General features: G+C 44.6%; 2 protein-coding genes and 1 long non-coding RNA gene across 3 annotated transcripts in view; 1 reads left to right on the top strand and 2 right to left on the bottom strand.

The window, feature by feature from the left end:
* LOC109530774 (uncharacterized) overlaps positions 1 to 554 on the top strand; it is a 15,585-nt gene extending 15,031 nt beyond the window's left edge. The window contains exon 3 of the long non-coding RNA XR_002171063.1: positions 542 to 554. This is a non-coding gene — a long non-coding RNA (uncharacterized LOC109530774). The remainder of the gene's footprint in view (positions 1 to 541) is intronic.
* Positions 1 to 3,314, bottom strand: part of LOC109530773 (high affinity cationic amino acid transporter 1-like) — a 7,189-nt gene extending 3,875 nt beyond the window's left edge. Inside the window, exons 1-6 of the mRNA XM_019894653.1 lie at positions 2,700 to 3,314; positions 1,596 to 1,987; positions 1,253 to 1,411; positions 602 to 773; positions 390 to 523; positions 18 to 190 (exon numbers count right to left, since the gene is read on the bottom strand). Coding sequence (XP_019750212.1) covers positions 18 to 190; positions 390 to 523; positions 602 to 773; positions 1,253 to 1,411; positions 1,596 to 1,965 — 1,008 coding nt within the window. The 5' untranslated portion in view covers positions 1,966 to 1,987; positions 2,700 to 3,314. The remainder of the gene's footprint in view (positions 1 to 17; positions 191 to 389; positions 524 to 601; positions 774 to 1,252; positions 1,412 to 1,595; positions 1,988 to 2,699) is intronic.
* Positions 3,315 to 5,769: 2,455 nt separating this feature from the next.
* gbe1b (glucan (1,4-alpha-), branching enzyme 1b) lies at positions 5,770 to 53,562 on the bottom strand. The gene is made up of 16 exons (XM_019894652.1): positions 53,273 to 53,562; positions 48,303 to 48,472; positions 46,715 to 46,830; positions 43,279 to 43,404; positions 41,925 to 42,060; positions 39,935 to 40,025; positions 38,687 to 38,896; positions 32,054 to 32,169; positions 31,765 to 31,892; positions 30,750 to 30,848; positions 22,431 to 22,541; positions 21,753 to 21,924; positions 15,502 to 15,686; positions 13,924 to 14,054; positions 9,638 to 9,755; positions 5,770 to 6,342 (listed from the first exon to the last, which is right to left on the bottom strand). Exons 1-16 carry the CDS (start codon positions 53,377 to 53,379, stop codon positions 6,280 to 6,282), a joined length of 2,079 nt encoding a protein of 692 aa, XP_019750211.1. The 5' UTR covers positions 53,380 to 53,562; the 3' UTR covers positions 5,770 to 6,279.
* Positions 53,563 to 58,856: the final 5,294 nt, after the last annotated feature.

Here is a 58,856-nt window from a genome sequence, read left to right as displayed (position 1 = left end):
ACGACGTTGGTGGCGACCGGCCAGCCCACGTGCGTGAAGGCCACCGGCAGCGGGTTCTGCCTGTCCAGCAGGTAGTACGGCATCAAGACGGTGAGAGCTGTCGACACGCCCATGTACATCACCAGGCAGATGAGCAGCGAGCTAACAATCCCGATGGGGATGGCCTTCTGCGGGTTCTTCACTTCCTCACCTGAACGGCAGAGGCAACAGTTTCCATTCATTTCAGCCATACTTTAAAACGCCACAAGGTGGCAGCATGGCCCTGCAAACACCTTCCCGGTGACTCGCCAGTATATGTGTGTCATGTGTCTCTTGCAACATCATTTTTCTTGTTCCCCGCCAAAAAAATCTGAAACGTAGCAACTTTTTTTCCTTTGGTTTGCACCCACCTGTCGTGGCGATACATTCAAAGCCAATGAAGGCGTAGAAGCAGGTGGCGGCCCCGGAGAAGACCCCTGTCCAGCCGAAGGGCATGAAGCCCCCCGCGCCCAGACTTTGCTTCAAAGATGAATGATCGGTTGTACTGAAAACGCAGAAAAAGACTCATCAGCCGAGAGGATTCAGTTACGTTTGGTGACGACAAAGTCGTCTCGCCGCTCACTTGGGCGAGGACGCGTTGGCGGCACTGAGGATGTTGTCTGGGTGCACCTTCCAGTTTTTGGGGTCCCCTTTGATCATCCCGCCGACCATGACGGACATGAGAACCAGGATGTTGATACTGGTGAAGATTTTGCCCACCAGCGCAGACTCCTTCACGCCAAAACCGAGCACGCCTGGAAGCGTTCAATATGTGGCAGTTTTCAACCATTTAGTAAAACTTGAAAAGTAAAACAAAAACATTCTTTTGATAATTAGAGAAAAAAAAAACATCTGGGTTTGGAGAAAAAGTCATAATTTGACCAATAAGTAGAGATTTAAAAAAAATATATAAAATCCAGGCTAAGCAACTTTTTTTTCAAAACTTGGCATACGTACAGCATTAGCATCACAGCATAATTGCCCAACTCACGTTTAACTTAATGTCACATCATCAATTAAAAAATGCTCACAAATAATGTGCTGTGAAATTGTTTAATTAATACAAAGAAAAACTTCTTTGTATTAATTGTGAATGTGTAACTTGAAAGTGCCATTCAAATCATTGCAAAGGTTGAATCAAGGCAACTGGACTTTTTGTTTTCCAAAAATGACTAAGGCAATTATATAATTGGGAAACGTGATACTCGTTTCTTGACAATCAGGACATTCTGACCTGTCAAAATCATGACGAGAGCGACTGAAAGGACATCAGGGTGATCTGAAAGGACACCAGGCAAGTTCATGGGTATGTTGTTTTTGCTCCACTTCTCGATTTTGCCTCCGATGAGCGTGTCAAAGGTGATGCTCCACGTTTTGGCCACGCTCGAAGTACCTGTGGACAAACGAGACAAAATCAATTCAGGGCAGGAACTTTAGCATCTGACCTCATTGCAGGCAAGTCAGTCAAGTGTTTTTTTTGTTTTTTGTTTTTTTTTCACCCAAGTTGAATTTGCCTGCCAAATGTGGTGAAACTAAATGCTCATGATCCAACCTCATGAATCTGTAAAATGTCTCACCAATGGCATACGAAAGGAGGAGGTTCCATCCGGTGATGAAGGCCAGCAACTCTCCGGCCGTCACGTAAGTGTAAAGGTACGCCGAGCCTGTTTTGGGCACGCGGGCACCAAACTCAGCGTAGCACAGGCCGGCCAGGATGGAGGCCACCGCCGCAATCAGGAAGGACAGAATGATGGCAGGTCCCGAATTCTCTTTGGCCACGTTGCCGGCCACCACGTAGACCCCGGCGCCCAGCGTGCTCCCGACACCCAGCGCCACCAGGTCGAACGTGTTGAGGCAGCGCGACAGGCGGGTCTCGTCGCTGGTGGAGTCCACCACCTTGATGCGCACCAGCTGCCTCCCGAAGCTTTTCAGGGCTTCTGGAATCATCGCGCCTGAGGCGGGATGTGGACTGTTGGCAAAACAACACACATTTGTACCAAAAAAAAAAACACATTACATGTCGTGAGTTGTTGATGAGCTTGCTAGCATTAGCTTGAAAACACAGTGCTTTCATAACTTTGCTTACCAGTATGCTGTGAACCAACAACAAAAATGCTAAATAAGCTAATGACAACAGGAAAACTGCCCTATCAAGAGATCGTAAACCCCTTGCACTAAGCGATTGAGCACCACGCATCCACCGGTGCACTGTAACGGAATCACTGTGACCCTGCATTGGATTTTAAGGGCTCCACATACAGTAAACAGCACTATTATTTTTTGGGGGGAACCACAAAAACATGGTGCAATTATCAAGGAAGACGTGTAAGGCCACAAAGAAGAAATGTGAAAAAGTAAAAGAATATTTTGAGAAATTTTTGACAATGATCGATCGCCATGTTCAAAGGCAATCGGATTCTTCCTTGGCAATCACATGTTGTTAGTGGTCTGTGTCACCGTTTACAGTGACACTTTTCCTAGCTTATAAGACCCCAAGATTTTGATCAATCAATATCTCAAATAAGTTGATTTTACCTCCGTCTTTCTTTTTTAATATATCATCCGCGCAGATTTTTTTTAAAAAAAGTAACCATTCACAAAGTAAGGCGTACACAGTACTGATGTTTGAAAAATAGAGCAAAAGTAAAGTCATCAGAAAAATAAATAGTAAGTATAGGTACCTGAAATATCTACTTAAGGACAGGAACAAAGTATTTGCGCTTTGCCACTTCCAACCACTGGCTTTTACTGCTGTGAGGCGTGGAATGCAGAGGGTTCACATCGTGATTCATGACCATAACGATGAGGATTCTTAAAGTGGGTTTGAAGTTTTCATTTTCAAGATCCTCCTACACCCTTTAGTGAATCGGGCATTCGTCAAGTTACTGCCTCTCTCAATAGCTGGACCCCGAGCACTAATAATTCTTTCCATATAACCATCAGGGAGTTGCCTTTTTCTTCTCTTTTTTTTTTAAAGGTTTTACCTTACTTTTTACATTGACCAACTCAATAAGTCTGATATTGGCGCAGAGAAAAAGCGTTGTTTTTGGCGCCACCCGGAGGAGGAGAGCCCACCTGCAGGGGCTACTTTACCAGAGGCTACTTCCAGTACAGCTTCAACAAGAGCGGAAACATTAACTTATTACGATTTAGTTCGCGTTTTGACATTGCACCATTTTTATGTCCTCTGTTTATTTATAACTTTAGAGCATCGAGAGGCCCTTGGACGTCTCGGTGACGAAATCGCTTCAACGTGCCAAGGGCTCGCATAGCCTTCATGCTGACGTTCAGGTAAACACGTGTATCTTTTTGAATCTGCACTTTCGTCTTTTACACAAACCATTCATGGGCTGTGTCACAAACGCAACGTGGGTCCACATGTGCATGTGCGTCATAATACATGTATTAATATCTGTATCTATTTAATATAGCAAGATGTTTTAGCGAGGGCGAATAGTAAAATGATCTACAGCGAAAATGTGAAGGTGAACACCACCGTGGCGGCCATATTGGCAAGGGCAACCTCGACTTTAAAGGCATTGCACGGATATTGAAAGTCAGCCGATTTTGAAGAGGTTTACCTTTTTTTGTGAATGGCCAAGTTTGTGCTATTAATACACAACATCAGACAAAAATAAATAAATACAATAAAAAATTAAACCAAATATATCTGCGCACGTCGGAGGCAGGGCGTGTCCTTCCGACCGAGGTTCATGTGTATGGCAGAGGTACCATCTATGGCCGTTACGTTGCGGTTGTTCCGATATAAGACGATATTCCCTCATCTTTTGTCTACGTTAAGAACCTGACAAATTGTACATAAAAAGTATAGATATGGTACACAAACAAAAAATATGGCTTGTCAGACTGTACTCACTGCCTTCAACCAAAAGATGGCGCTAACGACAAGGAAGTAGCTTTTTATTGATCAGATTTCCAAATCTCTTACAGCAAATAGTAATACAATAATAATACCCCCCACCCCCTTAGCTTTACAAGTACCAAATATTTAAAAAGGGCCATTTAATAATATTTAAAAAAGCCACTCACATTCTGCAAAACTCGAAAATCAACACCGCGCCTGAATCCAGAAAAAGTACTTGATGAAGAAAAAACTTCAACAACTATTCTTATGCGACCACTACGTGGAGCCCTCGTACCAAACTGCTCAATCACTGAAATTTTTCTCTCAATCCAAAGAATGATAAGTATTTGCTAAGTATTTGGTGCCTGTTGAGCTAACACAGACGTGGAAAGTATTTATTCTCATGTTTAAACAAAAGCATGCCACAAACAAACAAAGTGGCATTGCAGATAGTGGGACGTGTATCCATCCAAGCTGACATAGCTGTAAGACTGTATATAACGCAAGTATAGGGTTACATTACACACACAGTCACGCACTTGGAGTGAGGAGAATTGAACACCCCTTTTATCTTCAAGTGGAGATCTTGATAATATAGCACACGTGGGTAAGAGTGTCGCTTTGATCGAAGAAGTAGAGCATACCTCCATGCGCACGCACGCACGCACACGTGCACTGCGCACACACACACGCACGCACGCACGCACGCACACACACACACACACACACACACACACACACATTTTTTTTTCTCTCCATTTCCCCCTATATTCCTCGCGATCGAATCGGGCCAGTCCGCAGGCTAACGGGCCAAAGAATGATAAGTATTTGCTAAGTATTTGGTGCCTGTTGAGCTAACACAGACGTGGAAAGTATTTATTCTCATGTTTAAACAAAAGCATGCCACAAACAAACAAAGTGGCATTGCAGATAGTGGGACGTGTATCCATCCAAGCTGACATAGCTGTAAGACTGTATATAACGCAAGTATAGGGTTACATTACACACACAGTCACGCACTTGGAGTGAGGAGAATTGAACACCCCTTTTATCTTCAAGTGGAGATCTTGATAATATAGCACACGTGGGTAAGAGTGTCGCTTTGATCGAAGAAGTAGAGCATACCTCCATGCGCACGCACGCACGCACACGTGCACTGCGCACACACACACGCACGCACGCACGCACGCACACACACACACACACACACACACACACACACACACACACACATTTTTTTTTCTCTCCATTTCCCCCTATATTCCTCGCGATCGAATGGGACCAGTCCGCAGGCTACCGGTCGATTGCGATCGACGTATCAGGCACCTTTGCTTTATAGACTGAACTCAGTGAACTAGGTCAGTGGTTCTCAAACTTTTTCCACCATGTGTGTGTGTGAGGTTATAAAGTGTAAAAATTGAACAGAAGAACCAGGAAAGCAATGACAGTTGCGAGATGGCACATTTTTAATGTTCCACACTGCAAAAACATCACTTGCAATGACAAAAAGGTCAAAAGTGTTGCTCATGCAAATATCCTTTCATTTTTCATGATTCCATTTGTTCTGTGCAAATTACGTGTTCATCATGATAATGCTCCCACAAATGATTGAAGTGCCCGTAATACTGATACGATGCCACGTTCCCATGAGGGTACCCTTAAAGACACTGAAAAAATGGATTGTGACGTGATGTGCATATGAACAATGCCACGTTCCCATGAGGGTACCCTTAAAGACACTTCAAAAAATGGATTGTGACGTGATGTGCGTCTGAACGTTTTTGTTGCACGGATCCTCGAGAATACAAAATTGACTAATGAGCTGGACATAGTTGATGATCATTCATTCCCGAAAACTCAAGAGGAAGTAAGCCATTTTGGTTTGAAGCAGCCATTTTGGGTGAATTCCAGTGCTCCAACTGAAAGGAAATTCGCCCCAACCAGAAGCAACTATCCTATTTCATTCTTCCCTGAACCCAAAATAACTTTTCTTTGTGTTTCGGGTCAAAATCTGCATCCACATTTTGGAGACGTGCTAACCTGACAGCAGGCAATCTTATCAACCATTTATCAACTCACCATGTATTAAGGGTACCCTTATTGTTAAGTAGCGCCACGCAAAAAAAGAAACCATACGTCAGCATTCAAAAGTGCAAAATAAAATGCGATCATCCAGGATTTGACCATGATTATTATTACGAATCATTCTTGATCTTGTTGTGTTGTTGCTTCCCGGCAACCACACTTGGGTTTTACAAGACAACACTGAACACGGCTAAAAACCATTGGCGTGCTGGTGGCGGATAAACTCGAGCAGCGTTTGACGTCCAAATGGACTAATTAGACACACTCTGTGTGTGTGTGTGTGTGTGTGTGTGTGTGTGTGTGTGTGTCCTTTAATAACAGTAATCGATCTCTTCATTGGCTAGCACAATGGCGGTCCTGCAGGGGATGTACACCTGGGGGTAAAGAAAAAAAAATGACACAAGTGAGATGAGGGTTAAATGGTGGACCAGGCAAAAAGTATTGCCCGCCTCCACACCCCACGCCATTAAAAAAAACAAACAAAAAAAAAAAAACACTGCCTTAAAATGTTGCCCATCTCATTTTTTAAACATTCTTGCATGTTAACGAAGACGATAACCACGATAAGCCTCAAAACACTGCCTTAAAATGTTGCCCATCTCATTTTTTTAATATTCTTGCATGTTAACGAAGAAGATAACCACGATAAGCCTCACAAAGAAACGAAAAAAAATGAATAAATAAATCTGCGCTGTTGAGTGACAACAGCCCTAGGTAAGGCCACGCCTTCTTTTGTACCAAGTGATGCAAAACAAACCACAAAAAAACAAAAAAAAACAACGCAAAACCCACAACTGAGCTCTCATTGTGCAACATCGAAGTGAAAAATGTCATGTGGAGGGCTAAAAATGTAAGAACGTGGGCGCATGTGAATATCAGGTGCCCGATACAATATGTACGGCGGCCACGCAACCACAACGTACGCACGTATTTATTTTTAGAACAAAGCGTCAGTTGCTAATCAGCTCTTTGATCAATCTGTTTGATATTCCGCGCGTGCTCGGCGGGCCAAGAGCCACCGAGCGCCATTAGTCATCTCATGGAAGAAAGAAAGAAAGAAAAAAAAGTCAGGCAGACATAAAACGGCCCTTAGATTTCCCCAAAGAGTCGCCGGAGCGAGAGCCGTCAACGATTCAATCAGGTAGTGAACTTTCCAAGTGCTGCTGGGTCTCTTTGGCGCCCACCGGTGGCCTAAACGGTCACGCGGGAGCAACATTAGGATGCTAATTGTTTGGTTTGCATTCAGGCAAAATGAAAAGCAAACACAAAATGATTAGGGTTTTTTTTCTCAACACAGGATTCAACCTGACTTGAAATGAATTATCTAAAAAAACAACAAAAAAACAAGTTCAACAAAATTGGACAACAGTTAAATGTTTCATCATGTTTAACGGCATAAATATTTTCTTTTTGGGAAAGTGCAACATCAATAGTTTGTTTTTATTTTAAGGGAATTGCTGCTTTGTTTTTGTATTTTTTTTTAGGAAAGTTAAACATTGATAGTTCTGTTTAAGAAAGCGCAACATCTTTTTGGCAACGTGCAACACTGACGGTTTAACTTATTTTGAAGTAAAAGCGTGACATCCATCGTTTGTCTTCTTTTTCGGCAACAGTTTTCTTTTTAAGAAAGTGCAACATCATTGCCTACGGCGAGTAACATTTGCCGAGTGAATGTTTTCAGAGATGAAGTAGGAACGCTACAGTTGTTTGTTTCCTGTCATATCAAATCATTTTTTTCTTCAGAACCTATACACGTCATTGGCAGATTTATCCTGCATTACGCGTTCGTGTTTTTACATCTATAAATGTTCATACTGTATGATGCAGCGTAGTTGGCGGATATTTTATTGGAGATGCTTATAACGAACTCCCGTTATAACGTACAGATTGGCTGTGTTCCTCCAGGTACGTTTTAACAAGGGTTGACTGTAATTATTTGGGTCCCGAGTCGGGTGGGTGGAGCCTTCTTGGTTTGCAGAGTTCTGGCAAATGAAACGGGGCGGGCATGTTCAAGCCCCCCCCCCCCCCCCCCAAGACGACAGCGTCTGATTACGTTTCCATGTCAGAAAACAACAAAGTCGATGCAGAGGAGGTGGAAGCATTTTGTACTCCGCCTCCCTTTCTTCTCCTCTGACATACGCGATGACATAACGCGCTGGCAAATGTGGCCTTTCGCTGAAGCGAGGCGTCAAAAAGTAGAGAAAAAGTAATAAGTTGGTCCTTGATGAGAGGAAAAAAAAAACAAGAACAAGAACAACATCCTTATCTGCTTAAGTGCGCCGACGCTTGCATTAGTGACGTGCCGAGGTTCAAGTTGAGTTCACGTAAACAAAACCCGGCGCCTTGAGTCGTTCCCCTTTTAGCACTTCTTCACGGCCGCACATGAAAAGGTAACATGCTGAATAATTTACATTCTTTACGTAGGGAAATGCAGGGCTTTTTTTTCTTCTTCCCAAGATTAAAACGCTTTGATTTGGCACGAAGGACCGGCGCTTGGGCTGGGAGCTTGCAGGCCAACATCGGCACTGCCGCTTCGCTTGTTTCGGTCTCAATAATAGAAACGGCTCTCGGTGGGATGCAAATTAATTAGCACCTCTCGGACAGCATCGATGAAAAGAGTAGTTAGTGCGATGCAGCTTACGGGAGGAATGTTCTTTGTAGTTCATATTTATAGATGGAATCTCATTGGAATTAGCAAGTAGTACAAAGTAAAAAATACAGCCCGTTTTTTTTCCCCCCCTAGGAGACAGCCCTCTGCAGCTGAGTACGCCCTCAATCACAGTACGAAAATATAGGGCAAGTGATGCATAGGCAAGGAAGGCAGCTTTCTTAATATGGCACATTTTGTACAAATTCATACATTAAAAAAACAAAACAAAACATTTACCAACAAAATATTTAAAATGCTGAATTAAGAAATAAAAAGGAGCTTGCTAAAATGACCAATAGAATGTAGGGCAGAAAAGCAAGATTTTGGAAGAAATGGTTTTTGAAACGTGTTTGTGTGCGCGTGTTCGCCAAAGATGATGATGGGACTGATTTGAAAAACCTCATTTGGAGAGTGAGCTGCTGGTATTTAGCCAGGCTCTCCACACCGCACTGCTTCCGCACGTCACCTCGGGACGTCGGATCCCCCGACCACACCCGCTCACACGGAGTGTGGAGCAAGATCTGATCAAAGCCACTCCTGCCATCTAGTGGTGATTCATCATACTGAAATCATTCCCACAGCCTCGATACTGACTGAGGAGGTGCGCCAAGCCCTTGATTGATATTTTTGGAATAAAAATAATCCCAAAAGGTATTTATACACAAAATGAAAACGTATTTTTACGTTGCGGCATTAATGAGGTGTCTTCTTTTTCGGAACACACAACACCAGTTGTTTGTCTTCGTGTTGGGATGGTGCAAACTCAATGCTATCAATTTGTTTTCTTTTTGCAAAGTGCAACACCAATGATTTTCCTTTTTTCAGTGCAATGCCAATGGTTTGTCTTTTTTTTTTTTTCTAACGAGGATAACATCATTGGTTTGCCTCCTTACCGTGCCAGCCCACGCGACATTTCCTCGTATGCAGGCTTACTCTACTCGTTATTTTATTTATTAATTTTTTGCCGTTTGTCACCGTGTGAATGCATCCACAAAATAATGACAAGACGAAGCGTGTACCTGCATGGAATGGGCGCGTCCGTTGAAGGGCTGCGGCTCCGTGAAGAACTCGGTGCTGTGGTCCAGCCGTCCGTGGCCGCCGTACAGAGCCTCGTCAGAGTCCAGCTTGATTTTGTACCTGGCACGCGGCGGTTAAGGAAAGTCAAGCGACTGCAGGCGGCAAGCAGATTGACCCCAAGAGAGGAGGTCGGATCACAAGTGCTTTGGATTTGACGAGCCCGAATCTTCACGTCCCATCGGCATGAACTGGAAAAAAGTGCGATCAGAATCATTTCATGCCCGGCCGTGCCAAAGGACTTTTTTGACTTGATGTGAAAAAATACATAAAGACCTACCTGGGATCGAATGCCTGGATTCTTGGGGGGAAAAAAAAAACATGACAAAACGTCTTTGGCATTGAATGAGTTTTTGTTTTGTCAATTTATTTTTTGACCTTCTCTTTCTTTCAGCCCAACGTACCGGACTTGAGTTGTCAAGCGGGCCCGAGCACGGATTGCCTCACGTGAACGAGCGCTCTCGTTGAGCTTCAGATGCGATTTCTTGCCAAATCCAAACAAGCCGCCTTCTCTTTTTCACAGTCAAGCTGCAATCTGACAAGGTGCCTCCAAGGCCAAAGCGACGACTACCAAGCGGCTCAAGCGAAAACTCTGGCAAGCTTTGCAGCAAAGAGCAAACTCCTCCGTCTTTTCCCCGTACGTGAGCCGAGTGTCTGAACAATCTACCGACACATCTATTTGCTTTTCCAATCTCGCGACAAGGCCCAGGAAGACATAAAATCGTCCATCACACGAACACACACACACACACACACACACACACACACACACACAAAAAATGCAACCACAAACTGAGCAATCCAATTTGTGCAGCGCGAAGCGGCGACAAAACAAGTGCAATCAAGAAGACGAGTCAAAAGGAGGGCCCGTTCGGCGAGTCCATCTCCGCGTGAAGGACGTTGGGATAAAGATGACGGGGGGCAGGGTGGGAAAGGGGGGGGGGGGGGGGGGGGGGGGGGAGCAGAAAAGAGGGATAAAGATGTAATCCAGTGCGCACTTATCGGCCCGTCTAAAAGCAATTGGCTGGGCTGAATGTCATTGAAAAGTACTTTTTGTACGTTAGTTCCAATGGATGAGACTCTCCAGCAAGTCCTTGCGCGGCCGACTCTTGAGTGGCGCCACTTCAACGCAATGCCATGTTGGCTCAACTTGTACTCTGCACATGATCCAAGGACCCAATGTTCACGGTCAGATTCTGAACGTGTCACACAAATGTTCATCTGCTGGGCCTGAACAAGAAGCTCGCCGATTTTTGTATGATAGGATGACTAGGGATGGCAATTGCCAAGAGTTTAGAGATTCCGCTTCCGCTATCTATACAAATGAATCCGATTCCTTCGAGCTTCTCTTGGTGAAGTGTATGCAGGGGTGTGCAAAGGGGGAGAAACGGGGCACCCTGGGGCACTCAACTCAGGGGGTCATCGACGGCCCACCCGCCCCGATGATAATGTTGTCATAGGCAGCAAAATGTCTTTTTACGAGCAGCACACCAGACGTATGTCAACTGCAAAAGTTGAAACCAAATTTTCCATCCGCACATGGACATTTATTTGTGAAATCGTTTTTACTTTTGGTTTTCGTATAGAAAGACCCAGTAGTCTCTCTCTCTCTCTCTCTCTCTCTCTCTCTCTCACGCACACACAATTTTCATGTTCGGCACGAGCAAAACGTAGACGGCGCTTTGAAAAATAAAATAGCAAGTCATGAACAGACGGCAGCACGTCATTATTTTGCACGTCAACAACGTACAACACACACACACACACACACACACACAAATTCCCAATTATTTAATCGTATAGGTTTTAAAAAAGAAAGTTATGATGTGGACAGAGGCCGAGAGAGGGAATTTTTTAGTGTTCGTGCAGGAAAGAAGACAAGCTGATGAGGAATTGAATTCATGTCTCGCTCTGCAATCACGCTCCTGGCCGGATTGTTTTCTAGTCATCAATGGCAGCAATCACACTGCCCAAACTCAGCTCTCCTCCCAGCTTATTGGACAAAATCGATAAGAATTCCTCCATCTTGGCCTTTTATTCACATTCATTGACGGGAAGACCTTGCAGCCCGACTGCGCCCGTCTGCAGCCGCTAACAAAGACAGAATCGCTCTTAAGCCCAACCACCAATTTGGACAAATAGGAGGTAAATACGCTCGGAATTATCGTTACAGGGCCTCGTTTGACCGCTTTGGTTTTGTTCAGCTGTTTATTGAATGGGACAAACAGTCCAACGCTCAGATACAAATACGGTAAGAACACTCGCAAGGAACTGCAGTCGAGCACAACTTATGGCCCAACACATTGCTGCTACAAGAGAGAAAGTATTTGCACGTCATAAAAAAGCCAGTTTATTCCTTTGCATTCTCTTTTATATTTTTAGATAAAGAGCTTTAAAAAAATAATTAATAAACACCTCAACGATGAAATGTCCCCCCCCCCACCCCCGATTGGCTGAAATGCAAAACTTGTCACTCACACAACTGCTGCATTCTTAGCTGAAAACACAACAAACATCAAAGAACAACCCCCCCCCCCCGCCGACAAACAACAAATCCAAAAAAGCCTCCCCCTTCAGTGAACAACTAAGGCTAAACTTGGCTCCGCCCCAACGTACAAAGATCTTACAACAGTCGAGATGCAAGACTTGAACATACATCCTTTGACACTGATTACTACTTTCCTTTGAGCCAGGGCTTTGGTGCCATCTTGGGCATTGCAGAAAGAGCACAAAAGTGCAACCATTGATTGGTTCCACAGGGTAAAAAAAAACATAATAATAATAATAAGTGATTCTGAATAGCAAGATGCGATTGGCGGGGGTTTTAATGTAGAGCACTCAAGCTCGTAGACAGGGCCAACCCCTCAAAACAGGCTAATATCAGCTCCATATAATTAGCCCCGTGGAAGGAAACTTGGTGAAAGCATTTGACAGACATGTTCTGAAGACACCTGGGAACGGATTTCCAATTGCAGAAAAAAAAAAAAAAGTGTCATGTCTGCTTTTGGCCTGCGGTTCAAAACAATGCAGCGAGTCAAGCATGAGCGGCTCGGGTCAGTCTTGAGCGGCCATTATTTTCAGCTCCGTGACCGTGCCGAACCTCGCGCAGCAAAGTTTGAGCGCGTGACAGGCGCCTTGTAATGAAAAAGCACTTTGGCGCTCGTTCGCCTCGTTCCGTGTTTACCTCGGCTGCCTTTGAGTGGCATTTTCATCTGTCTTCGCCCCTAATTGGATCCTCGGTACATGTTCCCCATTCGAGCATCTGCATCTCCTCGCGACGCCTTCACACAAACACACACGTGAATGCATGCATGCATATATCTATACTTATATATCTATCTATATCTACATCTATCTATATATCTATATCTAGATACAGATATATATATATATATAGATAGATAGATATATAGATACACACACACACACACACACACACACACACACACACACACACACACACACACACACACACACACACACACACGCGCGCGCGCAGGCGAGTTGGACTTTGTGCGTTTACGTCCGTGCCGTCTAATGACAGCATCCGGCATCGGAGGCCTCTCCTTAAAAACATGAAAAGCGTGCGGCGAGGCGATTAAGCGGCGCGCCCCGGCTTCACCCCGTCAAGAGAGGTTGTAATTACGCCGCGTTTAACACGCTCGCGATTAGCACTCGATATTAAGAGATTAGCAGCTGCCGCTGTTGTTCTTTTTTTCCCCGCCCCTTTCTTCCCCATCTGCAAATAAACACCGCGGCCATGTTTGCTTGCCGCCTGCTGCGTCGCTTTTATTTTTATCCGCGGCACGCTTTTTGTCTCCGATAATAAGCGACCAAACATACTCCAAACTAAATATGGATCTAAACATGCAATCCGCTTTAATAACTGACAATTTCTACGATAAAAGCGAGGAATTGCACTAATGTGTCCCATTGAAAGGCTTTCAAGTGGATGTAAGCGACTGAAAATCAGGAGAGTTCTTGCTCTGGCATTGTTCATGGAACCCTAAAGGTTGGATAATACACATTGGGATTGTAAATTGTTTCAAGTTGTCAAATGAGCCACATCTGCAACAACTAAACCTCAATTACTAAAAAAACATAACATTCCATTTGTAATGGAACGATACGATAACACGAAATGTGATTGGTTTCTTTTTTTTTTTGTATCAGTTAATCGTTGTAACCTTTGGCGCTACCCAGAGCAGCAGAGCTCAAAAAAAAAGGATACTTTCCTGGCGCCTGCACGGCCACCTTGTAGTGCTGGAAGCTTTTGCTGGGGTGGAAGTTGAAGACGAAGAGCACGTTGGCCCTGTCAAACACGATGACCTTGTCCTCCTGGTGCTTGGCGCTCACGAAGGCCTGCAGGGGAGGCAGCGGGGACCCGAGCGCACGGCATGAATAGTCATTATCTTTTTCCTCCTAGGCGTGGATTTAGAGGATTACAATGGGGCGCGCTACGTATCAGTCGGAAACGCGTTTGCGGATTCCAGGTGGCGCTCATCTCGGCAGACGGGCGCGCTTGTCAGCCGGGTTCAGCGGCGCGCGCTAAAGTGCAACTGGACTGATGCGAATGTTTCGTTAGCGGGCATTATCAATGTCAAACGGACGCGTATTCCCCGGAGCACAGAATGACATCCAAAACGAGTCTGGGTTTTTTTTTTTTTCAAGGAGAAGCAAAAGAACAAAGCAGCATGACTAAATGGCCATCACGTATGGAAACCAACATGCATGTAAATGTCAATTTATCGAGTCCAGAAAGTCGTTTCTAATGTATTTATCAAACCACAAGTATGCTGACAGGCTCATTTTTACAAATATCTTTTCATTTTATACTCATGACACACATGGGGTGAGTGTGTGTAATACAGTACTCGATCCCAGCTGGCGAGGTGGCGTGCGAAAGCAGTGTAGTAGTGAGAATGTGGATAAAGTTGACAGTTCATGCAAAGTTCATGCATAGTTCATGCATCAGTGCAGTGATTTTCTTAAAATTGTTATTTTGCAATCCAAGTGCCTTTTTATGTGTTGTTTATGTTGTTATTGAGCAGGAAAGCGTTGTTTAGATATTTGAGGTATCTGCCGAATTCTGCTTGAAGAGCATCCTTTCATAATACGCTCTTTTTCGCAGAATTTTTCTCGGAAATGAGTACTTTCAAGAAACTTATCAATGTTCAATGCTGTTTAACTAAAGAATGTTAAAGGTAGAAATGTCCTTTTTCTTCCCCAGATGAAAGAAGAGGGTTAAAGCGTTCTGTTGGGTTCCATGCTAATACAGCCAGAGAACTCCATTTTTCTGTCGGCTTTCAAAAATGAGTCAAATGGCCAAAAATGGCCTGCACCGGCTCTCCCAATTTGAGAAAAACGTCTGGCATGAAATGACTGAAGCGATGTGAAGGTTAGGAAGCACAGCCAGATGATGACTTCAGTGCAACTTTCCCCCACTTCAGTTACAAGCGCTTGGGAAATAAAAGTAGATGATTCGCGATCGATATGAAGGAGAGAAAAGAATGTCGGCCGAGCGACAGAGAATGGTTGCAATTATCCCGAGTTGGCTTCGGAGGAGGACGACAGAGTCGCAAGGTAAACAGGCTCTCTTGCGCGATGACACGCTCGCCGCGAATCAATTACGCACACTGGCGCCTAATCCCGATCGATTTACTCTGCGTTTACATCATCTCGCTCGTGCGGAGAAACACTCAGCTAAAGCGCCGCTATTAATTGAAGAGCCACGACGCCGGACGAGAGCTAGATCCGAGCGAGAGGGAAACCTCTCCACGGTGAACTTGACAGGCGCCCGTTTCCTTACCGGCGGGGCGGCCAGCCAGCCGTACTTGTCCTCGGTACGGTTCATGTCGCGGTCAAAGTTGTAGAGCTGACGGTAGCGCAGATGCGTCATGTCCAGCAGGTTGAACTGCCGCCGGGCGTAGTGGTAACTCTCGTTGTTGCCCTCTCGGGGGAAATCCAGCCACTCGGGGTGACCGAACTCGTTCCCTGCGGCACACCGACAAAAATAGAGAGTGAAGCGTCACCGCAGATTTGCACCGGCGCTGCTATTTGAGGCTCTTTTCATGTTGCAAACGGTCCACGACCTGTGCAGAATCCCGGCGGAGCCTCTGGCTTTTCATGTTCGGAGCAGCAGAACTTTTATATCTGCTTCCAATTTGGCGGTAACCTGCCAGCACTTCAAGTTCCTGTTTGATTTGGAGAGCCGGCAAAAACAAGAGCTCGGCTATGTGACTATCGAGATTACCGAGGTTGTGTGCTAAAGCAATGTTTCTTGAGTAATCGTTCTTCTGGTACAAATGTGTTCAAAACTAGATCTAAAACTTTTACGATACGTCCTTCTTGTCCACGATAATACAAATTAGAGGCTGTTTCCCTCTACACGGTAAAAATCTAGATAGAATACAGCTGTTCTTAAATAATATTTAATCATTGTCTGGGAAGAAAAACATTTGACGCATTTAGCTCTTGAGCGAGGTTCCACTGTCCTGTATATTTGTTCCTTGAAGGTCAACAACTGTTTTAAAAGGTGTTCAACCAATATTCCAGGCGGTCAATCAGCTTGGACGTAAACCCGGACAAATCCCGGAGGGCAAAGAGCCGCGATGCCACTCTCTCCCGTCGCAGCGAGAGATGAGTTGATGAATCCATCAGTGGATGTCACGTCAACATCATAAAACAACAGCCGGCTATAATTGAATTCCCGGCAGAGGTGGCGAGGCACGTGCGGCCGGATGAAGCCGCGCGACAGCACAATAAATGGCGGTTGTCGATCCGCACCTCCAAGAATAAAAAAAAACCAAAAAAAAAAAAAAAAACGGTCAAGTTAATAGGACGAAGCAGACATAAGAGAGATTGACAGCAGATGATAATGAATTTCATTATGTGGCTGTTAAAGGAGTAGCAAACAATCAGTCCTGGCTCGTCAACACTGCAATGCAGCATCTGTGGAATAAAGCCGTGAATGAGAGAGCCTTTATTTTGTGTCGTCTTTCTCCTGAATCGCTGCTCTGAACAAAAGAAAATGGCTGCGGAAGGTAAGGTGGTGTTGACTTGCGATGTAGCATCCAAAGCATAACAGAGGTGGGAGGGTGCTTGTGTCAAACGGGAATGTGGAAAGCCGGCTCCAGGGTAAGACTAATCTTGAACCAAAAAAACAGTAGCAGCTAAAAACTAAGGACCTTATTTTCGTGCACAAGTGGCGTTTTCTTTCTATTGGTATTTTGCTAAACTTGCGCAGGTACAATCAAAAGGGGGCGTTTGCGCCGTTGTGGATGGACCCCCAACGCCACCCGTAATTGTGCCGCAGGGTCATAAGGGGGCTAAAATATTTGATATGATAACTGACAAAGAGAAAAACAACTGAAACAATGACAAAATCAAGCTCATAATACTCGTATTCCTCGGGTTTACCATGACAAAAACCTAAATGTCATACGGCTAGTCCTTCGGTGCGTAATGAAGACTAGATTTGATGTTTCATTTGAAATCAATGCGGTTGTTGCATGAAATCGGGACAATCAGCCCGGAAAGTTGATGGGAGATTCTGCCGCGCGCATAGAAATCAAAAGTATTATGATGGTGTCGGTCGGGTAATTGCGCACCGCTGCCGCGGCTGTTCCCTGAGAACAAGGGGGATGAATGCGAGGCGGCCATGTTTACGCGAGGTTACGTCAGGCATCTCATTAGCGGTCAAAGCCAGACTCACATCAGATAAGCGGCTGACAGTGACACGGTCCCCTCAGTAATTAGCCGTACCGACAAGCCGCCGCGATCAATGTGTTTACCACAGGAGGGATTTCTGCCCAAAAGGGAAGATCAATGAGGGCGGTGGCGAGGCGAGAGCAGATTGTAGATGGGGACGGAAAACAACAACAACAAAGTTACACGGCCAGGGTGCGTGTTGAAAATATGTTTGTCAAAAAGGAGAGGAAGCTTTTTAATCACAGTGAAAAAGACAAAACAAAAATTCATAAAGAAGGCAATCTGGAAATTAACTTACTCTTTTGAAAGTCTATCAATTACGACACACAGGAAGGAGCCCGGATTCAAACCCTGCGACGATTGATGCTAACCGTTAGCATGTCAAAGGCGTTCCGCATTGTTTGCTAGCACTGAGCTAAGCGGACGTTCCTACGCAAAACTCTGTTGTTGTTTTCAATACACGTGTAGTTCTCTTTGTTTATCATGTCAATGTTGATAGTAAACGTCAACTTTGTGTGTCTCGGTTGTGCGAGGTGGCCCCACAAAATCAGTACAGTGTGGTGCAAATCGATCGAGCAGAAGGAAAACGCGCACCGACTGGTTTAGAGCGCGGCAAAATATCTTCTGTGTCAGGCAGGTCATGCGGGACGTCAATTCCTTTCATGCTTCAATCTCGTTTGCCCTCCATACAATACGGCTAAAGGATCATTTCATGGATCCAAGACATGGTCCGGACTGACCGCGGCGGCAAATAAGCAAACATACTTTCCAAATCGTCGCTGCCAAAAATACATCATGTAAAACCGAGCAATTCGATATGAAAAACAAATACAGCACCGTGGCCCATCATTTGGTTTTAGACAATTAAAAAAAAGAAAAAAAGAATCAGTCACTTCTTCATTTTTGACTGCCAACTGAAAATGGAAAGAACGGAATGATACACTGATTCATGATCACGGTGTGCATTAAAAAAAATGTATATAAATGAATAAAATACAAAATAACAGTTTAAAAGGAGTGAAAGTCTTTAACATAGCAGACACCAGGAGAAGTTTCCAGTTTGGTCATTTCGCCTCGTAAATCCGCAAGGTTATCGGCAGTCCCGGTGAGCTGTGAAAGTCAGCCGGCGCCAGGTATGCTGATGTCGCGATAAAAAGCCGCGAGGCGTTTCACGGCAGCCGCCGCGTTAATGCCATCGACGTTAGAGTATCCATCTCGCAGCCTCGCTGTCGGTCATGGGTAAATAAACGGCACTTTCCAAGCTGGGCAAATTGATTTGCTCTGGCTCAGCACCGCTAAGTGACTCTGCCTTCATTGATCCGATTGGCACGCAACGTCATCGCACCTTCCGCGCTAACTTTTTCTTCGGGCTCGAGTTACATTTGAGGATTCTTTGGAACATTTTCCAACTGGTCCATCTTGTGGCATTTCAGAACAGCAAATGGGTGAGGTTTGCAGTGAATCGCGGCAGATAGTTTTAAGAAAAAAAAAAACGGGAAAAGCTGAATTCTCTCTGCGTTCACCACTGGTCTACCTTGACATTGCTACCGGGTGACAATTTGACGTTTTTAACATGTATTCGACTGATTGATGCTTCAAGTCTCAAATTTCCTCTCTGCAGTATCTGTTCTTCCCGTTCATTTGGCGTTTTTTTTTTTCTGAAAGAAAAGTTTCAACTTTCGCTCATGATGAATGTTATCTTGCAACGACAAGCGCCACCCCTTTAATGAGGCCGACAGCAGCTCTCAAAGGAGAACAATATGCTTTTTCACAGCCTTTACTTCAGCCGGCTTTGCGTATAGCCGTGCGCTTCAAACGCTCGTTGACAGAATGAGGAGCGCGTCTGAAAAGCGAGACGAGGTCGCCGCTGCCGCCTCGCTCGCGTCGTTACATCACGGGGCGCTTGTATTGCGCCGGTGCAAAAAGCAGAAAAGGTCAATGTTGTTCCCCGAGTTGCATAATTACTCATGATAAGCGACGAATTTGCACGACGTTTTCGAAAATGTGACGGAAGCTTTGGGCTAAAGGTGAAAAACGTTTGAAGACTGTTTTTCGAATGTCAAGTCAATTAGTGGCGACTGATCAATGGTGGTTATTTCGCAAAACAGGAATCTTAATTGATTTGGAATCAATGTCGCTGGGGGTCGGAGCGCAGATTGGCAGGACACGACCTCTACCAAGCACAATTCTCATGTTCAGTCTTCCTCAAGCATTCATGGATTATTTTTTTCCCATATCCAGCTGGGATCCTCTTGATTTCAATACAGTAAAGAGGGAGCCCGGTCTCAAAAGAGGCGACTTCCTGGTCGACGCAGGATGAGCCGTGTCGTTCTGATGCGAGAGCGTGGACCGTTCCAACCCCAAATCTCATTCTACGGGAAAATTAATGGACACGTATACTTAATTTATAGTTGGGGGGGGGCAATCAGTTTTCCTCATTGCGAGTGAGCCAGACAATGAACAAAGTTTGAAATGAAAAACAAAACAAACTAAAACAGCCACCAGTGCCAGCAAGATGAAATTTGTTTTTTCTGTCATCACTAGACCCACAAAAAAAAAAGTCTTGAAAGCCGTGCCACATTTGTGTGGTTCAATAAATAACAATACGGTACTGTACAATATATGTGGAGCCTCCAAGCTCGACACAGGATCGTAGTTTTCCTGTCGCAGTGCTTGGGAGATGCAGCGTTCAATCTCACGGTGCGCTGTAGCCCCCACGTCAGTCACCTTCAGCTGCATTGCGTTCATTTTGCCCATTTAGGAGACCTTAAAAAAACAAACGTATCCTCGGATCTAGCCAGACACGTGCCGCTGAATGTTTTCATCATCACAAAAAAAGTCCAGAAATAAGTAATTGATATTTTTGTTGTTGTTTAAAAAAACAAATAAACTCTGATTGAATCACCTGGCGACTGGATCAGGGTGTACCTGACATCTGGGATAGGCTGCAGCACGACCGCGACCCTCGCGAGGAGGTGGATGGATGATTGAATCACTCAGTGCTGCTGACTGACTTCGGGGAAGCTAAGGAGGTAACACAGCCGATCGGCAGGTGGCGCTAGCATGCAGCGAATGCTGCGCGCCTAATGTGTATTTACATCAATCCGGAGAGCGCACGCAGAGACCAAGGTCAACGTGTGACATCTTTAATTAATCTTTAATGTCTTTAGCAGCGGGGCTTTTGGCCACACGTTTGGATTTCGACTGTGCTTTACTCCACACCCGGCGGTGCAAAATGGCTATCAAACACTGCAAAGCAACATCGATGCTAATCTATGACTCACTGGTGGTGACTTGTCTCGGGATGTAGCCATGAAAGCTAATGCCCCGGCCGCCCCACCCTTCCTGATGGAATGAAACTTTAAAAAGGGTATTTCATGCTATGATATGAATTGAGATTTGCCAGGGATTAAAGTTTGGGTCTTGCCCTGAAGCAAAGCGAAAAAAAACCCCACCAAAAAGACATGAAAGTTCCTCCCAACAAAACACAGTCGGGACCACCCTCATTTATGAAATATTTACACGGCGGCATGCTGCCTCCTGCGGTCTGCGGATGGTGAGGATGAATAAATCTGTGCTCGGATCGCAGCGGTGGACATTTAAAGGGACTTGATTAACACTGGTACAACCGGTGTAAATGTGCCGAAGTTAGCATACGGCATAAGCGGTTCGGGTAATAGATGGACGGATGGACTGTCACCCGGGATTGATATTTCATGCGGCCGTATCAAATACTCGACCATGACAAACAATTGGATAGGTGGTCCAACAACATATTAACACATCACTCACGTCACGCTCAAACTCATTATGAAGTTCACCCCTGCACATACGTGACTATTCGTACGGAAGCAAGACTTAAGCATGAGAGAGTATAATGTGATACATCACGGTATGGATATTTTGTGGAAAACAAATATATGAAACCCGGTTTATGCCACAGCTGCCCTGGTGAATGCCAGAATCATTTCTGTACTGGGCCTAATAGCAAGCTGTATGTGGAAGCTCTTTCCGCTACATGGTATGATCATTTATTTTTTTTAAAGCAACATTTCAATTATTTTATGTGAATTTTCCAGCGTACAGTGAAACTCCTCTAGAACGAAACCTACATGGGCGAAAATAGAGATCTAAAGTTCCCAACACAACATTTGATTTGCAATCGAATTAAAACAAACTTTAATTCTATGCACCAAGAGAGATGGAATGGTTGACTGTCGATTTTAAATAATGCCAAAGGTAAACAAGTGGTCTTGTTTAAAAAGGGAAAAAAAAAAACCCTCAACCGTATGTCCAGGTATTTCTTGCTCATGGTAGCATAGCCAGCATGGCGCCGCTGCGAGGACTCACCCATGAAGTTGAGGTAGGCTTCGCCGCCCAGAGTGTGCGTGAGCAGGCGGATCATCTTATGCAGCTGCATGCCGCGATCGATGACGGGAGTCATGGGATCCAGCGAGCTCATATTGGTGTACATCTCCTTGTCCATCAGCCAGAACGCCAGCGTTTTATCCCCGACCAGGGCCTGGCAAAATGATATGGAGGCTCGGCATCAGACTAAATTGCCCTTTTGGTGAGCTATGTCGAAAAGTGAGGGAAGTGGCGATGTCCATGTTAGGAAGCAGCATCGAACTGCGAGGAGTGAAAAGGATTCTTTTAAGACCCGCATTTTATTGTGTTCCGTGACAATATGAGCGGCAAACGTAGCAAACCAAAATGGAGACTTGCTTCTATCACCGGCAAATCACGTTTGTTTCTCGCTTTTTACGTTCTTGAGTAGTGTCACCCCAAATACACATTTCTGACCAAAATGTGGAGAAAATGAGCTTTTTCGACAGTAAATGTTTTTGACGCTAACATTTCTTTGCTTTACAAACAACAAAAAAAGACCGACCAAGGGCTTTTGATGGCAAAATGCAGACAACGCTGTGAACAAAGATGACTAACCATATGGCTCGACTTTGAAGGTCAGCGGCTAATTTTTGGGACGCGGTGTTGGTCATTCGCGACAAAACCAAGCAAATCGCTAACCTGGTCGTGACTTTCAGCATAGGCGATGCTCTTTTCCGTGTAGCGCCTGTTGGTCAACGTGTGGACGATGTTTCCTATGTCCCATTCTTCATCCTTTAACTCCTTCAGGATCTGCAGCATGGAAAAAAAAAAGAAGGAAAAAAATGTAATAAATAACCGTAATGATAGATGAGCCAGAGGGATCCATTTAGGGGGTTTCTGACTGATGTCCAAAGGCGGCCTTTATTTCAGCTTGAAGGCATTCTGGAGTTTTCTCTGGGTTACACTTCTTTCTCAGATCAATCTCTTGTTGTGACATCTCTATATCTGCCCGATGAGTGGCTTTAATGGAGTTTTTAATAACTCCTCCGCAGCCCACGGGCGGCGAGGCGGTACCAGAAGAAGGGCAAGGTCACAGCCTTTCATCCAAACGCGGGGATTCCACAATAAATCCCAGCGAGAAGAATCAATGGGCAGATGGCGGCCGGGCAGACTCACCAGCTTCCCGCTGGGAATCATTTACAACAGGGCTCACCCTGCCCACGCCTGGCAGTCGCAACGGCTAATGCGCTGTTCCCCCGCGACGTGGCGCAGATTTTAAAGCGGTCGTAATTCTTACGAAGCTCAGAGAAAATAGAGAACATCTATGTGGGGTTAATAATCACAAGAACTGGTTATTTCTGTTAGCTCGTTTATGGCATTTCACATTACAGTATGTTAGCATTTAGTTCGCGGACAAAATGATAGAATTCCAACATTTTGGTATTTAAATATACAATTCTGTTTTGTTGTGTGTATCAAAACAATAGCATACACTAGAACTTTATTTATATAGCGCATTTCACAACAGCTGCAGCTGTAACAAAGCACTTGACACATAAGATAATAATACAACGGCAAAAGAAAGTGAAAAGAGTCGTCCGTGAACAAAGCACCGATCCCCGAAAACAGAAAATAAAGCCAAAGTATCAAGAGGGTTGCTGGCGCACTGTTCGCAAGCTTGAAGCAAGCCCGCTGGGCCTCTTATTTGAAGAATTGTGCAGCCGAGAATATGAGATCAGGCAGGAAGGAATACTTTATAACATTATCTTTAGGTGCGTTTTAATAAGTTTAAATCATTTCAAAGCAGGCGGCAGAATCTATTTTGGTCTCTCTGAATCGAGGATTTTCACCTATTACGGTGAGGTCAGGAAAATATTTCCCAGGAGGAATGGGCATTCACTGTAATCGTTAACAGCGAGCTACAAGCTACTTCCTAAACAGAATAAAAGCTATTTTCCCATCCCGCATGAGGCCTTGGTGATGGACGTACGTGGCCCGTCCGGCTGGATGGGGGCAGCACGTGACGAGCCCATACCGGTGACAGGCTTGAAGCGTGCCAGGTGGAATTGGCCTCGACAGCTGACTGACAGCCGAGGAAACCTTTATATTACTCGCCAGAGAGGTAATCCTTGGAGTAAAGGGGAGTAAATTGTGCCGATCAATATGTCCAAGATGAACTGGCCGGTCCAACTAAATGGTGGCTCTTGGCTTTCTATATTTACTGGAAGGGGGGGAGATCACCTCTTCACCTTAACCTTGTGGGTTCATATTACTCAGTGAAGGACATCTCAGCAGAATCCTCCAATATACAGCTTGACACAGGACTGTTGTGCTAAATATATTTGTCGGTATACAACATTGGGCCGCCGAGTCATCACCAACATGCAATTGTTGACTGGGAAACACTCACAATCACGATTTCGTTGTATTCAACCTTAAAGTTCAATTAATCCATGCATCTGTTTTCTAATCCGCTTCGCCAATCGGGGCCGTCTTTGGGCAGTAGGCGGGTTACGCCATCTGATCGCAGGGCAGATATAGACCAACAACCATTCACACGCACAGTCACACCTCGGGACACTTTCGAGGGTTCCATTAACCTGCCGTGCACGTTTTTGGAATGTGTAAGGAAACCGGAGCACCTGGAGAAAAGCCACGCAGGCACGGGGAGAACATGCACACTGCACGCAGGGAGCCGGAATAGAACCCTACACCTCTGCACTGTGAAGCGAACACATTAACCAGTCGCCCACCGGGCCGCCGTCTCTTGGAAAAGGGCATGCAAAATAACCTTGAGTAATGATCCACGTGCCGCTTCACCAATGTTATAGACAAATGGATAGTATGGAAGACCCCCCCACCCCACCCCCAGACTCACATCACTGCACCATTCAGTCACTCCAAATCATTCCCGCTCACTGCAAGCTCACCAGTGCTGTGGGAGCAATTAATCGGATAGCGGCGCTGTCCAAGCGGAGACGGGGAAACGACCCGCTTGGCGACCACAGGCTCGACCGCGACCCGGACCCCCGAGCCCCACGGCGCCACCAACACTCCACTTCATCAATGGTAATGAGCAGCAGCGCAACAAATCTTACTTTACAAGCCGGCTGTCAGCAGCCAAGCCAGAGAGCACTTGGATTAATTAGGCAGGGATGGAAAATGAAAAGAAAAAAAAAAAGAATGGAAGTGCAGCTTTACAGGTCATTAGAGCAACCTTTAGTGCAGTGGTTCTCAAATTGGGGTCCCCGGACCTCTGGATTTCCACAAGGCATAGTTTGGAGACTGCATGCTAATTTGCAATAAATGGTGTCATATCATTTTTTAAAAAATGTAATCCCACACATGGAGACCAACGTAACCTGCTAAATCAATGACAGTGATTTGAAATTGGACTGGCAAATTGCTGCTGTTGTATTTTGGAAATGTGCTTGTTAAAATATAACAAATACCAACTCATCTCTAAGATCTTTATGAGGTACTGTTCTAAACTTTTTTTTTTAATCCATTAAAATTTCTATTCCCATGCGGTAAATCACTCCGTACATACTTGGACATGTAAGAGCAATGATTACAACTACAATGTTAACTCTGCAACTATTTTGAACAATTTCATGACGCTATTCAGCTCCCCGCAACCCCGCTACATCTTCTTCCATCAAACACGGCGGCCGGGGAGGGTCATTATGCACTAAAAATCAACCCGGCGGAGCGACAGCAAGCAAGGAGGTCAAAGCCAGATGCGGCGTAAACAAGCAATTTTGATAAGCGGCGTCTAATTGAAAGCGCTTCCGCCGTGTTGCACGGTCCAAAGAAAAGCGCTGCGGAAAGAAACGTGTATTTTCATTCAATTAAATTAAATGGGGAGAAAAAGAAATGGGGCTCAGAGGTGGTTGTGGTCGAGAGAAAGCCGAGGGAATCCGGTAGAATTTCCTGTTTCTTATTCCCACCTCTTACTGTTCCAATTATATCCAGACTGCAGCTGGGGGGTAAGGCCACACGTTCACGTAGCAATTAAGCAGCGCAGCATTTTACGCTTGTCATTGTAATGGAATTCAGAACTTACAATCATGGCCCAAAAGAACCGAGGTAAACGTATTCCCATTTTTAATATCATAAGTGGGATACGCATTCCCAGACAATCAGGACAAATTTCATCAAACTCACCACAGGCTCAATTGCTGTCTTTGAAAGACTATCCCTGAGCGATTTCCACAGGGTGTGGCAAGAGCGACTCCGATATCATAAATGTTCAATATTTACGACCGTAAATCAGAAAGTGTGCAGTCAACATCGAGTTTGCGCACTTTTTAAATTTGTATTTTCTGGCAAACAGGATGTCCCGTGGCACCGCGCTGCCTCTTACAGGTCAGTCATGGTACTATGACCGACAACTGGTTTGAGGGAGGAGACTTACGATTGGGCACTTTGATGTCAATTTCAGTGGACGGCAGAGATTAATATAACGTCCCGGACACGGTTCAAAACGTGCGACTTAATCTGTTGGATTCTTATTGCACTAACATAACATTAATTTGATGACAGCGTTTCGACGAGTGGCGGGCACATAAAACATATTGCAAAAATAATTTGCACCTTGACTTCCACTTTGACATGCACCAAACTTTGGGATAATCACTCAGAATCCCCTTTGACCGATAATCCATCAATCGAGCCTTTGCTGAATTTGATCACGAGAGGAAGAAAAATGCTTCAAATGGGGCCGTTTATCAGTATTTTTACCCCCCTCGCATATTCCGCTACTTCTTTTTATTAAGAGATCTTCATTTTCCTCACCGCCTTTAAAAGAGTCATATCGAATGAGTCACCGCGAGGACGGGACACAGCGTGACGCCAAGCTTGCGGAACTGAGGGACTCAGTGGGTACAAATGCAAGGCTAAAAATAACGCCGTCTACGTCTGTCTATCTTTTCCCGTCTCATTCGTGTTCCAGCTTCTTAACAGCATTCCCTAATTGACGCCATGAAGGAGCAAAGCCTCGAGAGAGTTCCATACATCATATTGTCTTATCAAGATCAAGCGCATCCATCGACTTTCCGGCACCTTGCAATTGTGCTAATTGACATACATGGAATAAACATATGGTGATGGAAATTCTGCAATGGAGAATTCATTTCTTGTGTAAAGAGTTTGTCATTTGTTTGCTTCTGAGCATGGCAAAACAAAAAGGCGTGCCAAGACTGCGGAGGGCATATTTAAGTTACGGGTGACATATATTAGCAATGCGAGACATAATTAAAGCTATGTGTGGCATAACAATCGCACACCCATACGGTCAAAAAGGTCACAAAGCGATCCGTGGCATAACAATCCCACCATGTTGTATGCAGCCTTGAGAGACTCAAAATAATGAGTAAGGCTGATGTACATAAACAACCACAGCATTTACGGTTCTCCCTTTTAGTAATGCATGATAACATCCACAAGGTACCTTTGCTAGCAAATGCTAACATTGAGCAATACCTGACAAGAGAGTTATGCAAACATCTTCCCGTTACTGAGCCTTTGCCATCTCTAAGGCCTGGTTGACAACATGTATGACCATGAGTGATGTAAAAATGCTACTTAAAACATTGACTGTATTGTTCAGAAAAGTTTTAAGTGGTATTTGAGGGGAGGGTGGGTGTCGGACCTTTCTTCAGCTAGTTGCTGAAACTCATGTTCCCCTTTTTCGGCACACCAGTGTCATCTTGATGATGATGAGCCTTATAAAGGGGTGCGAACTGGCGACTGGCGATAGTCACGACACGGCTCATTAATTCATTGTCAGAATTTTACCCTGCCAAATATCAAAATCAGCATCGGCTTTAAAAATCCCAACTGGATATTAATTTAATGCACAATTTAAGCCTTGAAGACACAGCTTTAAAAAAAAAAAAAAAGCAAGCAGGCAACTCTCAAATTGTACTGAGAAGTCAAAGCATGAAGGAGAGTTTTCCAAGGTAGCTCAGAGGATAATCCTGTGAGTGTTTACCGAGCTGGAGGCTTCAATCCAAGGAAAGTAAAGCTGGTGTAAGAAGCAAGCGCACTTGGAAGGTCAAGCCTGGGAGTCTTCTTCTTCTTCTTCTTCTCTGTCTCTCCATCTTCAACACGGAGTAACAGCCACCGCTGTGAGCAACTGGCTTGATGAACGATGCATAAGCTTCCACGGACTTTCCCCCTCCGGTCAAGAAGAACAATCAAGTGTAGGGCGGGAAGAAGCGTGCCGTGACAAGGTCACATCCCTCGCTTAAATATGCAAAAAAAGTTTCCTTTCATATGTTGGGATTTTTTTAAACTGCAAAAATGTTACTACAAGTAATATTTCTTCAGATTTGCCTTCAATATAACCAAAGGATGCAGGTATCGTCACTTTCAAAGATATGCAGTCACGAACAATCCCACAACAGTGCAGTCAAAAGAATCACTCCAAAAACTATGCATGGCATAACAAATGCTCACGCAGTCAAAGCAACCACTCTCAAAAGCTGTGTGGTCGAACAATGACACGCTGACGGAAGACAAAAGAATCACACTCAAAACTATGTGTGAAATTTCACATTCACAGGCTGGTGTCAAAACAATCCGTCTCAAAGCCATGCGTGGCATAAATAGCCCATGCTGCTGCAACGAAAACAATCACTCGCAAAGCTAGGTGTGGCATAACAATCACACGCTGGTGCAATCAAAACAATCATAATCAAAGCTATGTGTGGAATGACAATCACACACTGGTGTCAAAACAATCAGTCTCACAGTGGTGTTTTTGTTTTTGTTTTTTCTTTCAATGTCAATTTTTTTTTTTTTTGTAAATGCCTTAAAATGCTGTACTTTTAATCATGAGTTGCCTCGTGTATGAAAAGCGTTACAGGAAATAAAGTGTGTGACGGTGTCAAAACAGTGAGCCTCAAAACTGTGTGGCATAACAATCCACTCTAAAAGCATCTTATTACTGGAATAAATCTTGATCTTGAAACAATATGAATGACACTTTTGACTTTCTTATACACTCACACAGACACGGTGATGATTTTCTAGCATATCAGCAATTGCACACGCGCTGTATTACGATACTCAGCGTACTGTTGGAAAAATATCGTAGTATCATATTTCGAGTGAATCCAGGTTTCCCATCTCTACTAATTGGACAGATGCAAAAGCAGAACAGATGAAGTTTCGAGCACCCCAACTATCCACAACAAGATGTGAGCGTGCATCGTAACAACAAAATGAAACCAACTTTTTTTGCATGGAAATGTACGCATGGCTGTTGGCTCATCACACCTGAATGGCTTTTCAGACCCGTTGCGGCGCTCTTATAAACAATGTTTTTCTCCCTACCACGGTGGGCCATTAAGTACTTCAGCATCGGCACTTTGGGCTGAAGAGGCGAGCTCAAGGGTGCTTCAACACTTGTTGTGCGGAAGGACATCCACGGTATCCTGTGCCAAGAATTTCCCATCCGGCGTGTGAACAAGCGCCCCGAGTGGTCAATTGTATCTGTCCAACAACGTCAAAATGACAACAACAAAAAAAGGTCCATGACAAACAACAAAGCGAGTGGCGGCCAAAGACTTTTGCGCAGTAATTGCAACCAGCACGTTTTAGATGTGGCTGAGCACGTAGCGGCGCAATTTGCAGCAGAAATGAGCGCTTGTCACCTTCATAAAACATTTATTTTGGACTCATAAGATGTAACAGCAGGCGAGGAAATGGTGTGTCTGATGGGAGGTTTGCCCAAAATACCCCTCTTGTAGAAACGATTGTCATCGTTACAAGAAAATATGTCTTTTCGCCACTACCCCAGAAGGTCATGCCATGAAAGCGGTGGGCCTTGAGCTCAAGGTTTTTGGGGAGGGCTGGAATGGATTCATGGCATTTCTAAGTCATTTCATCAGGGAGAGATGATTTGAAATGCAATTTATTTGAGATGTGAGCCTTGTGACAGAAGAAATTGAACTCGTATCCCAAGGCAGGACAGACTGTTATTGCTACGAATGGAGGGAGAAAAAACATCACACTGCTCACACCGCTGCACTTTCCAACCTCGGTATTCGATTCCGAAAAAGAAAGCCAACTATGGATGTGGAGCTTTCCTAAAAAGATGGCCGCAAATGCTTTTGCCACCTCGACCCACGACAAACCAAAGTGAGGCACACGCTCGGCACGGCTCTGTGACAACGATGACCTTCGCGTTAAAGGAAAACGTAGAAAACCTTCGTACGTAAACGCGTACGCGCCGGAACTGCGCTAATTACTCAGTCAAGCGCAAGGTCACCGTGAATGAACAGGTCAAACGGTTTTACTTTCACTAAAACAACTGTGTCTCGTCGCACCGCTTCTTCCGTAAGTCTTTTGTTTGAGGGGATGAATAATGACCTTCCCCATTCAGTCATGAGGTGGGATTAAAGATGAAAAAAAAAATGAGTGCTGCCTTAATAATAAAAAAGAAAAAAAAAGAGGAACAAAGGGCTCGTTCGTGGAAGATTAAACCTCTTCCACCGCTCAGGGGCGAGAAAAATAATACTCAAGTGCTTCTCACACGAGGAGACTTTTGATCATATTATCTGGGAAAAAAAATGAACATGTTGACATGTAAATGTGACTTGTGGCTGAGATGAGGGAGCCAAATGTGTTTGCCGCGGTAAAGTGTTGGTGCAACCTCCTGATAGCAGTAGCCAAAACATGTTGCTGTCAAGGCTGCTCAGGACAAAATGTGGCAACTGGAGATGCTTGATGGAGGATTGGCTGACTCCAACGTAAAGTGTGTCACAGTCATCCAGCCGGGGTGCGACGAAGGCACGAATGAATGTTTCAAAGCGCTCTTTGAGAAATGAGAGGCGTGACTTTAGCCAGCTGCGTAAGATGAAAGAAGTTGGATTTGACAACGGCACCAATTTGCCGTTCCAATTTCAAATCACTGTCCAGTTCAAGACCCAAGTTCAAGACTGTTGGCTTAAGATAAGTCATCAGATGTGCTTCAAAACAAAACAAACGATTCCAAGGAGATCGCCGTACCTGAATCCACTTATCGGGAATGGCCATTGCGAGACGGTAATCAAAACCGAGGCCACCTTCCACCACTGGCCTGCAGAGGGCAGGCATTCCCGACACGTCCTGCAAAAAATTTGGATTGCAGTTAAGAAAAGAAGAAAGTGAGAGGAAGAATAAGAATACAACCTGAAGTGAAGCGAAATCAGCAGTAAAATTTGTCGCGTCAAAGTTTGATGAGCCCTTTGAGGTTTCACCATGAAAAACAGAGCCTGGGGGAGTTATTCGTCACTGCTTTCAGCTTTAATGAGTATTCTTTCGACGAAGGAATCAATGGGCTTTTTTTGGTGATCTCAACGTGCCAAGCAATTTAGTTTTTGTAGTGCTTGTGTCCTGATAAGAAGGGATGCAGCCAACACGACCATTCAAAAACTCACAGTAGCGCCCCCTGGAAAGTTAGAAAATATGATGCCGGACACTAGTTTCACAGATTGGCACTAAATTGGGTGGACATGTTCATCCTAAGAGAGCACATATCATCAGCCATTTTAGTAGTAAGCAGCAATTTTGGGCAAACTCCAGGATGACAACCAAAATCGCCAAAATGAGTCCCGATGGGAAGCAGCTAAACTTTTTGCCCACACCAACTGATGTGCACGGGGTCCCGTTTGATCATTTCGAGGGCCATACGATCTCCGTGATCAAAGTCGCCCACTTTTGACACTTTTCAGTGGTTCACGTTTTGCATAACGTGTCACTCAAAACCGAACCTTTGCAGTTAATGAAGGTTTTAGAACAAGTTTGACCTTGGATTATTTCTATTTGCATTCCTTCCTTTGGGAACGCTGCTTGGAAATCCGAACAAATCAGAAGGTCAAAAAGCGTCCCCGGCATGGATTCTTGGAGGTTCCTTAGGCCAACAGGAGTGACATCTCATTGCCTTTGCGTATTACTTCCTAATTACAGCAATGAATAGGCAAGGAAGCTGTGCTTGCCACTAATAGTCGCCGCGGGCCATGTCATTACAAAAGACGACCTCTACCTCCGCCACGGTGATGCAGTCGGGATACAGCGTGTGCAGGATGTGATTGGCCAGCATCAGGTACACCAGCGAGTCCTCGTCCACGTGGAGGCCAAAGTACTCGCTGTAGTCCCCCGAGAAGGCCACGCCTGCGGAGGAAACGCTCACACACGTGACTGCTTGTAGACAATTCTGGCATTCAATTAAACAATCAAGTTAACTCTTGTCTTTATCCGAATCTGTGCCCAAGTTCTTCTTCTGTTTTTGTTTTTTAACAATGGCAGCCCTTTCTAGCTTTGGCATTTCTTACCGATGCCGTGGTGGTGGTACAGCATGGAGGTGACGCCGTCGAATCGGAAGCCGTCAAACTTGTATTCCTCCATCCACCAGCGCAGGTTTGAGAGCAGAAAGCGCAACACTTCCCAGCTAGCAATGCACACACACACACACACACACACACACACACACACATTGAAGGTCAGACACGGCAGTGGTTTTGAATTATTCACATGGCTCATCATGCACTTTGAACACTAGAAATTAATTTCCACCGCCGCAGGACATTCACATATTGATAACCAAAGCGTCATTATGTCGCAGGCTGGGCGGCGGTGGGAGGCGTTTTCATTAACATCGAGGGCTGCGCGCTGTCGCTCAGGTTTTCTCCGAAATAAGCAGCGGTGCCAAAAGTACTCACACTCGAGACTAAGTTGAGGAAGGGTTGCTTGGGAGACGGGTGAAAGTCGTCACGTTGACGAATATATTGGTCGGTGGCAGCCAACGGCTGGACAACAGTTGACAAATATAAACGTCCGCTGCAGTGAATGAGTTACTTTTCTGCACATAAGAAACGTTGCTCCTTTTGTTAGCTTGTATGGAGGCTCTTCCTAAAAAAATCAAGCTCACTTCTGAAAAGACAATCAGAGCTGAAAGGGGAAGTCAAGCCAAAAACGTTTTCTTTGCAACATAAAGGCCCCAGTAGTCGAAAGACGGCATTCGGATTGCATTTGTGGACTATCCATCCGTTTTTATCCATCGTCACTGCTCATCTGTTTCTGGGGTTGGTCATGCGACGTCCCCAGCAGCCTGAACTGTGCCGTGTATATGATCTGGAGCCGTTCAGAATGGACGGTGTTCTAATACGATGACAAAAACTTGAAAGAAATGAAAAGAAAATACATCATACGCGCCATAGACGAAACAATCGAATTGCTAATATAGTTGGCGCGACTATCGGCCGACACTACTGGTTCTGAAGGAGCAGAGGCTGACATGGCAGCACGTAAAGGCTGAAATCTGACTGAGAAACGCGATAAAATGAAACGAATGTACTTTTGGCAAGACATTCATTCCAATTCAGGTCATTACTTTTCATGGCGTTTAGGCCGGCAGAGAGCCCTGAAGGCCCACCATTGTGAAAATGTCGCTTTTGACTCTTTTCTCAAAAGTACGGCTGTTTTTTTAACCACCGTCTCCATGGCAACGCGCCAAAGATTTGCTCATGTAATGAGCGGCAAATGAGGGACACCCGCGACGCCGATTAAAGCATGAGTGCCTGACTCTGCATTCAACCAATTTTGCAACTTGGGCAATTGGGGTACCATACTGAGAACTGGTGCTGAGAGGTGCACCTGCACAAAAAGAAAAAAAAAGGTCCTTTATTCAGATATGAATTGCGAATGACGTAATCAAACCATAATATCCATAATCAACCATCCATTTTCCCAAGGCTTTCAAGAAAAAAAAAAAAAACAACAAATGTTCATATTGTAAAGACGTTGACCAGGACTGAGTTGATGGCGAAAAGTAAGTACCTGAATCTGTGATCGTATCCTGCCGTTATAATAGTCCGTATTTTTTTGTTTGAGGGTCAGACAGCGACATTGGCCCGCTAGCATTGGTCCATAGCCGTTTGCGGTGAGCATTTTGTGCAAAAAAAAACAAACAAACAAACAAAGGGCATGTTGTAGGCTATTTGCAAACTGTAGAGTCACCCACCCTAACGACTGTTAGTCCTTGCTACGTTAGTGTGGGAGGGTGTTAAAAACTTTTTCACAGCCAATAGAGGGTGTCATTCAACTGTCTTGTCTTGGGTTTCATTCAGATTAAACCAAGTAAATGTTTGATTGATTGCAGATATGTGAGGGCGACATATGTTTTTTCATACGTTTTGAATCTTGAATCATTTGTAATAATATTGGGAGCTATGACTAATTCACTGGTTGTTCTTCATGTCAATCAGCACCTAAAGCCAGTGACTGGTTGGTGATGTCATCTTTAGTCTACGGTGCATGCCAGTCAGTAGCGACGACGCAACCAATGACGGGTCCTGCAAGGATGAGCTTACTTAACACCAAATCAAACTGTAATTTTTTTTTTTTTTTTTTTTCCCCAGCGCACGGCAGCACAGCGAGGAAGCACTTTAACATTTCAGTGATGGGCTGGGGCCATTTCATCATGTCAAAAAGCTGTTGCAGCAGCAGCAACGACCACTCCAATAAGCTCTCAAACTGTCACATCCGTTGCCACACTTAACCGTTCTTGCTCTCAATAATCCCTCCCTCCACACTCCCCCCACTCTTCTCTCTCTCTGGTTCGCTCTCACCCCTGCAAGTTTCAACTCGTCCTGAGCCCTCCTCCTCAGGGATGTCTGACCCGGGCGCGTGCTGACAGGTGCGAAGCAAAATGTTACATCAGCGCGAGAAGGAGCGCCAATGGGGGGGGGACTCGGCTGAGCGGCGGATGAGCTGGGTGGTCACGCAGCTTCTGTGATAAATAGATTAGGTCCTTCACTCTGCTGCACAGAGCCAACAAAGAGGTGTGTGTGGGGAGGTGGGGGGGGGGGGTCACCAGGATGGAACCGTGCTGCCACATTAGGAGCCACGGCACCATTCATCATCAAGCCCAATTACGGGCCGGGTGCTGGGCTCCCTGGTTGGAGAACAGATACGCAGCTCAACGAAGTCATCGCTCAGTCTGCGGTGTTAATGCTGGAGCAAATTGCAAACTACACAGTGCTCTTGCTTAAGCGCGGAAGTGAAACATGGTTAGGGGAGCGCTAATAGAATAAAGCAGCGCTAATGGAGTCATATTGCCGCTGGTGGAGCATCCTGGATGTACAGCGGAACCCCTGAGTATCTACTTACAGCTTTGAAAATAACGGATGGCTGGGCCTAATAATTGACATGTAGCGTGGCCAAGGATGTGTGATGATGTGAGCGACCAACGTCTGGTGCTCTGGGTGCGATGACGGACAAATGAAGACAGAGTGACATCACTGACCGTTGCTGGATATGCATGTGGAGACTGACAGGCAGACTGAAGAATGACAAGTGAGTGACAAATGACCAATCACTGGTGCTGGGTGGAACGAGTACAGTCTGACAGCCACAGATTTTTTTTTTTTTTAGGCCACTACCAATATTTGTATATCAGACAACCAATTAATCGGCTGATTCGTGCAAAAATAATATATAATATTCTGAAAAAAAGGACTTCCTTTTGGCCCCCTTAATAAGGGCAGACAAAAACTTTACAATAGAGAGAAAACTCGGCAAAAAATGGACGATTTCACCGGTCAACAAATTTTTACATTTTTTTTGAGAGCTGCAGGTAAACTTTTCTAGATTTTTTTTTTTCCGAGCTGATTTTTTTTCAAGCACATCAAGTTTTTATAATACCAATAATATGCAATATAGTTCAGCAACAGGTGGATTTTTTTCTGAAATGTCATAGCTTTTTTTGGGTGTAATACTGTATGTTAATATGTACTTTTTTTTTTTTTTTTGGTCAAAAAATTAAAAGAACTAATAGGCTTATGAAATCGCAATCACAGGTCCATTACCATTAATGGTGAAGATCAGAAGTTTCTCTCAATTCTTACAAGCACTGCTTGCATGAGTCACCATTCAAATAACACACTGCTTCCTTCAGCCTCATCTTCATGCACAGTCGCTGCTTATCGGGTTTTATCCTCCCACCCTTTCCCTACCCCTGCTATCGTCCCTCACGGCTCCCCTCCAGCCGAACACGACGGCGACCCGTTTAATGCGATGCACCCGAGTTCGCGGGCAGACGGAGGGTCAAGCTGTCACGACGGCGGAGGATAGATTGAAGCTCTGGAAAAGCTGCGGATAAGAAAGCAAATGTAAAAGGCATTGCTGATAGGGGACATGCATGGGTAGTGCCAAAAAAAAAAAAAAAAAAAACGGACAAAGACGCTTAGGCAGCCCATTCAGACATCAACGGCATACTGAAGGTAATGCTTCCTGTCTAAACCTTTTCGTCATATTTGTAAACAAAGACACTTGTGCGTGGCAGAACAGTGAGTGGTGACAGTTGACGTGAACTGAAATGAGTGACAAAAACGTCTTTGGTGGTGTGGCGCTAGCTATACCCCAAAAGGTTTTCGTTTTTTTTTTTAATTAGCATAAAAATAAACAAATAAACAAATAAATAAGTCTATCTAAGATAGCAAGCGGAACTTGTGGGTACTGAGGATGGATTGAGTAGATGGCGTAAATAGATGAGAAATGTGGAAGGAAGCGCGAGCACCCGGTGAGCATGCAAAACGGGAAGAAGACCAGAGCTAAGATTCAAACTCAAAATCTCTCACGCTAAGCTCACTGTGCTGGAACTCTTGCAATGATGTTTATTGTGTCTGTTTTTAGGGCCTTTGAATCCAGATTTAAAAGGGGACATCGAAAGGAAAATGGAATTTTGATACAAATAGCTGGGTCTCTGGAGAGGTTGCCGACCCATCAAATATGAAACTAAACAACCGGGTAAATCTCTTGTTAACCGCTTATTTGGCAAAATGTGCCTGTGAGCAAATGTTTGTTGATTTACAAGTTTCTCTCTTCCCATGAATTGGCAGCTGGGTGACCCTCGTGAGAGAAAAAAAAATGCCAAGTACATAAAATGAGGCTTCAAAATCAGGTAAAGTCAAGTTCTTCTCACTGCTCTCAGCTGCTGTGGGCGTGTCTGCTGAACACGTTGAAACCACGCCCCGCTCAATCGCCGACAGTCGATCAGATGCCGTTTATATGGCGTTTGAACTGTGCTTTGCAAGCGTGTCTCTTCGCAAGGTGCCATTTTCGGGCTGTTGATTTGCACAATGCACTTGCTATATAGCTATATACAACTACTGGGGGCGTGCCTTTTGCGTCCTCTTTCAAGCCCGCCCTTCCCACTTTAACGTCCGGCGGCTGTCGTCAGTTACGTCCGCCTTTCCTATATGCAAGCAGCGCGTCGGCACAACATCGGTCAATCAAGCGGACCCCTCATAGAAGTCACACAACAGCATTCGCAGATTTTAGAACTCTGCACATACATAAAGCGACCCGCCTTATTAGGCGCCCCGTTCATTTTGTGGAAAATGTCAGACTTTTATGCTCGTGAAAATACAGTTCAAGTCAATGTCTGAAATCACTTTACAGGGATTTAACTTTGGAAAAGCAAATCCAAGACTTTTTAAAGGATCGGCGGACACTATGCCTCAACACGAAAAGCAATTTGAAGTTGCTTTTAATAATCCCATTTCATAGATTAGAAGTGATTCTGCCTTATTTGAAATGACAAATCAAGCCGAGTTAATAACATTGTAGCCATGAATTCTTTTATTCCATACCAAGAGAAGATAAATTTGGCATTTCCAATCGCCCCATGTACAGATCATTATCAGATCTTTGTGGTTCCGAAAAACACAAATATAGATTAATCCTGTCAGAGATGCAGTAATTATTCCTTTGTGCTCACGCTCAGCGTGAAAATACGGTGAGCGGTGAAAAGGGAGTTTTCAAAGGCCTGGCGCTGGCTCCTTTTTTTTTTTCCATATCTTAAGAATCCACAGGCGCATTGAAGTCGAACAGAAGCGAATGATCCCGGAGAGGTGGTCGGATTACAAGTTCCTCAGAAGTCTCTCTCATCTGGAGCGTGCCGCAATCCTACGAGGTTTCGGTTTCTCGGCCTGCCAGCGCGCTGGCGTGCCAAACGCGCCGCCTTGATTTACTTGGCGGCTGTCTCAAGGTGACTTTGGCATCTTTTAAAAGGAAACGGCGGCCAATAAATTAGGCTGACATCCGCCGGTTGTTGTAAGCACGCCCTCGTATCGGCGCATTTGGAAAGGGTTCAGGAATTTTGGGGGGAAAGGATTTATATCAGCTAAGAAAACAAAATATCCTTCCATGTTCTCAAGGACATTCAAGCTGGACACAAATGCTCCGGAAAATTGAAATGAATAATTAATCTATTCAATATTTTAGAAAGCAAAAGTAAAAGCTTCTCATGGGCAGGGACAACAAGAAGTGCACAAGCTAAACCTGTTCACATTCAGAGTATGGGGTCGCTCAGAGTATCAAAAATGGATGTATGGTATTATTTTTTGGACAGCAGTGATATGCAATCGTCAAAACAGTGCAAAAAAAATGTATTGGTTTGTCGGCATCTTGGTGTGGCGCCTAAAAAATTATGTTCGAGATTGCGGAACTTCATTTACATAAATGTTATACTTGGCTTATTTTTAAAGGTTTTGAATCATTTCCAATGAGAGGTATAATACATTTTCCCACACAAGTTTCTTAACGTGTCTGTAACGTACGTTTGTTAAAATACTGCAAGACTCATGAATTACACCGCATTCTACACGCTGTGTTTTGACCTTCGCTGGAATCAAACAGAAGTGGTTATGTTGCGGGGTTGCTTTGCTATATCCAGCACTGGATGTCTAAAATTGATTGCAATTAAATCTCAGGAGTATCAAGGCATGAAGGTGTCAGAAAGCCTAAAACAAGATGAGGTTTTGGACGGGGTTGGGTTCTGGGGCTGCTTTGCGATTTTTAGCACAAAACATTCTGGAGCAGCTGCTCATTATCAGAAAGCTTGGCCTCAGTTTCAGGCCAAGACCTCAAAACCGTCATAAAGCAAGAACTCCCTATTTTTGTACCTGGAGTAGTTGAAGAGGCGGCTGTCCCAGAGGTTGTGCTCCCCGCGGGGAGGTGAGTGGAAGAAGCATGAGTCAGAGCCGTCAAACTTGTTGAGGCCGTCCTCCGTGTTTTTGGACGCGTGGCTGTGGACCACATCCAGCAGCACCACGATGCCCATCGAGTGTGCCGTGTCGATCAGCTGCTTCAGCTCATCAGGATTGCCGTAGCGACTGAGGAGGACACCAAACACAGAGTTTAATTACGTTTGAAGATTCTAACCGGCTGTTTCGAAGCCTGCTTTCAAAGCTACTACTGTTGAAGTTCCCTTAAAACTGCTCATGTGAGATGCGCAGCCATTTTTTTTCCTTTTCACGGTCGATCATGCGTTCTTCCAAATGCTGAAATTCTGATCAGTTGTCAATCAAGCAGAACAATTTGGTCATTGACTGTTCAGCCCTTGCTAGCGTCCTACTTTAATGACCAACTTGAATTGCCACAACGCTGTCAGCGCGGAGAGGCTCGGTACATATTTTCCATCCTCCCGGTTATCGTCCCATCGGCCTCCTTGTGAAGCAGTACGCATCGCACCAGCATTAGCCGCTTCCCGGTATTCAAGCGTTCCGGTTTTAAATGACACTGAGAGATCAATCATGGGTGAAATTACACTATATACCTTACACTCGGGGGTTTAGGCTATACTCCAAAAGGCGAGGGAAGAGGCGGCGGAGGTGGGATGGGGGTGGGGGATCTCTGACAGAAGATAAACACTCAGACTAGTCGAGCTTTATCAGAGCCCCGCTCTCTGGATTAACTGGAAATGTGTTTACAGAGAGATTACTGCCGGGGTCAGGCGCGCTCACCTTGATCGGACGGCAGGCAGGAAATTGCTCACGGTGTTTTGTCTCGCCGGCTTGCGTTGCCAAACGACACGACCCGACAAATATTTGGAGTCAAGACGCAAATTGCGTGGAGACATCGGGATGGTCATTACCGACATTACTCAATTGAGACGCAATGTTAGGAGAACGATTGTTCGAATTGATTTTTACAGACATTCGGTATTGGATATCCGCAGCCGCGACGTTCCACAAAAGAGGCACAATGACGCAGACAAAGGAGAAGACAACAGTCAGTAGTGAAAAACAAAAGATGCTTTCAAACTGATAAATATGTACAAAGCGTCAAGAGGGAGGAGACCTAGACGCGGGGTCGTGTTTACTTCGGTAATCAATACCAGAGTGAGCCCTCACCTAAGAACAGTTTCATACCTGGAAGCTGCAAAGAAGCTGGTGACCTGATAGCCGAAGCTTGCGTAGTAGGCGTGCTCCATGATGGCCATCATTTGAATGCAGTTGTAACCTGGAAACAGCACATACGCTCGAGATGGATCACCCGCTTCAGATTTGTTCATGCTTTGACGCGATCTCGCCGTCTCTGTTGATTGTTTGTTTGTTTTGCAGGTAAAAGTTTTCTGCGTGATTCAGTGAGGAGTGCAACATCTCCGGCTGCTCGCGTCGCCTCATTTCCTGCCATCACCGCAGGCCTTGTTGTCGTCTCTCTCGGTGATTTGTAGGACGTCGGCGGACACGCCGAACTGACAACGGTGCCCAGAACGCATCGATTATATTTTCAATATTCATGCTTTTTTTTTTTTTAAGCATTGGCATCATGGGTTTCACTTGGCCAAAGGTGGTCACAAATTTGATGTACAGTATATGTATATATAATTTAAAGAGCTCAAGTTAAAAAATACAAAATCAGACAAAAATGCTCACCTGTGGAATGTTTCATTCTAATTGCATGAATACAACAAAAATAGTAAAAAAAACCCCAAAAAAAAAACGACAATCGTCTGGAGAGCCAGGCAAGGCCGTCGTCTCTTTTCTGGCACACTACTAAGAGTCATGCGTTCACGAATGACATCTCTCATCATGCTCCTACGAGAGTAAAAGATGACTCGAGGCTTTCGAGCGCTCCGTAGGGAAGCCCTGCGGTTGTTTTGCCACTGCCCGCATGGAACCCATCATCGCTTCACATTGGAGAGGAACCAAAGAAACGTCTTTTGGGGGAGTGTGTCAGCATTCCTATATCAACTCTAAAAAGACGACGGAGATTCACCTTCTGGCGCACTACGATTGGGAATTCCCTGAGCTGCAGCGAGTAGACAGTTTGACAGGAGTCATGCTGCGGGGAAAGCATTTATCAGATGGCTCCTGTGCATTATCACAACAGGAGACAAATAATGCATTTGTTTCACAACTTGAAACTGTTCCCAGGTGTCCTCATAACATGTCTGTGACACCTTTGAGTCAAAATACCCCACGGATAAAGAATTACAGCATTACAGTACAAGCACGGGTTGCATTTTCACTCTTAAGAAGCAGCACTTCTTCACAGAGTCACCGAATGACACTTCTGATCCATAAATGGCCCATCAAATACATTGAAACATCACCTATTCGCAGTAGGAGCAAAACCCTGAAATTTGTTAACCGGCGTCAAGATAGCATGCTGAAGTAATTACATTTTGATCTTTATACGTCACGGAGGAGCAAAGTGAGACTGGGTTGCTAGTGGAAGGTTTGGAAGCTACCCATATTTTCAGTGCAACTGTTTTCTTATCATCTTCAGGACATTAATTTTTAAGGGGAATGTAAGATGAGTTTGAACTGATATTAGAGATGTTGTGGATCATAAAATGAGGCTTATTTACTATTCAAACAATTAACACAGACAATCCTTCCCAAAATTAGGGGGTGGCAATTATTGTTACCGTGTTTCGCAATTGGCAGAAGGGCAGAGAAACTGCTAATATGGGATGATGATAATTTGCCAGATTGTGCAAAATTCAAAACAAAGGTGAAAATGAAAAAGAAATTGGACTCAACAAACTTAATAAGATTATGGTTGAGTGGGACAAATAAAACTGTGATTGGTTTGTAGCATGACCCAGTTTAATTATATAAGGAGACTTTCCAAATGGCCACGAGGGAGAAAAATGTTGCTGAATGTTTTTTTTCAGTCCAGACGGCACTGCAGCCAACGAGATGTGTATACAAAATTGTGAGATTTCTTGGAGGCCACTGTCATTGAAAATTCTTATTCCATCTCGCTTTGGGTAAGGCCACAAAAGGAATTTTTATTTATTTATTTATTTATTTTTAAATATCTCCAACAGTGACACCGCGGTTAATGAATAAATGAAGGGGCAGAGGAGTTAATAAGCAGTCCTGCTTCACGTCAAGTGCCACGTCTTACCCAGCTCTTTTATACGAGGCAGCACGTTGATCGTGAAGTTGCCGTATGATGCAATCTTCCCCTCAGGTGACGCGATGCCCACATGGGCCTCGTAGATCCTCAGGTGCGTGGGTTTCATGGGCCGCGGGTGGATGTGCTGGAAAGGAAAGTGAAAATGGAGCAAAAACATCCTCCCAGAGCTGTGAAAAAAAATAAATCTGAAGACAAAGGATGCTGTGGTGTGAATCACAGTATCTGTTGTTCCACAGGAGATTTGTTTGGTGCCAACATCCTGACGGCTACACTGAAAGATTTGAACCCACGATTTGAAGCACATGATTTAGCCACTTCAACATTCCATCCACTGACAAAGCTCTCTCTCTGGGATAGTTAAAAGAGAAAGTGAAGCTATAAGGAGTGATAAACTGGCCCTCATGACGACTTGTTCACGGCGACTCCTTGAAACTTCAACGCCATGTTCCTCCCACAATAAAAAGCTGAGGAAAAAAAAAAAAAGACTTGTAATTTCGTGATCGCAGTTCCAATTACAGCTCGTTTGGGCAAATTTTTCTCGAGCAGGAGATCAAAGTAGAAGCCCTCGAAATTATTCAAAATGGCTGCTTCAAAAAACCAAAATTTGAGGCTCAAAATAAGTGATTTGACAACGCAGTTTGCTGGTCAAAATTAGTATTTTGCAGCTCATTAAAACACACTGAATGGCGAAACTGAGAATCAAACGAAGGAAGAGGAAGAACCGTCGAGACTGTTCCATAATAGCTTCGCTGGGCTCACGTTGCCTGCTGCAGATAGTACGAGGTCGAGGGGAGCTTCGTGCTACTGTACTTACTCCGCAGCAGTTAGCTAGCAAACGCTTCGGCTTACTACTAGCGCACCTAAAGACCTTGTGGAGTCGCTCCCGAGTCAGTAATCATCGCCTGCGTGGTGGCGAATGACCTACATATGTGGCAAGTGTCATACTCGGAAGGGATGACAAGAAAAGATGGAAAAGTCATGCTAAATGCTACACTAACAAACGATTGACATAGCTAGTGTATTTACCACTGCTAATAAGTACTTCACAGACTTCTGTGTGATATTTGTATTGTTTCGTAAAACCCTTGCTTCAATTCCTTGAGATTAACCTGAGAAAATAAGAATGATGATCCACAGATTACAAAATCGGATTACAAAAATACTGCTCTGCAAAGGAAAAAATATATATATTTCATTTTCACATTTTGGAGCATGCAGAGGATCCCCTCCCGCCCCTCCAAGCAATTACTACATCGGAAGAATCATAAACAGTGAATCCAAGATGGCCTTTGCACTCATTTTGACTGCTTCCTAAAGAAAAAGCCAAACAGTAACCGCTTACAATGTAAGGTTGTGGGGGGTCCCAGTGAATCCAGTCATAGATGACCGATTTCTCCTGCTTGGTCACATATTTGGCCCACGGCGAGATCCGGTAGAGCCGCTCACCAGTCTTGGTGTGAACCACCACCTGGTCCAAGAAGACAACCAATTAATTATGAGCAATGAGCAGTCGAAGTAGCAGAGGACAGTCATTCTCGACACAAAAGTAGGGCGCACAGAGAGGGTTGCGTCGTGTCGAAAAGAACAAGAAATAAATACAGTCATCCCTTGTTTTTCGCGGTTAATTGGTACCGGACTACAAAGCCTCTGAGTCACGTCAGCTCTTTGTTCGGCATGCAAGGAAACCTTCTCTCTCCTGGCATTTTTTTTTCGGTACAAAACGTGACACTTTGTCGGCATCAAGCGCTTAAATCATTGAGACGCAACATTTATTCCATGACAGAGACAGTCACGATTGCTCTATTGGTTTATCAGTGTGTCAACATGAGAAAGGCTCGTTTTGCAGAGGACTGCTCAGTATTGATTAGAAGATTGGCTGCGGTCAATCTCTATTCAACCCTTATTGTGTTGTGAAAACCTGCCCGAAATGATTTTTTTTTTTTTTTTTTAATAATAACAGAGCAATTTGGCAAGGCACTATGTTTAGTAGCTTCCTCCTATGATGCCAGCATTATGTTGAGTTTTGTTGCCGAAGCCAAGTTTCTACCGGGCGGTGCAACTCAATTGGACTCCCTGGGGTATGGTGGAGAATGGTAAAAGCTGAAGTGGCTTCAATTGCTTCAAAGCTTTAAGGGTTTTAAAAATATAAATGGAACCATGAGAGTCGGGGAAAAGAAAGCTGTCAATTCTGCAATGTTAGGCGCAGTATGTGCTCCGTCCCCCGCAGATCCCGGCTAATTCTGGCTGCTTCTGTGCGGTAATGACCAGTGCCACCTGCCCGAGTGCTGCTGGCCTGAAACCCCCCGGGCTCGTTTTCATTACAGCCGGCCGCCTGGGTGTGCAAGTACCCTCGGCTGGCGTCCTTCAGAACTTCAGAATAGGATTAGGAAACATAGATGCACTAAGGTGGTCCTTCAAAACAAAATGGCCGGAATAGGGAAGGTGAAAAAGAAAAATCACGTGAAAAACAAGCGGCAGCCAGGCAGTGCGCCGCATGCAAGGTGTGAAGTGCTTGATTACTTCAAAAACACTTCCCTGCCAGGCGTCATCAAGAGCAAGTGCTGCGCCCACAATGTTTGTTTGTGGAGACAAATTGGAGCCCAGAACAAAGGGGACGGAGGGCTCTACATTAGAGGGACTGGCGCTCGGCTTCGGTGAGGGAACTGATTTGAAAGTGCGAGCTGGCGGCGCTGCGGCCATTGACGGGCAGCAGGGGGTTCGCAGGGGGCGGGCACGTGCCAGCGCTTCCATCTGCTTCTTATCATCCCAAGACTGACCTCCGTTGACAATGGGAGCGAGGTGGCCTGTTCAGTGAGGGGGAGGGGGGGGGGGTTCTGGTGATGACCCGGTTCCAAGGACAGAAGCACGTGTCACCTTGGCATCTCATTTTGGGATTAAAGAGTTTCTCCTCAATATTTCTGCCCATTTACTGCAGTCCCACAAGATAATGAATTTCTTCTTCCCCTTTTTTAAAAAAAAAAAAATTTTCATAATATCTTTTTTGATTTTTCAGATATTTCATAAAAGACAATGACGATAAACAGAATTGAAAAAGACAGAAACAAAGCCTGGCATTCCACATTGTATGATGATGAAATAGGTGGCCATGCATCTCACTGTTTAATAAAGTCGAGTAAAGTTTTCTACATTTCTTCTGATTCCTCTGCATTCCCTCTAATAACATGAATCAGATTTTTTTCAGTTGTTATTTTCTTTATCCACTGACTCATTGGCGATACATCCATTTTTTTTTTCTCCAGAATAGTGCAATCAAACTCCTGGCCTGCAGCGGTCCAAAGTTAATCAACCTTTCCAAGTCTTCTGGGTAGATCTGCAGTTCTAAAAGTTCTGCTTCGGTGAGGCATATCAATTCCAATAATATTTGACATAAGCTGTTCCTCATCTCCTGCTAAGCAGCTCGCTCATCAATGCCCCAAGTTGCCCATGGTCCACTCCATTGAAAAAGCAGAGCATCAGCAGTTGTTTTTCACCTTCAGGCTGAAGAAACACCGACAAAATCCCAGCTGTGTCAGAAAGGTGATGACAAGTGTGGATAAACTGTTTTCATTTCGGACATAAACAATTTTAAGTCATACTTTATTGGATTTTTTGAGGGAGGGATGCTTGCTGGCACCCATCGACAAAGGACAATGACATTCCGACTGGATTACTGTAATGCACTTTACTTTGGAGTCAGGCAATCCTCCATGAAACGTCTCCCGTTGGTCCAAAATGCTGCTGACTTTACTTTGGAGTCAGGCAATCCTCCATAAAGCATCTCCAGGTGGTCGAAAATGCTGCTGCTCGCCTCTTGACTGGTACTTGTAAGAGGGAGCACATGACTCCTACTCTTGCATTCCGTCACTGGCACCCGACACATTTTAGAGTTCTTTTTAAGGTTTACCTCTCTGAGCGCGTGCGCACATAATCGGCACCTCACGTCTGCGGACCAGACCCTATTAGAGGTACCGAGAACCAAGCGGAGGCTCACAGGGGATGGAGCCTTTTCCGTTGCTCTTTGGAATGACCTCCCGTTGCACGTTAGGCAAGCTCCTTCACTGCCCGTCTTTATAATTCGTCTTAAAACTCATTTTTATTCTTTGGCTTTTGACTCAGAAATGAGACTTGATTTTTAGTTTGACTGTTTTTGTGCTTTCTCCTGTCTTCGGTATTCATTTATTGTTTCATTGTGTGAATTATTTTTGTTCCATTGACTGCGTTTAGTATAAAGCAGTTGTTTTAAAGTGCTCGAGAAATATACCTGAGTTGACAGCATTCTTGGAATGGCTCAGAACTAACTGTTGCGTAAATGTGTTTAAAGCATCTGGGAGTGGTAAAATATATTTTGGGATGATGATATCGTCCCTGTGTATCGTGGATTTTCACCTAGAGTTGTCAGGTCTGGAATGTACCCCCCTCCCAGCGATGTTCACCGTATTTGCCGTCCTCGCGGCTTACTTGTGAGACAATGCAAAGCCGGAGGTGTGTGTTTTGCATTTAACCTTGATGAATTTTTCACAGGCGCTAAAAAACAATCATCCGCAGCCACAGTGGGCAGTGTTGTGCGCCGAACAAACACGAGTCCCGCGGGAGTGGAAATGAAAACAAGCCTCGGCGGTGCACGGTGCGCGCGCGCGCCGTAATCTCCCCCCCGCTCGCCGCGCACGGCGCCGCGCCAGCCTTTCGCACCCGGCTTACGGGACGCGGGCGGGGGCAGGCCGTCGACGCGGCACCCGTCGAGAGCGTGAAAGTCGGCGTGAAGATGCGCTACTGCCTACCTTGAGCTTGCTGTTGTGATCCACAGCGGGAGAGCCGTCACGCTTGGGCGGGAGAATCAGCTCCCACTTGCCGTAATCTCTTTTGCTGTATGGGTGGGAGAATTTGTCCCAGCCATCTAGGTGGGGAGTCAAAAACACAAACACGAACGCTTAGGATAAGAACATCAGACTCAATAAAATCCGCACCCAGATTAGACCCGATGTCGACAAGATACAATCGAAGGAGTACTCCTGATCAATCTATCAGGGGGACAGGAAACTGTGGTTGCTCCTGAATTGTAATTCTTCGACACAGCAAGACGATTTGGACAATTGTAGTCTTCCATCTTTGTTTGGGGAAGCAAGGTTCATAAAGGCATGCTTCAAAATGTTTGGTGTGGAAGAGGTGGAGAGATTTGTGTACAATAAAACTGAATCCGTGAAAAGAAAAACGCACACACATGCATAGTACTAATTGCAAAGCGATTTGTATCTCGTGTATCTTGACGACGTCAATTTGCCCCAATCACAAGCAGGTATCCCCGACTTAAAGTTTTTTGGTTTTTTTTGCCTACACCGTCTAACGTGGCGCTGAGCGTACAGCGTCAAAGTAATTTCATTTCACCCAATCACAAGCAGGTATCCCCGACTTAAAGTTTTATTTTTTTTTTGCCTACACCGTCTAACGCGGGCTGAGCGTCTAGCGTCAAAGTAATTTCATTTCTTGCACAGGTAGGAAGCAGCTGCACTTATTTTTAGCTTGGGATTTTTTTTTCCTCCCCTAATGTGTCAAATGAGAGTCATGCATCACAAGTGGTATGCGCAATAAAGTCGAGTGCTCAAATAGGTTTGATAGAGGGGAGAAGGAAAAAAAACAAAACGAAGTGATATGAAAACAGCTAAAATGGGGCCTCGAGTGTGAGGTATCTTGTTTATCTATTTGACAGACGAGAGGCAGCCTGGTGTGACGTCGCTAATGATGATGAAAATAAATGATGTCGACAGACACGGAGACCATTAACTTGATCTGACTTTCAAAGTTGGCACGGCGGGTGAAAAGGAGGTCTGAGCGCAAAGGCAGAGACTTCGCATTTCTCATCAGCGAGCTGGCGATGATGAAATAAGCAGCTGCTAAAACATTTAAAGGCAGACTCCCACCCTCTAAAGAAGACAGTTGCACTCGTCGGTATTCAGGCTAATCCTTGCCCCGATCAATATTCGCCACATTTCCGACTCTCCCAGTTCGGCCGGATAGCCTCGTTGCACCTGCAGCTGCCCCGTATCTTAATTTCCGCTTCCTTTGCGTTCGGTAGCGCAGCCGTGTTGAATTTCTTCTTAAATGCTCAGCCGAGACGCAAGCTTGGTGTGTGCAAGGAAATCTCTTGACTTTGTTGGGAACAAACTCAGACTCAGTGTTTGAATTACAAGCAGGGAACAGGGAAGAATTCAACTCGTAAGTCAAGGCGCCACTGTATCGCAGGGGGATTTTGCTTTAGTCTTCCCTGGGTCATTTTCGAGCATCACATCATCTTTGAGCAGGAAATTGCCAGACTATGGCAGGGAATTCTGATGGAAGAGCTTCGTGTTCTCACCCCGAGAGCTCACTTACTGAAATCGCCGGTGAGGAAGAGGGCCTCTGCGGCGGGAGCCCATTCCTTAAAGAAGAGGCTGTTGTTGGGCTGCCGCTGCACGCCGAAGGTCCAGTAGCTTCGCGTGAACTGGTCGAAGCCGCCCTCTGCCTCTTCCAGCTGGAAAAGCTGCTTCTGGAACAGCTCATACCTGAAAAACAGCAAGGAGAGACCAGATGAAAACACAAAATGGCAAAATGGGGTTAGTTCGGGTTATGTTGCATGGCGTCAAGATCGATAGCCAATCATGTTTTTGGCAACTGAATTGGCAAATTTACAGTGGGATTTCATCTTGCCCATCTGCTGCCATTGACGGACGAGAACGTTAAAAATATCTGGCTGACGAGGCAACACAGCTTTCATCCATCCCGAAAGTTAAAAAAAAAGTCATGTGGAGGTGGGGATCACCACTCGTCTTAAAGTATAGACAGAAGACAGAAGAACACCCGTTTTTACTTTGGGGAAAGAATGATCCACCTTCGTGGCTGTTTTGTGACATTTCCTGGACCAAAGCAGGTCGTGAATCATTCTCAATTTGAGTTGGTGCGTTTTCTGCAGTGTCAACTTATACATATAACATCCTCGCTTTCAATCAAGGGAAGTGCGTTAATGGGGCTAAATGGAGAGCTGGACATCGGCAGAGAGCTTGACTGATGGAAGATAAGATTCAGCCGCAGATAATGATGTTAAATCGGAACCTCGAGTCACTGCGTCAATGTCAGTCTCGCTCTGAATAACCGGCATCGTGCAGAACTCGCCGCTGTTAATAAGCAGCACCGGAGACATCCCGCATGCCTTTTCTCCTTGGCTCCAATTTGAGGGCTTCACGGCGCCGCGAGCCGCAAGATGTCCTGCCGTCTCACGCAAACAGACGGGTAAATAATGAAGCGTGTCAACAGAGCAAGGCCCGGCGGGGCTGTAATGCGCGCGCGGCATCAATGCCGCTTCACGCAATCATCAACGCGGCTGCCGGCGTTCCGTTGAACTACGGCCCCCAGGGGCGGCCAGGCTCACTCCGGCTGAAGCTGGCGGGGGCGGGGGGGGGAGCAAAGTCCAACAGACGTGCGCAGCCCTCGGCCATGACACGCTGCTGAGATCTGAAGGGTCCGTCTGTGCGGGCAAAGGTCTTTTTCCTGATAAAGCAGCCCGATTCTTGGCGCTGTGCCGCCGGGCGAAAAGGCTCAGCGTGATGCCAAAACTGGAGATTCGACTTCCCACGTGACGCTGTTTAAGACTGCCGGCCGCACAACGCCGGAGGCTTGTCGAGAGCCTCCGCTGGGCAGAGAGCCTCATCGGGTAAAATCACCAATGGCCCCTTTGTACACAACCTCAAGCGGCGGTGGGTCGGCCGTGCATTCGGTGTACACACGCCTTATTAAACACCACAAATATTGATCAAAAATGCGATACGGCAACAGAGAGTTCTGAATTTTGACAAAAAACATGAAGAAAAAAATGTACAGATTCTCACAGATCATCATAGTCACCTAAGCTCGTGATCATTGAATATCTCCATGTCTGCCGATCGCTATAGAAATGTTTTGTTTGTCGAACTTGGCTTCCTCTGACCGACCGGTTAGAAGACGGGAAAATGTTGACAGTATCGTGGGCCTGGCTTGCTGGTCTTGTGAGGCAAACTGTAAAACTGACTGGTTTAAGAATGAGTCCCAATGTTGATGCAGTTGAATCTGAAATCTGATAAAAAAAAATTAAATCTCATATCCACATGAAAGAACTGCAAGCAGCGCACCCAAGAGAACCGACGAAAAGAATAAGATAGACTGTTTGGAATAAATTAATACCATTTGTAGAAACACTATTTGAAAGTCGATTGGAAATGAAAGGCAGTGTTTTGTGATAGTGTTTAGGCCAGCAGAGAAGATTTTGCTGGACCCGACCGCCCCGCCAATGACCACATCGGGAAATCATAAATAGAATTTAGTAGGAAACTTGGAACGATGCCTTTGTAGAAAAAAATGCTGCTGTGGAGATGCTGTAAAATTACGAGACAAGGAGACAAAGTCAAGTCATGCATGTCTCTTTTCCTCTCCGCACCAAAGCGACAGCAAGCGACTCTCTTACAACACTTTCATGTCTCCACGACACATTTTTACTTGCGAGAGCAACGTATCCTTCGAAAAACGATTTCCTAATCTCAATTTTGGCAACATGTGAATGAATTTCTCGTTTGCCATGAAAAATAATCCAAATCTGTTCAACCCGTTCGATAAACAAGTTGTCGCTTGGTGAACACTTTGAGGAAAAATGTCAATTTGCCAACCCCGAAGACTAATACATTTTTGACTCATGCTGAGATATCCAATATTGGTCTAACTGTAGGGCGAGCCCAAAGGGGGAAAACAAAAAAAAAAACTATGCGGCAGAGCGATCAATCCAACTCTTTGCGGGAGGGAACAATTATTTGAGCTCCACCAGCAGGGGTTGGTGCTTGACGCACACGTCTCGGGTTCGGTGAAGCCTGGCAATTCCAAGCTGGGCGTATGATGGAACTGACACCTCTCTCCTCCAACGCAAGGTTGGAGCCCGCCACGCGGTGCTGAAACTACAAAGCGGGTGGTCCCTAACCTGCCACATTGCCAAAGCGCGCCCTCATGAACACGGATATTAAAAAATAAAAATAACAATGTGAGCCCTGAGCGCAGATCCTGCTCCGTGCAAGCAATTTACTGGAGACATCTAAGTCAATCACATTGTGATTTTAATTGAATGCCCAGCAGGTAAGGGTGGCTGCATCGGAGCGAAATGTCATGAGAAGCTTTTTATAATCTTTGCAAACAACAGCCAGCGTTCTTCCTGGTGGCAGAACGCAAGAGACTAACACTCATTTGAAGCGGAAACCATGACAAAAACGTGCTGTGTTTGAGGTGGCGCCGCCAGATACACCACCAAAAGGTTTATGTTTTACTGTACCGGTTTTGTTACGTTTTGTCGTACCGGTGATAGGAAAGGGGGAAAATGTGACAACAGCTAATGACCCGCAAATGAAATTCAATGAGTGATACTGTACACGTGTCTCCATACTGGCTGTTAAAAAAAAAAAAAAAAAAGGCTAATGTTACAAAATGGAACCCTTATTTGCTTCTGTATGATTGTGGACACGTATTTTTTTTTCTTCAATCATTCTGCTTCTATTTCAGGCAAGATGTGTCATACATCCATTAAATAAACGATGGCATCGGTCAATTCTGTATTGAGCCTACTTCGGCCCAGTAATGAAGGTAGAGTGCAGTCATTGTCAAAGAAACATTATTAAATGACCATGGCATCATAAACAGAAGCATCACTTAGTATCCCTCCACAGACCCCCACTCTCCAAGGTATTGCAGCAAGTCAACAAGTTTAAACGACTGCACCGTCAGTGGTCACGTTGCACAAATACGAGCCCACATCCAAGCAACTCATTCAGTCTGCCATGTATAAAAAAACCGACTCTACTGAATGGTCATTTGCTTTAAATGCACACTGCTTGAGTGGGGCGGCCAACCAGCGTGCATTCGTGTGGACCTTTTAATGCACGTATAAAGGCAGACATAATGGTATCGCAATTACAATGCGCACGGGAGCTGAACGGAGTCATCTTACAGCACATTAGCGCAAGATATGACAATTGTTGCATTTTGGGCCAACACGCGGCAATTTGAAGAACATTTCGGAGTAATGGAGGTACACAGTTTGATGAGATTTTTTTTCAAGATGTCATATGGCCCACACAGTACCCAATGCTTAAAAAGGTGCCCCACCACACTGGCTTAAAAAGACAATGCTGGGGACTTAACTACCCATTAATTAAATATCTAGAGTAGAGATGCAACTAACAATTATTTTAATAACCGATGAATTTGCCGAATATTTTTCCCCCGATTAATCAATGAATCGGATCGATAATTTCCACTCCTTCTGTCAGAAAGAGGACTACAAAATGACAGTGTGGAAAATGCACAAACATAATCTGACTAAAGTTTCGTGACTGCTTTGGTCTGTTATAGGCATCAGAAAATTTGAACATTTTGTGATCATTTTTTTTCCAAAGTAAAGACACACATATGCGAATGTAATATTTTGATTCAGTAGAAAAGTTGCCAATTTTAGGACGTTGGACTTGATTTCAATTTAGTATTCATGAGACGTTGACTGAGACTTAAACTACATGACTTGACAATTTGTTAGAGCTTTTTTCGTGTAATACAGTACACACAAACTTGGCAGGAACCCACCAGTATGCTAAGTATTATGGAATATGGAGATCACTACATTTGGTTTGAAGTAATGTTTTCTTAAAGGCTTCAATAATACAGTTTAAAGACATTAAATATGAAATAATCATGACATTTATTGTATGATATGGCCGGTCCACCACAACATGGAACCCTCCCCCCAAAAAGTTTAATGGTGGGCCCTGATATATGTTATGTTGAATTTTACTAATCTACAGCACTTTGTTTCAGATGTGCTTGTGCTTTAGAGAGCTCTACAAATAAAGCTGACTTGAATTATGACTTGCACAAATATGCCGAACTGCCATCTACTATGAATTGGTCACGGAGATGGCGCTCCTTGATGACGCATGCCAACGTCATTCGTTAGAAATGACAGGTTTGCGCATGCTCAGGACTCCCAACTGTCAGAACAGCGCGAGTTTGCGACTAATTTTCTCGTGTTTGCGTCTTGTCACGTAAGTCGAGGACTGCATCTTCAAAATATTGTGGTTTGATGCCGGCGAATAGGAGTCACAATGTCATTAAAACCTTAAAAGGTCACATGTAAACACGGGGGAACTGGAAGGTGTTGCAAACTTGAAGTTGTGTGGTTAGGGGGTCCAAAGGTACACATGTTAAAGCATTGACCTCAGCGCGTGACATTCGGCGCCGTTTTTCTTTTCTGTGTTTCTTTTTTTTCTTTTGCTCCAAAGCGCCATTCGGGAAGCATTTACCTCCGCTTGAAGTCCTTCGCGTAGGGTTTAAGGTACGGGTCCATTTGAAGGAGAGTGTTGAACCCAGGAATGGTAATATTATCCTCCAGTTCCGCCATGGTTTCCATCCCGAGACCGAAGCAATCGATCACCGAGCTCGGCTCTTTGCCTGCCTCACTGTGTGTGCGAACAAAGAGCAGGAATGTACATCGCGCAGGCTTTTTAGTGGGGCCGGCGGTGACTGGAAGCGAACCAAGCCCGTCCTCCTATTACAGCACGCGGGTTTGTTTACCGCCGGGAGGAGCCGAGGTGAATCGAAAATTGCCGAGTGCGACTGTTTCGCCTGCCAAGCCGTGAGCCAACTGCCACGTCATAGATGGATGACTCAGACGGACCTTTTCGAGTTATTAATATTTAATAGCCTACTTAAATATAATTCTCTTTAACAATGTCAAGAAATGAGAGACCCAAACGTATTATTTTCACGCGATGAATTGTTTTCAGGCAACATGGTGACCTCCAACTTTTGAACCTCGAGGTTGAATCATACCTTCTGGGTACATATGATGGCCTCCCGCCAATAGATGAAATGACGATACTAATTAAAATGTGATGTGTTGTCTTCCATGTTTGATGAGATCAGATTATTGACATTTTGTTTTTGTAAAGAGTGGAATAAAGAATTCAAAACATTGGCACAAAAGAACTCATATTAGGATTTGAAACTACTGGGCTCGGCTGTCTAGGTAGGGGTTTCAAACTCGGGCAAGGGTTTCAAAGACGGGTTTTGAACTAGAGTTGGGGATTACAAATAGGGCTTTAAAATAGTTAGGTTTTCAAATGAGTGTTTTAAACTTGGTTTAGGGATTTGAACTTGGAGTAGGGTTTCAAAGTAAGGTTAGGCTTTTGGGGTAGGTTCTCAATTTGGGGTTAACCTTTCAAAGTAGGACTTTTAACTGGGATTGGGGTTTCAAATTAGGGTTCCAACTATGCTTAGGGTTTGAAAGTACATGAAATGTCTGTGAAACGAAGGAATAGCGCTGCTGTGAAATGTGTCATCCTTGTCACCAAATGAAAGTTTTTGACCACTGCGGGGCAAAGCACAAAGGGAGTGACATTGGAAGGAAGCATCTGTTTGGAGAACAAAACACACACGGAACGTCTGCCCCTCAAGGTTAAGTCAAGAGATGTCACCTGTGTTGTGCACGGCAAAATGAAATCACCTTTGCAAGGGCAGAAGGGAAGGGTGAAAAAAAACATTCAAAGTCAATTTTGTTTTGGGGACGGCCACTTTGAGGACCTTTCCTGACTGTTGCTACTATTTATGGCTGCTGCCTATGTGAAGATGAATTGAATAAAAGCAATAGGTGAAATTCCAAATTCAAAACACAGCTGAGCCATAAAAAAACAAAAACAAACAAAAGAGCTGCAACAATGAATCAATTATTTGACAACTAATCGATGAGCAAATTCATCACTTTTTTTTTCTAATCATCAATAATCGTGGAGCTACAAATGCTTGCTCAATATAACATGTTGTAATTAATAGCCATATATAGCTGTCTTTTATGCACTGTTTCCTCCTGGCTAGTGCTAATTTCTCTCCCCTAAAAGTCCCAGTGGAAAAATATCCACAAAAATTACAAATAATCAGTGAGACAAGTATGATAAAAACAAACAAAAACATTTTTTAAATCTTTGATGCAGGAAGTCGACAAAGAGTGAACGCAAGCGAGGGACAACTGTATCTTTTCAAATGTTGTAGTTGTTTTTTAAAATTGTTTTGTTTACTTGAGAATGTTTATTTTAGTGCTCGCAACTAGTTTGATTTAAAATGTCAATAGAAAATACCGTACAGCTACAGCATGCAGAAATGCATCACACTGCAGTTGTTTTTGTTGCCTGCCTATGATTTCAGTTTTTTTTTTTTGTTTTTTTTTCAGGGGTTGTCTGGCCCTCAAGTTGACGGCCCTGCCAACGTCCACATTCGAGCCGATCTTGCATAATAAAAAACATTCAAAGCAGACTCCACATCGGCACCAGGGTGCTTGAATCCAAATGTTCCCCCTGTCCCTGTTTGCATGTTCACCTGAATTTCACCCCCAGAAAACTGTGTTTCTGTGCCCCCCCCCCCTCCGAGATGCCTCTCATTTCGTAATTTATTCATTCTGAAGAGTTTAGATAAAACTGGAAAACAATGCGTGTGGATTCCCAGCGTTCACAGCAAAGATCCACATTTTAATACATAACCAGAATGGCGTTGCCATGGAAATAGAAAAAAAGCCTGACGCAAAAACACGTCTCAGTCGGTCTTGTTGTGCGTTGCAATGAAGATGGGGGGGAAATGTAATTACTCATTCAATGCCTGTAATGATTCATCAAAGCACTTAAGTGAAACATGGCCTGAGATTTGCTTCCTGGTGTGTCAAGCTGGGCAAAACACCTGCCAGGCAAAAAAAAAATAAAAAAAGTGACGGTGGATTAAGCCGCCCAAATCGGCAAAGACTAAAGCTTAAAGGTGTGAAAGAAGAGCGGCGGCGGAAAACATTTACTCAACAATCAAAAAGAATAATCAGTGCTATCTGCTTGGAATGTTTCCCGATGGATATTTTACTTCCTGGAACACGTTGTGAAACAACCGCGCCAAAGTGCTTATTGAATTTGTTGTTTTAAGGCAGCGCGAAGGAAAAATTGGCTTCTTGCTCCAGGGCTCCCCCTACAGTTATATCAAGATCCAAGCCGCTGTCGTATTTTGTTCTTAGGAATTATGTTGAAGTGAGGGGCGGAGCTTCATTTAGTCAGGACATATCCTTGTCAAATCGGAAAAAAAACACTTCACTGCTATCATGTGCTCTTTGTTGTCAATATTCACACTTTTTCGGAGGGTGTATAAAATTAAGAAAACACATTTTAAGCATCTTATCATCAAAGTATGTGAGCAGTGTTTACCTGACGATGAAAGCACTTCGTGATCACAGACAAATGAGCAATTGGCACAACGAATCAAAAAGTAACTTCTTGTGAAAAGCATCTTGGCAAAAGACAATTTGACAGCTAGCCGTGCCTTGGAAAGTTGTGTTTTCTTCCCCAAAAGGAAACAACGATGAGTCAATAAACGAGAGGCGAAAAAGAATCCGACAAACTGAAGTTGACTGCGCACGAATAACACGGCTTGTTTGGCAAATTTCGCAGCCGGAAAGTCAGTCGTGTGACGTCTGACAACCTCGCTGACTCCCGTTGACGAGTCAAGCAGCTGGTCAAACTCCAAATGGAAATGCACGTTCGTCAAATTAGGTCCAGTAAGGTCGGACGCAGACGCCACACGGGCGGTTTCCTTCTTCGCGGGATCAAATTGGATGTCAGGGATCAGTGTGCTGAAATATTATGAGTCATAATTCACGTGAAAGAGAGCCTCCGCCTCGGCGTGAGCGCCGCTAAGTGAAAAGGTTAACGCCGTGCGAGACGGCGGATGATGCTAATGAGAGGTGATAAGTTCGCTTCCAGTCTTCAATTTCAAGGATGGAGGAGTCTCGGGAACGGGAGAACGAGGCCGACGCGAGGGGCCGGATGGCAAGATGAAAAGACATTAGACGAGGCGGTGGCGGCATGTCTTGAAGAAGATGAAATGCCGGCGGGGATCAGTCACACCTGCCCTGTCGCGACTCTGGCTCGTACCGTATGCAACTCGTTCAACGGGTGAGTCACACATAGAGCGCCACTCATTTTTTCCACCCGCGTTGGTCCACATTAAAAATGCATTTTCGGGCCTGCGGATCCTTTTTTTGCCAATAGCTTTGTCCGGAAAAGGAGGGAGTCTTTTTTTCCATTTCATTTCAATGTCTTGTCATTCGTCACTGAGGCCAAAGTGGTTGATTTGCTTGACTTAAGTTTTTGCTCGGTGAGAGGGCAAACACATTATGACCGTAAGATCACCGCTCTCAACTTGCGAGCAGAACCTCCCATATCATATTTACTCATGTTTTTTTTTCAGTTTGTAAACAAACAGCTCATGATACTGATGCTTTGATGTTTACAAAAATATACATGTGTGGTTCCATGGCAAAAAATAAATAAATACATTTGCAAATCGCTTATTTGTCTTTGATGCTTACCAAACATTTATGTCGGCCTCAGTGAAGACTCGAAATTGCACTTGCTGCTTACCAAAACGTAAACGTCAGGTTCAGTGGAGACTAAATCATCTTTTCTGTTTACTGATAAAAACAAAAATTAGGTTCACTGAAGACTTTTGGTGTCTTTGATGTTTATAAAAAGAAGACTGAATTGTCTTTGTTGTTCAGAAAAAATATTGTCAGGTTACAAAAACAATTTCGCAGTACAAGATGAAGCTAGCATACGTAGCCGGCAGGTGAAACAGAGTGACTTTTAGTTTAGCCTGACGAAAAGAAAAAAAAAAAACACTGCCATAGGGATGATGAAAAATGGCCACACACACGCACGTGCACGCACACACACTGTTTTTGCGCATATATTGATGCAGGCATTTGTGCTTCACCTTGTTAGTCGCACAAGGAATAGAGTCATCTAAAATTAGCTGCGCCGCTTGAGACCCAGCAGGTAGGTAGCGCCCCGTGCTAATAGATCCTGGAGGTGAAGTGCCCATTAGCTCCAAAGGCGTATTCACCTCTAAACAGATGTTTTTGTGCAAGTTTAAAACGGAAGGAATGCCAAATGGTCACGGAATATCTGCGCCGGTGTAGGTTAGGTTGTCAAACAATAACAACAATAGCAAATCCTGCAGTTTAGGTGGACTGGATATGGCAACGCGTTCGCCCACACAGTCTGAGATGGTCTGTCTGTCAAAACCATGTCGAAGCTTAGCCAGCCGAGCTAATGAGGCTAGCTCCTGCCTCGAGGTTTTTAGCTTGTTCACAAAAATGCTAACATGAGGCCGACTTGACACCAGCTAACAAGGCTAGCTATGTACTCCTGGTGCCAATATTTTTGTAATTTCAGTAAACTTCACATTTGGCTGTCAGCTGAAACGCTGACATCACGCAATTGTTAGCAGACAAATTTAGCCAGCCTGGCTAATCCACGAACAGAACCACGAAGGGACTCGAACCCTCAATCTTCTGATCCGAAGTCAGACGCCTTGTCCATTAGGCCCGTGGTCATGCGACCATCCCTCTTTTCCAGGGTATTTCACCTAAAAATGAATGCAAGAACGGTTTCCTGATGCACGAGAAGTTAACGCTGGCCATTGAGACCAAGGTTTTAGGATCGTCGTAATGTTCTTGAAGAACTTTGAGTGTTTTTTTTTTTTTTTTTCGACCCTGCTCTCTGCAGTTGCCTGTGTTTGTCTTACGTAAATCCAAACCTGCACGTGATCAACAACCATCCAGTATTAATCCAGATCTGTAATGGAGACTTCACTTGCGCTTCCTTACATCGCATCACTTATTTATATCACTTTTAGTTCACTTTGATGCAAGCAAGTCTTGTAATTGCCTGCACCTCAGTCATCATGTTTCCTTGATCAAATTTTAATCCGTGTGTGAATTATGCATCGCCACTGCATAGTGAACTTACGCTTGGAATTTTTCTTTCAAAAACAAAATCTTAGGCTAAAAAAAAAAAAAAA

The sequence above is a fragment of the Hippocampus comes genome, unplaced genomic scaffold (assembly GCF_001891065.2).
Source record: "Hippocampus comes isolate QL1 unplaced genomic scaffold, H_comes_QL1_v1.1 scaffold89, whole genome shotgun sequence".
NCBI classification, from domain to species: domain Eukaryota; kingdom Metazoa; phylum Chordata; class Actinopteri; order Syngnathiformes; family Syngnathidae; genus Hippocampus; species Hippocampus comes.
This window is presented reverse-complemented; position numbering and strand designations above follow the sequence as displayed.

What these genes read in the sequence shown, in the direction of transcription:
- gbe1b (XM_019894652.1), bottom strand. Translation starts at nt 53,379, where the DNA reads ATGGAAACCATGGCGGAACTGGAGGATAATATTACCATTCCTGGGTTC. An exon ending in AGCCTACCTCAACTTCATGG is followed by an intron (nt 15,687 to 21,752) that starts GTGAGTCCTCGC and finishes GGTGTGCCGCAG; the next exon opens with GGAACGAGTTCGGTCACCCC. An exon ending in GCTGGCTGGCCGCCCCGCCG is followed by an intron (nt 14,055 to 15,501) that starts GTAAGGAAACGG and finishes CCTCCCCTGCAG; the next exon opens with GCCTTCGTGAGCGCCAAGCA.